This window comes from Amblyomma maculatum, chromosome 8 (genome assembly GCF_055883805.1).
Source record: "Amblyomma maculatum isolate TAMU_Amacu chromosome 8, ASM5588380v1, whole genome shotgun sequence".
NCBI lineage: Eukaryota > Metazoa > Arthropoda > Arachnida > Ixodida > Ixodidae > Amblyomma > Amblyomma maculatum.
In genome coordinates this window covers 90,159,555-90,231,643 of record NC_139351.1, presented here as the reverse complement: position 1 = coordinate 90,231,643, position 72,089 = coordinate 90,159,555, and the positions used below count along the sequence as shown (strand labels likewise).

Here is a 72,089-nt window from a genome sequence, read left to right as displayed (position 1 = left end):
CCTCTTGTCCTTCATACAGGTTCCTGAGGAGACAGATGAGGTGAATTGGAACTCCCATCTCTTGGAGAGCTTTCCACAATCTGCTGTGATCTACGCAGTCAAACGCTTTCGCATAATCAATAAAGCAGAAGTAGATGGGTTTCTGGAACTCTCTTGCTTTTTCCATGATCCAGCGAAGGTTGGCAATTTGGTCTCTAGTTCCTCTGCCCTTGCAAAACCCAGCTTGCACGTCCGGAAGCTCCCGATCCACGTACTGCTGCAGCCTACCTTGGAGGATTTTCAACATCACTTTGCTAGCATGCGAAATAAGCGCGGTCGTGCGGTAGTTGGAACAATCTTTGGCACTGCCTTTCTTTGGAATGGGGACGTAAACTGACCTCCTCCAATCCTGTGGCCACTGCAGGGTTGCCCAAATCTTCTGACATAATGTATGCAGAATGTTAACAGCGTCATCATGGTTGAGGTTTTGGAGCAACTCAGCTGGAATGCCATCAGTTCCGCTAGCTTTGTTCTTAGCAAGGCTGGCTAAGGCCCATTCAACTTCACTCTTCAGGATGCCCGGCTCGAGATCAGTAATCACAACCGTCTTATGTTGGGTTTGCACATTCGGGTCCTTCTTGTATACAGTTCTTCTGTTATTCCTGCCACCTCTTCTTTATCTCTGAGGCTTCAGTGAGGTCCTTACCTCCAGTAAAGTTGCTACCAAATCATAGCATTGCACGTATTAACGGTTGTACCTTATTAGCACTAAATTCTTCATTTTTCCAGACGCAATATGTGGAACGCCCTGCCAAACACCATCGTATCATGTACTGATTGTAAATCATTCAGGGTAAAACTGAACGACCAACTTTTGTGAAGGCATCGATGGTGACGTCGGCGGAATTGTGGGCGCGGGGGGGGGGGGGGGGGGGACAAGGGACAGCGCTTACATTGTCTTGCCTTTTTTCGCGTGTTTAATACTTCATGCATATAACATAGATTTGTATAACAGTTTCGGCATCATTTACTTATGGTATGTTGTTATTTTTATTTTTCATATTGTTCCGTTTAACCCGGCCATGCACTATTTCTCTAGTTTCCGTTTTCTTGTTGTTCCAATGTTTTCCCCTTCTTATTCGCATTGCATATTGAGTTTGCTCCCCCTTATGTAATGCCCTCGGGGGAAAATAAATGAAATTAAATTGCAGAAGACGAACCCTTTCAGAAGGCTCATATGCATGCCGATATTCTTGTGAATCTCCTAATAAAACACATGTAGCACTGCTTTCAAATCGCTTCGGTCACTCAGCTTTTCAGGTACAAGCACTCATCACAATTGCGCAGTGTCACCAAAAAAAAACGCTTCTAAGCGAAGATCGGCAATGACACAATCACCCGCGAGCGGATTGCGGAGAAGAATGAGTATATGAACATGCTATTTTTTTCTTCCGAAGTTCGCGGTAGTTTTCGGTACATATCTGTGCGTTCAATGAACGCTGATAACATGCAAAGTGATAGCGGCCAAGGCGTGGCGATCGTTCATGTTACCCTAGTAGCACAATATGTTTCTGTAACATTGCAGCAACATTGTCAATGTTGTACAATGTTGCGATAACATTGGACTACATTTATCCAACATAATGCGAAAACTTTCAACATTCGATAACGTTGCTGCAATGTTAACAAGTAACATACTGGCAATGTTGCTCTAAAGTGGTCTTTCCACATTGCAGCAATATTGTCAAATGATGTATAAATGTTGAACCACATACGATGACATTGCTATAACATTTACTTTATTGGCTAACTGTCGTTCTTTCAGACTATTTCTGCAGCCCAAACAGAAAAGCCGGTATTAGGTCACTCCAATGACCTTGTCACTTCCCCGCATGGCAATGTTTGTTTATTTTTTAGTTTGAGTGCAACCTTGCATGTCATGTGCATGCGATGAACAGTACAAGTGTACTGAACTTTGTTACACTTAGATAGAAATATATATATATATATATATATATATATATATATTTATATGCAATATATTTAGACTGCTGAAATTGCATTATCTTTTAATTAAACATGCGGACTAAAATTATAACTGCTGAAGAAATTTAGTTTTGTTTTCATTAATGCCCCGCAGTCTAATGGTCATGAAGATCGTCGCGAATCCAAGTCAAGTCGAAATCGCGGCCGCACCGAGAGCCATTCCTGCCAAACCGCGTGTAAGCGGCGATCGCGGCAAATTCTTCATGTGCATGGAGCATTTTCCTTCCTTCATGGCTCACGTGTGTTTCCCTTATTCTAGCATAGTTTTCTTGTGGTCGCCGTGTTCTTGCTGCTGTGTTGCATTGCGGCTTCATAAGAATTCAGCTGAAATGACGGAGGCCTGCACAGAGGATAACATCAGTGGTGAGTGGTTCCTAACCTACGTTGTTGAGCTGTGACACGTGTTGCCTGGCACAAAGCCAGTAGCGCATATATGCATGTGTTACCCATGCCCTTCGTGATAGTTTGGTAAAGTGCTACATTCATTGTATCATGAAGAGAGTGAAGTGTTCGCTAAGCGAAGTGTCGATCCGGCAATGACGCCGAAGAATAGCAGAGGCTGTTAACGACGACTAGAAAACTGTTCGGCAGATGTCAGTCCTGATAATGGTCGTGACAGCAGATCATGAAGAGAGTAAAGTGTTCGCTAAGCGAAGTGTCGATCCGGCAACGACGAAGAATAGCAGAGGCTGTTAACGACGAACTAGAAAACTGTTCGGCAGAAGTCAGTCCTGATAATGGTCGTGACAGCTGTCCATGTCTGTATTCATAGAGCAGCGTAAAAATTTTGTAATTAGAGATGTGCCCACCAAGATGCTTAGCTTAGCAATTCGATCTTTTTTTTTTTCAGGGAGGCAGCTTTACTTGTGACAACATCATGATTTGGAAGAGACCCTCATCGTGACCAGCTGGAGGCTACCAGGGCACAAGCATTTTTAGACCTGCTAAATTGTTCCGTCAAATGCTGACAATACTTGTTTGTAGTTTTCCAGTGCAATGGCGCATGTCCAAAGAAGGAAGGATTAAACTAGTCGTAATGACTCTACTGTTCATAATACGTCTGCTTGTTTCTAAATACCGAACTAGGTGGTACTCCTACTTTGTATATTTGTGTCAAGTTTCTGCACAAAATAGTGCTACACTGTGCTTGCGTAAATAGTGTTTGCGTAAATAGTTTACTGAAGTGTTTTATATTTGTAAGCGCAAGTTGGGGGTGAGGGGTGGTGGGTGCATTTTCATGCTATGCTATTGTGCCCAGTAACTGTTCAAAACATTATCTCTGGTTCTTGTTCCTGAGTAGCCTGTGTGTTGTTTTGTAGCTTTGTTGCAAGTTACTTTATAAAGTAATTAAATAAAATAAATCTTGTCTGTGAAATATAGGCCCATGTGGCACATTTTTCAATCTATGCCAATGTGCCTGTGTAAATGTTCAGTATGTTATATATCTGCTTCCTTTTTCTGAATAGGCAGTACTGCTGTTTTATATTTTGTTGCAAGTTTCTGCAATTAATAATTTACTAAAGTGTCATGTTTGTAAAACTCAAGTTGAGGGACATGCACATTTTAAAGCTATGCTGGTGTGCTTAGTAACTGTTGACATTATTTGTGCTTCCTGTTCTTGAGTAGCCAAATCGACTGTGTGCTATGTATGATTGTTGCAAGTTTCTGCATAAAACGATTGTCTTGAAGTAAATGTCTTACATTTGTGAGACTAGCTGCTGTATGTCAAGCTAATGAGTATACTGGAATCAAGCTTGCTGTTAGGTTAATTGAATAAATTCTTGACGTATAAAATACCGCTAAAAAACAAATGATGGTTATTTGTAATGCACATGCATATATATAAATCATTCTAATTGCCAGAATAACCACTTTCAGTGCCATTTTCAGGTCACAGCAGCTTATAGCATCTAAATGAGCACTGGTGCAGAGCTGATGAATATTACATTTAAGGTCTCATTCAGAGCAAGCGGCTTGAAAAGTGGGGAAAAGCTGTGTTGTCCCGTGCAGCCTTTTAGGTATTCATACTCCTCCGCACCGCACTGCCGTGCGGCAACGAGTAATGTTCAGTTGCTCAGTCTTGCGACCTTAAGCTACCATAACCATTGTGGTACGACGATACCATTGCACATGGTTTAGCCTTTCACAAGATAAATTTATTGAACAGCAAGCATCGATAGCTAGTGGCCATCAATGCGGCAGAATATTTCAGTAGCTTGGAATGCTGCCTGAAAGTTTCTGAAACATTACAGTAGCTTTGCAGCAATATTGTACTAACGTTGTCATGGGAATGTTGCATGTGTGCGAATAAAATGTTGTACCAATATGAAGAAAATGTTGCAGCCATGTTGCATTAATATTGTCTTCAGAAGTGGCTTAAACATTGACTAAAGGTTGTTGTAACATTGGTGCAATGTTGCTTCAATGTTGTCTTATGTATGTTGCATCAACATGGCAAAAAGAGGACACTAGCCACGTTAAGGCAATGTTGAAAGCAAACATTGCGGCCACATTGAGGCAACAAAGTGTGCTACTAGGGATACCGCCGCGCGAGCCATTTTTTGGTGCGTCTTAATTGTCACCGCGAGCCATAGTCTTTACATGGCATATACATACGTATGATTCTCTCAATAGATATATAAAAAGTGAGCGAAACACCCTCATTAATTATTTGCAACAACTGCGTTCGGGACGTACGTGGCTCAAGCGAGTAGCTGTGGTGAAGTCCGTTTCTTCCGAATTTGCCGGCCTGTACAGCGAGGTTTCCGCTTACGCGGAACGGAGTATCCGCATTAACCGTACGCACTCCGTAGTTACCGCATCATATCAGTGAGGAATCCGAATGCTCCGCACACATCCGTCCGCAATCGCCGTACAGGCTCCGTACACTCCAAATTAGGACATCCGTATCAATCGCATGACGTCTAAATGTTCTCCGCACACGACCATCCGCATCCGCAGCATGAAATCCGTAAGTTCCGCAAGGACTTCCGGAACGAACGTATGAAATCCGCTCGTTTTCTGTAAGTGTGATGCGGAAAACGTACGGAATCCGTACATTTTCTGTACTGCTGCATACGGAGTCATTTCAATAGGGGCGCTTGTCATGCTCGCAGTCTGCGCGAAAAACTGCCATTTTTTCTTTACGACCGTGTGAAACTAAAATGGCAAACTCGACAGTCTTCCGGCTTTTCATTTTTCAGGGATTGCGTCTAGAAAGTACACACATCGTATTTGGTCCTTTCCCCAGGTAAACATACGATGCTGCGCGTAGTTCCTGCGCGCAGAAAACGGTCATTTATTCGATCAACTTGCGGCAACGTTTTCTTTCTCGGCAATGAAAAAGCTGTCTTCTAATCACTAATTTAATGTCACATGCTCGTGCTATGACCTCGCGGTTTTGTTTTGTGTGCGCGTTCTCACTGACAACTGGATTTGTACAAGAGGTTAAGTAGATCCAGGGAGGTAATCGGCGTCTACTACAGGCATATTGGGTCGTGAGTGCTAGCCGGCTTTCTGGCCAACGTGGCACGCGGCCGACCGTGAGCAGCCAAATGCCCGAGCAACCGTTGCCAAACAGGTCGGCGTTAAGTCGGGGTTACAAGCTCGGGCCATGGATGCTGGCCGACTTCTGCCCTACCTAGTACATGGCCGACCATGGGCCGCCCATTGGCCGAGCTACCGTGGCCGAATCGGTCGGCGTTCAGTCGGGTGCCCGAGCTTGGGCCTTGGTTGATGGCCGACTTCCGTCCTACCTGGTACATGGCCAACCATGGGCCGTCATTCGACCGAGCACCGAATGCCGGCAGGTCGGCTGCCGACCAGCTGCCGCTGACCGGCCATAGGTCGGCAGTCGGCCAATGCTGCCTGGGATTGTCTGGGGACAGGGCCTCAGAAATGGCTGCATGACGCAGCCAGTGACCAGCCGGCGCGTTAGGCTAGAGGCGATAGCTATCGCTGACGGAAGGACCCGTTATCTTGCGATTTGTGTGGCTGGCTACTTGCTGCTTTCGTCGCACGTTGCCATCAAGCTGTGTCAAGCTAGACGAAATACATTTCTGTCTTCTATAGCAAACCGACGATGGGTTCTCAAGGCACACGAACCCTGCATCGAAATCCCGAACTATAACCCCGGCAACATGGCATGGTAGCCGAGAGTGCACCGAAATTCAATACCATAGCTGCATTCTCACTTAGCCTCACACTGCCTGATAACTACTCTGGTACAGTTATGTGCTGTCAAGATTACGAAATCAACTGCGTAATGGCAACACTAGGTCCCAGCCATGATCACTGCAGCACAAGACGAAGTCGACGCTCTAGTCTCGACTTCATCTCCAAGATGAAAATGCAACGCGAAGACACTAACAACTGACATTGAAGTTACTATATTAGACGATCGCACAGTTACTGTTTTGGAGGACACATGCGCCGGCGACCCGGTAATCAGTACATTTTCCGCTCAGCTCGAAATAACGACCGCGTGGGACGGCCCGCAAATCATCACCGCGTTATTATGCTGTCAGTGCTGTACTACAAGAATAACCGTGAGTGAACACACTTACCCTGCCAGCAGTGTTCTCGCAACGTAAAGTTGGGCATGGACTCTCTTAGCAACAGGTGATCATCGATCTTCAAGCTCATCACGCTTTCGACGGACGAAAATCCAGGAATATCACTCGACGTTAAGTGTTCTGGACGGAGGAGTGAGCATCCCACCTCGCTCAAGCGTCGTGGTCACCGTCAGCGCCAGGGGTGTCAAGAAGATCAAAGCCATCAGCAAGGGAAACACAGACTTGCTTCTAAACGAAGTAAACGCCATCGCAATATGCATGGCTCATTTCCGCAATGTCCGCGTTGAAGTGCTGCTGACAATTTTTGGCGACGAACACGCAGCACCTTCACGAGATGTCATGTCGTCACGACAGCAGAGCACTCAGGGACACGATGCATAGCTTCAAAAAGTAACGCATTCCATGTCTGACTTGCGCCCGAGAGGAAATAAGCAACCCGGCGATGACGATAGCATTAAACGCGCCCGACGATCGTTGAACTGCAGAATGACTGCTGCGCCCGGCAGCGCTCAATTTAAAGCCGGTAAGGAAACGCCAAGATAAGCCCGCCAGAGCATGCAACTAAAACGATCATGGAGACGTGTGGAAGCCGGTGCGCGTGGCTGCGATGATTTGAGATAACTCGCAGTGCAGCTTGCGCTACAAAGAAAATGGTAAAGCCGCATCCCGGCGATACTTGGACCAAGCTGGATATTACAGTAAACAATATTCTGCATCTATAAAATGATAATATTATTGAAATTGTAGACAAGTTCAAATCGCTCGGTGTTGTATTCAACTCTCGCATGAGGTGGTCTGACCATATAATGTATATTGAAAGCGAGCTTACTAGATCTGTTGGTTTCCTCTCGAGACTGCGTAACGAATTTTCCACAATGCTTAAGTTCCTTATTTATCACGCTATAATTCAATCACACATGAACTACTGTCACCTCGCTTGGGTACAACATCCAAACCAAATCTAAACATCATACTCGGTTTCCAAAAGAAGGCAATTAGACTGATCGCTGGTGCATGCTACACTGCCCACACAGAAACATTATTTCCGCAATATAGGATTCATCGTGTGCATACCATGTTTGAGTATCGTCTACTTCACTGCCTTAAATTGTCACCTCAATGCTTAACTGACTTCTTGAAGAATATATCTGGACTTAAGCCTTACGAAAAACCCTTTCACACCAGAAGTAAACAAATATGGGGCGTTCTTCGAACGAGGACGTTATACGGTAACCAGAGCCTTCGTTTTACGTTACCATGCATGTTAAATCATTATAACATACACAATCCAAACATCTTTACCGCCTCAATTAAGGACTTTAAGCTATATTTTATCAATTCCGCACTGTCTCTCTGTACTTTCCGTTCCTTGCATTAAACATTATGATAAGAATAGTCACTTCATTTTCAATACGTTTTGCCATGTTTCGTGCATACTGTTGCATTATTGTGAACCGTTAATTTACTGTGCTAGTTTTTAACTTGCTGTTTCATTTGTATATATATGCTCTTTCTGTGCTTCATAATTTTCATGTTATATATGTATATCTTCGCCTTAATGTCACACGGCTTGTTGCTATGTCATTACTGGGCCTCGGGAATCTCTCAAGCTATCGTTATAGCTTTTCGCCCGAGGCCTAATTCCTGTATATTACTCGAATTTTTTTTTTTTTTTCAATTTTCGATTTTCAAATACTAAGCTTGAACAAACAAAACAAAGCTTCAACACATTATACGCTAAGCCCCACCATGATGGCTCAGTGTTCAGTTGTTAGGGCTCTATAGACTGCTGCAATCAAGGATTCAGGATTAAATCCCCTCCACAGCAGCCGTTTTTCTTTTTTTTTTTTTGTTATAGAGAAGAACAGGCAATGCGCCCGTATACTATACGATGTCGGTACACGCTGAAGCCCAGTTGGCAGAAATTATCTGGAGCCCTCCACTACGGCCTCCCTCGTAGCCCCATTTACTTTGGGACATTAACCCCTGTGAACTGAACTAAACCACCTTTAGACATTAAAAACGCCATTGAAGAAAAGGCTGTTGTCAGTAATAAAATTCGAGCATTAGTTGGAGGGAAGCGGCGTCACCTGATTGGACATGACAACGATAGGTTTCGATGTGTCTTCATTGCATCCGTGCTGCCACCTCTTGACACTTTCGGGGAGCTATCTGGTCACCATGACCTGAAGAGGTGACTGCTTGTGCGCAGATACACTTGTAGAGGGTCTGCCAATACAACCAATAAGAGTGCCATAAAACTCGGTGTAAATGCATAAAAAGCATGTAACTATGCCGCACTGCAAACGCATATAATAGTGAGGTGTCCCTGTGTATTCTTTAAAGTAATCAGCGTGTTGCCACATTTGAGATTGAGCTATCGCATTGTGCAGGTCGGAAATAGACAACGGAGTGAGAAACCACATATGTCGGGCATAATTAGGTCGGGATTTTTGTTCCCCACCGGTCACACGTCTAATGTCCAGTACCCCGTCTTGTGGAAAGCTAGCAAATCACTTGCAGTGTGGTATACAAAAGTCGCAGTTAGACCGCTTTTCAAACAGCATACAAAAATCCACAAGGCTGAAAAGCATTGCTTCAATCAAAAACATTTCTGCATAGTCACTTAAGAGACATGCGTTATGCTTTCGCATTACCCAGTCGAAAAAAAAACTACAGAACTGTGTCAAAAATACGACAAAATATTCTGTAGTTCTGTCGTAAACGTCAGAATTTTCTGTAGTTCTGTAGTACTTTTCTGTAGTATATTTCTGTTGTCTGTAGTTCTGTAGCACGTTTCTGTTGTAACTACAGAAAATTACAGAATGTTCTGTTGTCACAACAGGTTTCCCGTCAAAAACCGCACAGAAATTCTGTCGTAACATCAGAAAATTTTCTGTAGTTTTTTTCCGCCTGGGTATTATGTATAATGCGCGTACAGCTATCCGCTTCCGAGAGAATTCACAGTCAGTGATGGAGAACACGGCATCGGTAAACTCATTCCCAAATGAAATGGCAGTTTAGATAAAGCCTAACACGTGCCCTACCGAAAAATACGATCGAAACTGACTGGATTCATCATGCAACCGTCTTTACTGCAGGATAAGGGAGTATGGTTTCGCGCATTGGCCTTCTAGGAAGAAATGCAGGCGCACCGGCTCATCTTCACTGTTGTGATATATTAAAAAAATTCTGCAAGAACCGTACTACAAGGTCGGTTCTGGCATATCCTGCGTCATAAATACAAACCAGAAAAGCGGCGCAATGTTTTTTTTTTATATATATATTTCACCGAGGAGTGCTCCAGAACAAGCCAGCGCCATCTGGACCACCACAATCATCCCCGGCGAAGACTCGATAAGGTTTCCTCACCGAGAGAGCGCTTATAAGTCTCGATCAACAGTCCTGGAGACCGCATCAAAAACTCTTGACTTTTCCTAAACTAGCGGCCTAGGGCGACCTCGAGGCATGCCGGCATCGAAGCAGCTTATATATAACTTCTATATATAACTTCACTCATAGATATAAAACGAGCAGGTCCACTAGGCCAGAACATAAATTATGCAACAAAGACTACTGCCATTAATTTCTCTCAAAAAGGAAAACACCAAATAAGGCTTTCATCTTTTCTTCTTTATATTGTATAACGAATGTCGGCCTTCTCGCATGTAACGTTTGAATAGAATGTTATTTTTTTTTTTCTAATGAAATTCAAGGGTAGGAGAGGAAGATTGACTGGAATAGGATGTCACAACTAAAAAACAAAGTGGCAAACAAAAATAGTATCGAGAAGAGCGAATTACTGAACGACTAAACAGCCCACCTAAACGATAACGAAGTGTTCTGTTTAGGCTTATTGGACACACTTTATTTCGTTAGACAAGTTGTTGAGCACAATAAAGCTGCACGACGAAAAAGACGGCAGGGCAATTATATTGTTGTACATACACTATGCTGAAAAGAAAGAAAGAACATAATCTCTTTCTCCTCACGTTTGGAGATTTCTGTTGGTCTGTCGGCGGCTCCAAATTCAAGATGACAGATGTATCACGTGACTGTCAAAGACTTGAGGTAGAAATTTCTCTTAATTAGTCCGAAGCAGTGTTAACCATGGTGGTTTACCACCCTAGCAATCCAAAATGGCGTCCACCCCAAGGTCCGCCCTAGGTCCCGTAGCACACGCAATGTGGTGGCCACCTTCTGTCCCTCCTGGGTTAAGCGGTGCCATTCAGGATGGTACCACAACGCGTTTTAGGCTCCCCCCTCGCGATGGCGCGGCCGCCGGGCCAGTAGTTACTGATCGACAACGCACTCTAAATCTAAATAAGCATATAAGGGAGTAAAAAGGGTAGATAGATAGATAGATGGATTTATTGAAAGGAAAAGGCAGAGAGGTTGGCCCGAATAATTCAAATCTAGCCTGCTACTCTGCACTGGGGAAGGGGAAGGAGAGAAGAAAGAAGGTCATGATGGGTGACGATGTGGGAGAAGGCATATGAAATATATATACAGACACAGCAGCTTGCTTTACAAACGTGAATCAAGTCCGCTGGCGCTCAAATAACGGCAAAGAGCGCGCACTGCCTGGACGCCCTTCCCCTTGTCCTGCCAAGCGCCCAGCAGCAGTTCCTCCGACAGAGGCCTCTTGTCTAAACGCTTCAAGGAAGCAGCTAGCACATTTCTTTCGTTCGCATACTCTGGGCACACCAATAATACATGGTCCACAGTCTCTGGGATGCCACAAGTTAAACATTCCGGTGAGTCCAGCTGTCCAATTAAATGTAAGTATTTGCGCGTGAAAGCCACGTTTAAACGAAGTCGATGTATCAAGCATGTCTGATGACGCGGAATATCACGCGGAACATAAAATTTAAATGTTCGATCAAGCCTTCTTAGACGGATGTGTCGGGCGTCTGGTTGAGCCCAGTAAGCTGCTGTAGCAATATTCATATAACTCTTTAGAAGACACGTCGTATCCGCTCTTGAAAAAGGCACAGCTGTTTGGAAGCCATTGATGAGTGCGCTTTTCGCTTCAACATCGGCCTGCTCATTCCCATGGAGGCCGCAGTGGGCAGGAATCCATTGAAACATTATCGTGTGGCCTTGCAGCTGGGCAGATGTGATGAGATCCATAATGTTTAGTGCCAGGGACTGATAGGCAGTGTGGCGTAAGAAGTTTTCCAAAATTTGTAATGCAGTCTTCGAGTCCGTGAATATACACCATTTTTGAGATGGTTCCCCACATATATAGCGAATAGATTCTCGAATGGCTACAAGTTCGGCAGCGGTTGATGTAGAGGTATGTCCCAAAAGGAAATGCAGAGTCGTTTTCCGAGCTGGTATGACCACAGCTGCAGCGGATGCCTGTGCTGACACAGATCCATCAGTGTATATGTGAATATAACTGGGATATTCTGACCAGATGTGTGCCAGAGTAAGTTGTTTGAGTCCACTAATTGGTACCATTGATTTCTTTAGTATTCCGGGAACACGAAGGTGCACAAAAGGTTTATCCATCGTCCATGGTGGTTGGGTGGGATGATATGGGAGGGCATATCCTGTCGGTACTTGCGACTGATGGCAGCGGAGTGCAGTTGTAAAACTGCAGTCCGGCCTCTCATCCAGAATCTTGCTGAGTGGGTGAAAACGGTGTCTTGTAAGTGCTCGTAAATATACACGAAGTGGTTCGTGTGACAAGTATATGGACATTGGGCGAGCGTGTGCCTCTTCAATTGTGCCTTTGTTAGAGGTGCATCTGGGCAGTCCAAGGCATATTTTCAGTGCCTGCGCTTGCACGCTCTCTAAAGTCCGCAAGCAGGAAATGCTCATACTAGAGAGTGCTGGGAGACTGTACCGGATGTAGCCAACAAACAGAGCCTCGTAAAGGCGTATTAAGGAGCGCTCAGTTGGACCCCATTTGATGCCAGCTATGTAACGAAGTACATGGCAAAAATTAATTAGCCTCTTCTTCACCATAGCAATATGTTTCGACCAGGATAGTCGGTGGTCAATAATTACTCCCAAGAATCTGTGCCTGGAGACGTATGGTATTACGACTCCATGAAGGGTAATCGGGTAGCGGCTGACACATTTTCCCGTAAACGCGATCACTGCACACTTTTCTGCCGCTAAAAATAAACCTTGACGCCGTAAGTACATCGATGTTAATGACACAGCTCGTTGCAGTCTCGCACGTAGTTGTGGGCGCGTCGAACCAGAGGCCCAGATGCAGATGTCGTCAGCATATGCACTTATGTGGATGTTAGTTGGCAGTTCACTCACCAGGCCAATTAGCGCAACGTTAAATAAAGTTGGGCTGAGAACTCCTCCCTGTGGAACTCCACGACCGACCTGAAAGTGGGTAGTATCTCCTTCAGGCGTAGTCATGTAAACAGAACGGCCGCTGAGATAGCTTACAATCCACAAGTACAGCCGGCCACCAACTCCCACGTCGTCAAGTCCATCAAGAATAGCTTCATGGAGGACGTTGTCGTAAGCTCCCTTTATATCTAAAAATGCAGCAGCTACTAGTCGACGGTGACGCTTTTCGTGTTCTACTGTCGCCACAAGGTCGATGACGCTGTCAATGGAAGAGCGTCCGCGGCGAAATCCAGTCATCATATTAGGATAAAGATCATTACTCTCTAGATACCACTCAAGTCTTGCCAGCACCATGCGCTCCATAACTTTTCCAACACAGCTTGCTAGGGCAGCTGGCCGGTATGAGGTAAGTTCGAGAGGAGGCTTTCCAGGCTTCAAAAGAGCAACCAGGCGGCTAATTTTCCAGTGTTCAGGAACAGTACTAGAAGCCCATATATCATTGAAATAATTAAGTAGTGCAGTTCTACCATCCTTGCCTAGGTTCGATAAGGTTGAATAAGTAATCCCGTCAGGACCAGGTGCAGATGAATGCCGACAAGAAGCAAGAGCGGCGTCTAATTCAGCTATTGTAAAGGGCACGTCGTATTGATCATTCGGCGAAGGTGGTGCAAAAACCTCTGAAATTGGTAACTGTGCCTGGTTTGTGCCCACAACCATTTTACAAAAATCTTCAGCTACGTCAACTTCATTGCGGCGTTGGTAAAGGGCCAGGGCACGAAAAGGGTGCCTTTCTCGCGGAGGTGTGCGCAAGCTTCTCGCAACATGCCAGATACGCGACAGGGGCTTACGGGGATCCAGTGATGAGCAGAACTGTCTCCAACGTTGTCGTCCTAACCTCTCCAGGTGACGCAAAACTTGACGTTTAGCTCGGCGAGAAAGTGCGAGATCTTGCGCGGATTTCGTTCTTCTGTACTTCCTTTCAGCCCGCCGACGGATCGCGCGAAGCCGCTCGAATTCCACGTCGATGCTGGACACTGACACCGGCACACTAACATAGCGAGTGTTCTCACTGAGAGAGGAAGTAATGAGTCCCTCTATTTGAGATGGTGACTGGAGGTCCACGCTGGAAGTCTCCACCGCTGCCCTAAAGGCGGGCCAGTCTGTGTATTGCACACGAGGTGAAGTGGCAGGTGCAAACCACTTGATGCATATGTACGTTGGTATATGATCACTCCCATGTGTTTCCACATCACTACACCATGAAACGGAGGGATGGAGGTTTCTGGAAACAAACGCCACATCCAAGCAGCTGCTGTAGGTTGTTCCGCGTAGAAACGTTGGTGAGCCGTCGTTTATATTGACGAGATCTTGCGTATGCATAAAGTCTGCCAGGTCTCTTCCTCTATTGCTCATTATTGCACTACCCCACTGAGGGTGGTGAGCATTAAAGTCCCCCACAATAATACGAGGAGCTGCACAACACTGGATTGTTGAAAATAGATATGATTTGTCCAAGCCATCCCTCGGTGGAATATAAGCGCCAATTACAGAACATACTCGTCCTTTCAGGGTTAACGTCAAACAAATGTAGTGGTTCGTGTTGTGGGGCTGCAGAGCATGGCGGACGTGCGCAATGTCTTGGCGTACACATACCAGCACTTTGCTTGTTTCGTTTGCTTCTCTAGACCATAGCAGAACATATCCAGAAAGGCGGAAAGCAGCCGGCATGTTGGGCTCACAGATCACAATCACAGGAAAGCGGTACTTCTGTACCCGCTGTCGGAAGTCACTCAGCCGACCACGCAGGCCTCGGGCATTCCATTGCATCACAACACTGCGGCGCAAGTGCATCGTCACAGAGGTGGGGTTAGTTTGTTGCGCCATTGTGAATTATTGCAATGCCGCCAAGAGCGGCTCAAATGCGTCCAAAAACTGAACAGCAAACTTTGCTGTTTGCGTGTTGATGCTGGAGAGCAGCACCCGCATTGAACGAACCAGCTGTTTCAGCATTTCTTTTACCTGCTGGCTGTCGGGGTTGTCGGAATTTTCAGTACGTGTGGCAACCAAACTGGGATTAGGCCTGGCGTTGGCCTTTGATGGTAGAGCTGGCCACTCAGCATCAGAGGCGGTAGGTAATACAACAGCCTCTGTCTGATCCTTGGCATGTGACACTGTCTGCGACATTACAGCAAGAGTACTCTTAGCGGGATTAGACTCAATCTGTTGTGGCACCTGAGCTGACGTTATCTCTGAAGTTGACTTATCCAGGCTAGGCTTGCCTTCCGATTCCTTGTGCCGGCGTCGGGAACGGTGCTTGCGACGACGAATAGACGCGGCCGCTTCTTGATGAGTCGAGTTATCTCTCACCATCTTTTTTAGTATACGTTTTTCATCCCGAATTTTAGGACAGTCCTTAGCCGTCGATTCATGGGCACCCGAGCAGTTAGAACACCTGACAGTCTCCGTCTCGCATGCGTCATGAGGATGCGTACCGCCGCATCGACGGCAGGATACCTCGTTTCGACAAACGGCGCTCACATGTCCGATCTTGTGGCATTTGTGGCACTGAACAGGTCTTGGAACATACATCCGAACTGGGTGCCTCACATAGCCCACTTTAACGTGGGATGGGAGGGATTCAGTTTCAAAGACTAATTTAACGCACTTTGAGCGGCCGAATCGATGAACATCCACAATGCGCGCCGTAGATTTGATCAGCGTGCAGAGATCGCTTTCACTTATCTCGGGGTCAACGTCGCTGATTACACCTGCAGTAGTCTTTTTCCCATGTGCAAGGAAGGAACGGACCGGCATGTTGCCTAGCGCACCAATTCCTTTCAGCTTGTCCACTGTTGCCTGGGATTTGACATCCACGGTCAGGACATTCTTCCAGGGATTAATTCTGACTTCGTCAACTTCACCGGGAACCAGCTGGTCGAAAAACTGCGTCAGGTGCTGTCTGTTTATCACATTCAGATTCGCCGTTGCCGTTGTTGGTACGAAGGCCACGGAGAAGATCCCTTGCTTTTCAGCGTTCTTCTTTGGTGTCTCACTCATTACTGATGTTCGGCGCAGCTTTCTTTTCAGGCGGCGCGACTGGACAGGCGTGTAGCTGTTGTCGGAATCCATCTCTGTCACGGTGGAGTCATCTGCCGAGTCTGGAAGCTCCACGTCCGCGACGTCAAGGTGACCCGTCGAGTACGCTGTAGCCTGTTCGATGGTGGCGGGTGGGCGCAGGGGTCGTGCGCCCGCCATCCCGAAGGATGTCGAGATCACAAATAGCTCACAGCGATATAAAATCCAGAAAAATGGAAGAGCGCTAGCTTCAGACGTTCGGAAACCTCCACTTCTTCTTCTTCCTCCCGAGTAAAAAGGGAGCGGCTTGTCCTCTAACGCACTTCTTATTAAAGTCAGGGCATGCTGCCCGGACCCTGAAGCAGATTTTCGTCACTAGAAATATAGAAGCAGACTCTAACTTCAAAATGCGCGAAATTCTATAGTAACCATGAAGGTTTTAAGTGGGGTTTTTATGTCCTTTAATTGATAGCATAAAAACTTCTAGTGCAGCGGCTAATAGTTTCGTTTCTTTGTTAATTACATCAGATAAGTATTATTCAGGAATAAAATAAGCTCTGCCTTTAAAGGCAAGTTGAAACGTTTGAAGGTAAGCTGAAAAAAAAAAAAAACGCTTCTTTCCAACCACCGAATTTTATGCAATTTGAAAACCGTTTCAGCTTCTCTTCAATGGCATGGCGCAACTTCGCTAATGGCTCCCATACGCAGCTTCTCTCGCGTAACTTCGTTCACATGCATGTCGTATCTTAATCGAGTACTGCATGGTGGCAATTTTATTTCACGTGAGATACACTACATGCATGGGATGTCCACCCTAATTTGATCCCCTCCTTCTGCTCCACATATATGGCAGCTAAGGCCACTCTCGTCGATTACCTGTGGGAATCCCCCAACCATTGGGAATCCCCCAACCTTTTCTTTTAGACACCGGTTTACTAAATATCCAGTGTTAAGACGAAGTGGCATAGAAGACTTCAGGTCACTGATGTGACCTATTAACGTTATCGACTCACAGCCTTATGGCGGAGCTTATGTGTCCCTCTAACTTCGTGTGTTTCTAAGTAGGATCTTACGCCACAATATCGCATGACCTTGCTCATACATAACATTCCTGAAACCTAAAACAGTCACCAGATTCGTGGGTGAGTGGTTAAGGCCACTTGCTTCCACGGATATGGAAGGCGGTGAGGTTCCTGGCAGGTGGATATGCATATAGCGCTCCATGTCGGTGTTCATACCCTCCGCCGCTGGGGTTACTGTGCTGCCTGCCACCTTGCCACTGCCTTCCACTGGAAGGCAGTTCGGGCTGTGGCGTCACGGGTGGCCAAAGTCCGACCGAAGTGCAGCCTGACGGTCTCGGAATCCCGGGATAGGAAGGACTTCGCGCAGCCCCAGTACATGCAGTGATTTTTTTTTTATTTTCTTCTAAGGCAAAATTATAGCTGGCCCCACTACGAGAACAGCCGGGGACGTATACAAAAATGGTGCAAAAAATCAGGACCATGCCTCTGACAGGTGTTTGATCAGTGACATTTATTGCAGGCTTGTAGGTACCGTCTTTGTGTGTCTGCCAGTCCGGTCCTCCTCACAAGCATGCTTTAAGCAGGGGTCCATGGCATGGTGGTACAGAAAAACATTTATTGGTTGTCTGTTTCTGTGACGTCACGAAACCGCATGACAAGGACATATTTGCGGGAGCAAATTCACCCATTTGCTTCTGGGCAAACACAATTGAACTTGAGTGACAAATTTGGACGGCAAACATGGACGGCATACATCGAGGTCGTACTCACGAGCATGCATCTGGCAGGTGGCAATCACTGAACTGAAGACCGAAGGTGCTGAACATAAGTGTCCCGACCTGCCACCTGACAACTACAACCTGCCAGAGCCATGCCCGTGTTTTTTCACTAACTACGTCGACAACGCCGACGCTATATTTCTGGATGGTGGTGATGAAAACGTTTTAATGCTGAAAAGAGAGTTTCGCGGCTAGTCTGAAGACTCCGATACATGGTCAGTGTTCTTATCCCGGGACACCGCACTACCAGGCCCCGTCTCGCACCTGCATTGCTAGATGAGTCTCTAGTGTGGCACAGGTGAGGAGGGCAGCCTCCCATGTCTCTCAGGTAGGGGTAGAGGAAAGGGATTGTGAGATTTACCATGTGATAGATATCGCACATCTCTCGTGCGGAAAACGACCATTGATGTTGGTATCGAAGTGTTTGAGTACGGCAGGACAGAGTTCCTATCTGTAGGAGCAAAACAGATTTCGCTCTTCCGCCATATTCAGCCTTTTGGCAGGGGCTGAATATATGCGGTTGTTGTCGCAATAATGGTTTAGAATTTCTCGGAACCGCAGAAGTGGTTGATGAGCTTCTGAGCCAGGAACGGTAGAATGAGGGGCCTGGTGTGTACGCGCTCGGGCGGCCGAATGAGCGCCCTCATTGCCTCGTATAGACCCTGGTGGCCAGGAGACCAGATGATGCTTCTCTTTGTTGGATCGGCGGCAGCCCGTCTTTGAATTCAGAGCGGAGCCATCAACGCTATGTCGTTAAAAATTAGCTGTGGTTTAGCTTGTGGTTTAGCTTGTAGCTGGTGGCTAAACCTGGAGTTACGCGAGAGCAATTTGCATGGCTGCGCTCAGGTTCGGCATGAAAACTACTATGGTTTCAGCTTTATTTATGCCATAGGGGAATTCCTTCACGTACGGGCACGCCTTGCCTCTAGTCGCTGGCCATTATCATTCGGGTGTAGAAGACTTCTAGTGGTATGACGTCGTCTCTACGTCGAACTCCGGGGCACACCGCCGTCACAACGTTCGAACGAACCTTCTGTCCTAGCAACTCGCTGCTGCTGTTCGCCTCTACCAACTTCTTCTTCTACCTTGATATATATGGCACATACCCACGAAGAAGGATTACCAACTACCGAGTTATATGTCTTTTTGTTCTTTCTTCGGACAGGCACGGCGAAATGGCGAGGCTGTGGCCAATTTAGCTCCCGCTACAAGAGGGTAAAACGATGCGACAGTGCTTCTAATTGCACAGTCGCACAACACGAACCACACTTATTTGTATATGTCCGTTGCTTCGCGTGCGCGCAGCGCAGACCATTTACTGGGCACTTTTTAGCAAAGCGTTATCGTATACTGCGCATGCGCTGTTGAAAGCTAGTGTATACGGGTACACGTTTACAATAGTGGCGTGCGGTAATTATAAGCGGTGCTAAAACTCTAAATACAGACTATCAACTGAGAGGGAACGTCTTCATTGAGGCTAAGGCGATAGCGTCGATCTATATATAAACTATATACTAGAGCAAGTGGAGTCACGTGACTCGTCTTAATGCTGCTCAGACAGGTCCACGGGTGAATTTGCGTGCTTTAAAAACTAAAATTCCCATTCTTCTCTGTAGTTTCGATTGTTAGCGAGTACCAGCCCTGCACATCTTGTTCTTCCGCAATCCCTGGGGTTGCGGCGGTTTATTTTAACTGTTATTTGTCCGTTACTGCTCTGTACCTCAATGAGCTAGGCGTACTCTACGTAACACTACGCAAGCTTCCATTTCTACCAGAAAAATAAGCTGAGAGAAACTTACCTAATCCAGATCATCATCAGCAGCAGAAGCAGCCTGACTATATATCCACTGCAGGGCGAAGGCCGCTCCCATATTTCTCCACTTAACCCGGTTCTGTGCTAGCTGCATCCACTTGTCCCCTGCGAACTTTTTAATCTCATCCGCCCACCTAACTTTCTGCCGCCCCCTGCTACGCTTTCCTTCCCTTGGAATCCAGTTTGTTACCCTAAGCGACCATCGGTTATCCTCTCTTCGCACTACATGTCCTGCTCATGCCCATTTCTTCTTCTTAATTTCCACTAGAATGTCGGTAACTTGAGTTATTTCTCTGACCTAATCCAGCTGCGTATGGGCAAATAATCGAGTGGTATTTCTCAGGTGGGCTGCAAGCAAGAAGGGCACTGAACAACATCATGAGCACTTACATACATATATATATATATATATATATATATATATATATATATATATATATATATATATATATATATATATATATATATACATATTGTCACGTACACGGTGACTAAGGATACCAATGATAGCAGGGGGTAGCCCAGACACAAGAACACAGCAGCACAGACGCAAACGTGCAAGCGACACTTTGTCGTCCTCTTCAACTTCGTCCTCCTTTCACACCTCAGTCATGCGCCACCTGGCAACGCTAGGTGGCATTACCCCCTCCCTCCGAAAAAAAAATGAGAAGGGCCGGTAAAAATGGTGAGAAAAGCAATAGAGTGGTCACAGCGGGTGGCCATACGCTATCGGTGGTAGTACGGCTTCAATCGCACAATGTGCACAATGTCCGAGCTGTGCTTTCGACGTTTTGGTTGTGTGGCACCGTCTGGGATAACTTCATAACTGAGGTCACTCACACGGCGCAACACTTTGTACGGCCCGAAGTAGCGGGAAAGGAGTTTCTCTGACAAGCCTGGACGGCGAACTGGTGTCCATACCCAGACTTGGTCTCCAGGCTTGTAGTCAACCTGGCGGTGCCGGAGGTTGTAACGGTGCGCGTCAGTGGTATGCTGCTGCCAAATGTGCACACGGGCGAGCTGGCGGGCTTCCTCAGCGCGGATGGCATATTGCTGGGCATCTGAGGATAGCTGGTCATCATCTGGGCACGGAAGCATGGAATCGAGCATGCTCTGAACTTCGCGTCCGTAAACAAGTCGAAATGGTGTGAAGCGCGTTGTCTCTTGTAAGGCTGTATTATACGCAAATGTAACGTACGGCAGCACCTCGTCCCAGGTCTTGTGCTGCACATCGACGTACATTGCCAACATGTCCGTAATCGTCTTATTCAATCTTTCTGTAAGGCCATTGCTTTGTGGATGGTACGCTGTGGTTTTGCGATGGGTCGTGCAACTCAGCTCAGATATGCGGTCGATCAGCTGTGAAGTGAAAGCTGTCCCTCTGTCGGTAATGACGTAGGAAGGGGCGCCATGCCGCAAGACTATGTTGTGCATGAAAAACTCTGCTACTTCGGAAGCTGTGGCATGAGGGATTGCCTTTGTCTCAGCGTATCGAGTCAGGTAGTCAGTAGCGACTACTATCTATTTGTTTCCGGCCTGCGACAAAGGGAAAGGGCCAAGGAGATCCATTCCAATTTGGTCGAACGGAATGCGGGGTACTTTAACGGGCTTGAGAAATCCGGCAGGCTTCTGGGGCGGTGTTTTACGGCGCTGGCATTCGCGACAGCTTCGTACATAGCGTTTCACTGCTGCGGAAAGTCCTGGCCAGTAATACATGTTGCGCACTCGAGCAAGAGTCCGTGAGCAACCCAAATGACCAGACGATGGTTCATCATGGCAAGCAAGGAGAATATCCTCACGGAGCTCGCATGGCACTACCAGAAGGTAAGTTCTGTCTTGGCTCTGGGAGTTTCTTTTATACAAGACGCCTTGCCGTATGCAGAAGGAACCAAGGCGCCGAGATAGGTGTCGAGGCAGAATCGTATCACGCCCTTCCAGATAATCGATGAGTGGAAGGATGTCTGGATCAGCTCTTTGTCGATCCCTGAGCTCAGATGCGCTGAGGGCTCCTAGAAAACCGCTTTCGTCATCGGCTGTAGTATCGTCGGTGTCAACGGGTGCTCGTGACAGCGTGTCGGCGTCTTCGTGTTTGCGGCCGGACTTGTAAACAATGGTTATGTCAAACTCCTGAAGCCGTAAACTCCAGCGTGCAAGTCGTCCAGATGGGTCTCGCAGATTTGCCAGCCAGCACAAACAGTGATGGTCGGTGACGACTTTAAATGGCCGGCCGTAAAGATAGGGACGAAACTTCATAGTAGCCCATACGACCGCCAGGCATTCCTTTTCTGAGGTGAAATAGTTCATTTCGGCACGAGAGAGAGTGCGGCTAGCATAGGCTATTACTCGCTCAAACCCGTCTTGATGCTGAACAAGGACCGCGCCAAGACCGATACTACTGGCGTCAGTGTGTACCTCAGTGTCAGCCGCTTCATCGAAGTGCGCCAGAACAGGGGATGTTTGAAGGCGCTCACGAAGCAAAGAGAAGGCCATCTGCTGCTCAGAGTTCCACACAAAGGAGGTGTCCTTCCTTGTAAGGCGCGTCAGAGGTTCTGCGATCTGAGAAAAGTCCGCAATGAAACGCCGATAATATGCGCACAGGCCGAGGAAGCGCTGAACAGCCTTCTTATTAGCTGGAACGGGAAATCGTGCGACGGCAGCAGTCTTATCGGGATCCGGGCGCACACCATCAGCGCTTACAACATGGCCGAGGAACTTGAGTTCTGTATACCCGAAGTGGCATTTCTGGGGCTTCAGCGTGAGATCAGCAGAACGGAGGGCTTCCAGGACAGCTCGAAGGCATTCGAGCTGTTGATCAAATGTTTCGGAAAAAACAACTACATCGTCCAAGTACACAAGACAGATCTGCCACTTGAGGCCAGTGAAGACGGTGTCCATCATCCTTTGGAATGTAGCTGGGGCAGAGCACAATCCAAATGGGAGTACTTAGAATTCATATAGGCCATCTGGAGTGACAAATGCGGTTTTTTCTCGGTCTCTTTCGTCTACTTCGATTTGCCAATAGCCACTTTTTAAATCAATAGATGAAAAATACTTCGCACGTCGCAATCTGTCCAGTGATTCATCGATGCGCGGCAACGGGTATACATCTTTCTTTGTCACATTATTCAATTTCCGATAGTCGACGCAAAATCGAAGAGTGCCGTCTTTCTGACAAGGACTACTGGTGAAGACCACGGACTTTGTGAAGGCTGCACAACACCATCATCCAGCATCTCCTGAACTTGCGTCTGGATCACTTCTCGTTCTTTGGCAGACCCACGATAAGGCTGCTGTCGTATTGAGCGAGCGTCGTCATAAGTAATGATGCGATGTCGTGTGATGGGCGTTTGACGAACCTTCGAGGAAGAAGCAAAGCAGTGCTTGAAGTCTAGCAGCAGTTGCTCTAAAGCCCGCCGTTTCTCCTTTGACAAGTGACAGTTAATGTCGATGTTGTCAAGAGATGGCTCGTTAGTTTCTACTGCCGTGGATGCAAAACAGACCGGATCGTGCGCAACATGGTCAGAAAAAGCGATAGCAGTCCCCGGGAACAAGTGTCGGTACTCATTAGAAAAATTTGTGACAAGGAGTGCAGCCCGGCCATTGTGAAACGACAATAAACTTCGGGGAGCGCAAATGCCATGAGCAAGCAGGAGTGTATGGTTCGCCTCCGCTACAGCATCACCGGTACGGAAATCGTCACAGGTAACTTTCACAAGAGCACTGCTTCGCGGCGGCAGCGAGACGCTCTCAGCGGAAACACGAAGTGCGGTATTGCAAGGACTGCTACTATCTTGTTCGGTAGAGTGTCCCATCGAAAACGTGACGAGTCTATTTCGCAGGTCGATAACTGCTCCGTACTCCCGCAGAAAGTCAATGCCGAGGATAAGGTCACGGGAGCAGTCACTTAAAACAACGCAACTAACGACGAACGTACGTCCGTTAATCTGAATGCGAGCCGTGCACATCCCCTTTGGAGTAACTATATGACCGCCGGCGGTTCGAAGGTACACACCTGGCCAAGCAGTGAGCACCTTCCTCAAAACAGTCGCCATGCGACCACTCAAAATTGAATAATCGGCACCGGTGTCCACTAATGCATTGACCGTAGTGCGACCGTCTAAAATAACCGGAATGTCCAGAGAAACGTTTTTTGCTTCCCTAGGTGACGGTACCAGCAGCTCGCGGTCGGATCGAAACGGCGACGACGGGAGGTCTTCAACGCAGCGACTACCAGCGGCCTCGCCCCCGAAGGTCGCTGTTTTCAGTTTTCCCGACCGGGGCTAGACGAGCGGCCTTGGTCCTCTCGCGAGGAACCGTGAGTGAACGAGGAGGAGCGCCTTGGCGAAGGGGAGCGGGGCTGACGCTGCGAACGAGATGAAGAACGCGGCTCCGCCAGGTACTCCTCAATAACTCGGGGTCGTTGACCAAACCGGGGAGGAGGCGAGTCGATGCGGAAGCCGTGGAGACCGAGGCGCCGATACGGACAATCCCGGTAGAGATGTCCTGGTTCACCGCAGTGGAAGCAGAGTGGACGGCGGTCAGGCGTGCGCCAAATGTCGGCTTTGCGTCGGGGCAGGGAACGTTCGTTGAAGTACTGCACTGGTTGCACCGAGGGCAGCGGAACTGTAGGTGACGCGAGAATGGGCGGTGGTGAAGGGGGAGCCTGACTCTGTAGAACTTCCGCATATGTGGGACGATTGCCGGTCCCCGACAGCAATGGCGGGCTCGGAACTACAGGCGAAAGAGGGCTCTTGAGTGCCTGCCGCACCTCCTCCCGCACTATAGCAGAAACGGAAGATGGCGATTGCTGCAGATGGGCTCCAGAACTTGCTTAGTTCTTCGCGCACGACGCTGCGAATCAGTTCGCGCAATGCATCGGGATGCCGCTCTGAAGATGCAAATGATTCCGCGATTGTGCTTGTATGAAAAGGTCGGTCATAAGCCACGGCACGTTGGTGTAGCACCTTTTCCATTGTGGTGGCCTCCGCAAGAAATCCGTTTACAGTCGACGGTGGTTTTCGCACAAGGCCTGCGAACAACTGCTCTTTCAAACCCTGTATCAAGTGCCTGACCTTTTTGTCCTCGGACATGGCGGGATCGGCTCGCCTGAAGAGGCGCGTCATGTCCTCGACGTATGCTTGGACACTCTCATTCGGCCTTTGGATGCGAGAGTGAATGGCACGTTCTGCATGCTCGCGACGATCTGCGCTAGTGTAAGCCTCGAGCAGTTGACGACGGAATTCCCGCCACGAAGTTAATGCTTGCTCTCGGTTCTCGAACCAGATACGGGCGCCGTCCTCAAGGCTGAAGTAGACGTTCCTCAGTTTGGCAGCATTGTCCCACTGGTTGAATGCAGCGACACGTTCAAACTGAAGGAACCAGTCCTCCACATCCTCAAAGAGGTCCCCATGGAAAGTCTTCAGTACCCGAGGGGCCTGCAAGGTGTAGTTACAGGCCGGTGCGACGCCCGTCACCTGCTGCGCAGGAGCACTAGATGTCATGGCGGCGGGTGATGGCTGAAACTCCGGAGACAGTCCCTGGAGCCGTCGACTGGAGCGATGCACGGGGGTGTCCAATGGTACAGGGCTGGCGCGACGTCTTGTAGATGGAGATTCTTGCATAGGCGATCGTTTTTACCCAGCACCTCCACCAGAATGTCACGTACACGGTGACTAAGGATACCAATGATAGCAGGGGGTAGCCCAGACACAAGAACACAGCAGCACAGACGCAAACGTGCAAGCGACACTTTGTCGTCCTCTTCAACTTCGTCCTCCTTTCACACCTCAGTCATGCGCCACCTGGCAACGCTAGGTGGCAATATATATATATATATATATATATATATATATATATATATATATATATATATATATATATATATATATATATATATATATATATATAGGTATATATGTATGTTTTAGGGAAATGAAGGCGCACCTACGACTAATCAGGGCAAAGTCACGGTTTCATAATTTTTTTTAATGTTAAGTTTGAGCAAAGGAATCATAATAGTAATATAATTGGTACACAGGAAGGGAAAGGCGCAATATATGTCACACTAGTGTCTGTGGACACCTGAACCGCACCGTAAGGGAAGGGAGGAAGATGGGAGTGAAAGTAGAAAGAGAGAAAGAGATGCTGCAGCGGAGGGCTGCGAAATAATTTCGACCACCTGGGGATCTTCAACGTGTGCTGACATCAGAGCTCTCCCCTGATGGGGCTGGTACAGATGGGTCGCCGCCGCTTGCGGCGGGGGCTGGCCTGACACAGAATTTTTATCTGTTGTAGGCCGTCATTGCACACGCCACCGCTTGTGATGGACGACGGCTGTTGCGGCGCGCGTCTTTCTTTCCTCTACCTTTTCTTTCTTCTCTATATTCTCTTCTATCTGCACGAGGCAGCAGAGGTGGCTCAGCTACAGAGCCAGTAGCAGGTCCGTGCCTTTTCTTTTCCTTCTTCCTACAGCCACAACAACAACAATGCTGATATCGCAGAGCACACGAAGGGCTCTTCGTTTCGCCTCCATCGAAACGAAGAGAAGCCGGTGGTTTCGGGGAAAGGACGGCGCAGTATACTCATAGCCGCACTTTGCCCTCTGGCTCATTGAAGCTTTACTGCTAGCCCAAGTTGACATTGTATATTGGTTTATAGGAAAGATAAGGCACAGCATCTGTCCCATTTTCTCAGTGAACACCTGAGCCGCATAGCAACCCGCACCGCTTCTTTGCTTGAAGGTCAAATCTGGCCCACCGATAACCTTGGCTCCTGTTAGGCCAGTAAAGCTGTCGCTTTAAACATCTTTGGATATCCTTGCGCCGCAGGCCTTGAGTTTTTCATCGTTTAAAACGTTGCATAAGTGTTACCTTGTTCACGCATTCGAGCTACCCATTGAGACTAAACAGACAAATTTCATCAAAAGGTTAATTTAGATATCATTTAATTAGTTAAACAGTTAGATGAGGTGTGTCCGCCAAAACAGCGAGATTGTTGCCACAAACATTTATTTTTCTGTTTTGAGCCTATTAATTATTCCAATTCCTTTTTTCCTGAAACGCCCTGTATGTCTCGTACCCTTCAGAAAGTTGCGACCACACGAATCGAGGAACATATAAAAGCGGGAGATAATTGCAAGGTCTGATCTTTTTCTTCTTCTTATGCCTTAGTAAATGGCACACACTCACGAGGAGGGATTGGCCAGGGTTCAGTAGCAACAGCCGAATGTACTGCAGATACTGGATTAATGTAATAAATCAATTATCGAATAAACAAAAACCTAGACTTTAAGATCACAAAATTGAATGAAAGCAAAAAAAATACTGAGCAATGTTTTAAAACCTAGTCATCATCGCTAGGTTTTTCTCCTTCTTCACTTCCGTTCTCTGTGCCACGCTGCGTTCCGCGAGGCGACGCCATACTTACTTTCGATCACGTAGCAATTAAGGGTGCTCCTGCCGCTTCTTTGGAACCCATCGATGGAACGCAACAGCCCTACAACAACGGTCGTCAGTCAGGGTTCGTCTGCCGGCGTTCGCGACCAACCCGGCAGTGCAGCGTCGATCTGCAACAGACCACCTACCTATCCAACCTGCCGACCGCCGCCACCCCAGCACCACCAGGATTCACCAACCTGGTACACAGATCCTCCAAGAGGCCGTGAGAGGATGGAAAAAGCCGGCTCTCTTTCAGCTCCTGCTCAGCAACAACCCAATGCAGCATCCATTGCTCTTCTGGAAGAAACTGTTTCACTGCCCCCACTGCCACAAGCGGCCTATCAACACCAACTGTACTCCGACAAAGCAGTGTGCTCGAGGCAGCAAATCAAGATTTCGGTGGCGAAATGTTGCAAGCAACGATCTTCCGTCCGTTTGCAGGAAATTGAAAGTACAAGTACTTCTATACTAGCTGAAACACAAGCATCGGCCACAAGCGACGAGAGGCGGTCAGCCACAGTGCAAGCTTCTCACCAAACACGCTCCTCGGCCTTAACGAAGTCGCACTGTAGTCTCCTGAAAGTTACGCTAGCGCCCCCAGTGGTCAGCAGAAAATTGTCACAAAGTCCCGACGTCACCGTTGTTAACACCACTGGAATCAAGGTGTCGCCGATGGTCCGCAGCCAAGAGAATTATGGCTTCGCCGAACCGGAAGGCAAAGGGAAATATCCCATTTTCGTTTTATCGAGCCAGGACCTCTCGACCAATTACGGGACAGGAGCAGCTACAGACGAGGCCACAAACTCGCAACTGCTGGCACTCACAAGTTCTTCGGATACAGGTATGTCCCACACAGCCAATGCGAACACTTTGAAGCCGAAGTCATCGCTCATTGGGAGATTGTCAACAGGAGTGGGACACGTTGCTAGAAAGCTCCTTCACAGCAGTGTACTAGGTCTTTTGCCATTACTGGCGACGAGGGAGAACCAAGACAGAAAAACAGACCCTGTGCTACCCCGTCCAAAAGAAACGGCGACATTACCTTCGAAGTTCGATGACACTCTTTCCAAAGAAGTCGATTTTCGGTATCCTTGGCTAGTGCGTGCCAGGCATACCGAAGGAAAAGCGGTGAACATCACGGCAGGAAAAGAAGAGAGGTGCTTACGTCGTACTGGATGTTCACCAAATCAGCAGATCCAGACCACTACCGTCCGTTCAGAATGTGATCCGGTAGCCCACGGAGACGTGGGCTTGCAAGCTGAAGAGGGTGAAGCCTCGAGGGCATTGAAAAGTCCCATGCTAGACCCGTCAGGGACCTGTGTGTCCCTTGTGCAGGGCCAAGGTGACAGGCAGCGACACGGTCGGTGCACCCATCTATACCTGCAAGGTGCGATACCGAAAACCCACACTGGACATTTCGAGCTGGTGGTGATGACTGCAGCGGAAGAGAGTCATAAGAGACACCGAAAAAGTAAGAGTAGAAAGTCGCACAAGAGAAGTCACGGATCGAAAAATAAAAGTGAGCGAAAAAGCCCTAACTCGTCGAACGGTCGGAAGCACGGCGGCAGGCACAGCCAGGGCACACATAAAAGCCATAAGAAATCACGATCATCCAAGCGTAAGCGAGAAAAGGGTGGAAAGCGAAAGAAGAAAGCTGCTGAGGAACAAAACCACGCCGCCGCAGGATCGACATTTGAGTCAAGCGGGGAACCCTTCCGGAGCTTCGATTTCGGCATCAGTTCGATTCCTGTTACACGAGGCACCCTACCCCGGCCCGAGTTAACGCAAACCAGCGAGCCTGGAATCATATCGAGCGCTTGGCTTGCTGAGCCAGTTGATCGCGCAAGTGTGGAGGTGGAGCCTCCTACCTTAAAGTCAGCTCTACGGAACACATCAGCGTCCTCAAGGACAGACCGGAAGCGCGAAAAGGCAGCAGCACCCGACTTCTCTCCATCTAGGAAACCACCGCTGCAAAGGCAGATGGAGCCGTCGCCTGGGACGCCGCCAAGTCCCCAAGAAGCACCAAAGGTCAAGGAAACAGATAAGGGATCTGCACTCAACTTTCTTTCAGGAGAGCCGGAAGTGGACGGACATGGAAAAGAAGGCTTGAGATCTCCACCCTCCGAAAAAAATGGAGAAGGACCGAAGTCAAGAACGAAATCGAGAAAGAAGAGGAAACATCGGTCAAAATCCAAGTCGAAGTCCGAACGAAGCTCTAAGCGACATAGAAGTAAAGGAAAAAGGTTACACAAGGACCCATCCAAGAAAACTTCAGGTGAAGGTATTAAACATAAAGATGACCGAGAAAAGCTTTCTCCTGGAGAAGGCTCAAGGTCCCCCTCGCCATCCGAGAAAGGTGGCGAAGGGATTATACATAAGGCAAAAAAAGTCAGGAAGCACAAATCAAACTCGAAATCGAAGTCGAAGCGAAGATCAGAGCGATACGAAAGCGAAGAAAATTTCCACCGGGAATCATCCAAAAAGTTGCGCGAGGGAAAAGGGCACAGAAGACATGGTAAGCACAGAAAGCATGGTGTAGACAGGAAAGGCAAGCAAAAGAAAAAGTACACCCCTGAAGGTTCCCCGGAAAGCCAACCGGGGAAGGGCTACTTCTTTCAATGGGGAACCTCCAGCATTCCAAGTGTAGCAGGCGTGCACCGAGAGCTCAAATGGAGCACGCTACAAATGCAATCGGAAGCAAGCGAATTTTCCACTGAGTTCGCCATCCGACAGGAAAAAATATCAACCGAGAGTACTCGAACGTTGCCGTTCAGCTCGTTTTCGACATCGGCAAAGGAGCGAGACGACCGAGGGTCCTCATCCGGCAGGTATATTGCTGCAAGCCAGCCAGTTGCGGCGAGCAGCGAAAGGTCCGCCGAGAGTTCAGGTCGCGAGCGAAAGGACAAGAAACACTCCAGGTCAAGAAGCCATGGCCACCGAAAAGAGCACAGAAGGCACAGAGGCCACACGAAGAGCCACGGGCGTGGAGAACATCACAGAAGTCACAAAAGCCCGAAAGAGCCGCGCAGTCCCCCAAGCCTTACGAGTCCCTTAAGTCCAGCGAGTCCCTCTGGCCGAGAAAGTTCATTCAGCCCCACCGGCTCATTAAGCCCAGAATCTTCCATTCAGAAGTCGAAACACCACAGACGCGACAGAAAGCACAAAGGAAGGGGACGTTCCAGGCACAAAAGGCGTTCGAAAAGAAGCAGATCCAGACATAAGCGGTCTAAGAGGAGCAGGTCAGAAGGCGAAAAGACAAGAAGCCTGAAAAGTCCCAGCACTTCTAGCCTTTCGCGGACACCAGAGAAATCTGAATCCGCTAGGTCTGAAAGTTCAAGCTCAAAACGACGAGAAACTAGCCGGTCGAGAAGTCCAAGTAGAAGGTCCCGCAGGGACAAATCAAAGGGCAGAAGAAGTCGGAGAAGACGGACCCGTAGCAGGAGCTCCCGAAGTCCATCTAGGCGAAGAAGCCACAAACATAGAAGCAGAAGTCCCGAGAAAAGCACCAAAAGAGCTCGAAAGAGCAGAAGCAGCAGACGTGACAGTCCTGAAAGGAGCCCTGATGAAAGCCGCGAAAGCAGAATAGTAGAAGTGAGGTCACGGAGTAAGACAAGAGCAAAAAGCAGAAGGGGTATAAAATCGCACAGAAGTAGACACAAGCGCAGCGAGGAATCTAGAACGTCAGCAAAAAGGAAACACAGAGGAAGGGGGAAGCATCATCGTCACTCTTCGAGAGAAAAGTCCCGCCACAGAAAAGGTCGAAGAACAGGCAGCAGGTCCCGGGAAAGACATACGCATTCAAGCAGATCACCCGGAGGGAAAAGATACAGAAAAAAGCGCGGACGCCGCGTCATAGAGAGTTACACAGAACCATCGTCAACGGCCTTCTTCTGGTATTGTCTTCTTTCGGGCGCATGTACCGTACTCACTGGGATCGTCTGCGCCATGACGCTATATTACGTCATTATCATCAAGCCGAATCCCATTACTTCCAGTGAAACTGAAACGGAGCCGTCAAACGTTCCAACCATTCGTACCACAACCATTCGCACCAAAACCATTCGTACTGATTATACCACATTTTCCGAAACTTTGACAGCATCGGAGCACACGTGGAAGCCCCCAGTAGTCTTTCCAACGTCAAGACCAGCTAGAGTGTATTACTGTACCACCGAACACTGCAGACGGGAGGCGTCGTACGTCGGAAATCTCTTGAGCCACGAATCGCCGCCTTGCGACAACTTCTACAAGCACGTCTGCGACGTCTGGACGAACGAGCATCCCGCACATCCTTTTAGCACCGGATCGCTCATTTCACAAAACACTCTGCTTCAGGACAGCCTAGCGCGTCAACTGCTCGACGTTTTGAGTAATGCAACACAGGCGGACGTCCTGGTAGCAGCAAAGCTTTACAACCGCTGCACCGACAGAGGCCGTACCACCACCGGCTCCAAGGAAGCGGTCAACGCACTGTTTTCCCAGTGGAAAATAGAGAAATGGCCCCGAACTGACCCTGCGCAAGACGTTTCAGTGTGGCTTTTTGCTGCCGAGCTCAGCCGGGACTTGGACTTGGAAACACTCATTCAGCACAGCATTGGCATTGACCCCAACAATAAAGCCGATAGAGTCGTGGAGCTAGGGCAACCGCGCTGCCTCTGCTCCAGCATCAACCAGGAGAGTGAAGAAGCAAGGGAGCTCATGAAGACAGCAGTCCGCGAAAGTATCGCATACCTTGGCGTCTCCTCCGTTGATGGGCTCGAAGACCGCCTGCTTGCAGCTTGCGTTTCCATTGCAGCTATTTGCCGAACGAAGTATCCGGACGAGAGCGTCGTCGTCGTTCGTGTTGGAGAGCTTACTTTCGGGTTACGTGCGTTCTTGGCCGTTCTGCACAACGGCAGAATACAAGAACACGATCACGTGGTCCTGCGCTCGGCCCCGCACTTGCCACGCGAAATCGAAAACGCCCTGCAGTCCGTGCCACCTCTGGACGTGCTTAATTACTTTGGCTTCCTCGCAATCGTCCGCATGGCACCGTTTCTACCCGACAACCTGCGCAACGTGCGAGACGTGTTCGCCGCGAGCCTGTTAGGCCACAGAGTCGGCAACCCCGAGAACAACCGACTCCTGTGCCTGCGGCTTGTGGAATCCGTGCTGCCCGACTGCTTCTCAAAGGCAGCCCAGATGTTGCGAAAATCTACAGGCCTGGAAGTCTCCATGCGCGAATGGTTGTCCCAGCTGGAGGCCGTGTTCCTGAGGCACCTTGCGGACTTCCCTTGGATCGACGAGCTGTCGTCGCTGTTCCTTCGGTACCGAGTCAAGAGGCGTGCCTTGATACGATTCGGCCCGTCTGCCAACGATCAGCAAGCGTGCGCACCAACAGGCCCACTTAATGCCGAGGATGCGTTGCTGCTCTTCGCGAATGTTTCCCAGCTTCAGCATGAGCGGATGTTGCACAGGCTGTATGGCGACGGCACGCTACTGGGCATACACACCACGGGCTCGGAGTTCTCTACGCAGCCCTCGTTCCAACGCTCGCTGCAGACATTCCACGTGCCGGCAGCTATGATGAACGCGTCCGTACCAAGCAATAGCTCGTCCTTCGTGTTCCACTTGGCGCGCGTCGCCGTCCGGTTCTACCGTGCCCTGGTACAGCTCTTGCACGAGGACCCGTACGAGCGAGACCCATCGTTGAGCTTCACGCACGAGAGTCGGGGCAAACTTTCCGCCTTATTGAGCTGCTTTGACGAAGATGCCAAGTCAAGCCTCGCCTCCATCGATGCCTCGCCGACCGAAGAGAGCGTGGCTAACCTGCGTCGGGCATTCCTCGACCGCACCTCTGCCCTGCTTCTTGCGACGAAGGCTTTCGACGAACTCTTCCCGCTCCGGCGAATCTGGAATTACGACCTACGGTTAGCTGGCCTCGAAGAACTCACTGCCAAGCAGCTGTTCTTTATATACTTCGCGCTGGACAACTGCGAGTCGGCCGACCCAGCTTTTCACAAGCCGCCAATCCCTCCAGAATATAAGGTCAACGTCCCCCTTAGGCATAACAAAGAATTTGCTCACGCCTTTGGCTGCAATGCCCAAGATCTTATGGTGGCTGATGACAATGGTCCGTGCACGCTGATGCGTCGTAGCAGGCAGCGACGAAGAGGCACAGCGAAACAGAATGGGCTGGCTCGCGGTCGTGTGAATATGCGTTCACAGGCTCTGCAGTACACCCGTGACCACCGACAAAGCAACAGAGGCTCACACCTGCGAGCACCTGATATCTCGTTATAGGACCGACACTACGATTAGACGCTGTAATACTGGTGTTCTTGCCCCACGAAATGGGTGAGACAGAAGATCGGAGTGTTCAAAGGCTGCCTTATAGAATACTTCAAGCACCGTCGCCATGTGCGCACTTTGCATTCAAGCCAGCCACCTTTCTATTCGTTCACTTGTTCTTTAGTGCAAATCTTTTCGAAATCCAGTTAACCATATACTTTGTCTCCACCTTTGTTTTTATTTATCGCTACAATCAGCGTTTCAATTGTCTGAATTGGACATTGGATTGCTAATAATCTTATGGTACAGTGCGCTGACGACGATGCGAATAATTGATCACTGATACGTGTTTTGTGTACTTGAACAGTTGCGTCCACATCAGTTCAATATGGACATATATATCTGCGTACAGCGTACATGCTTAACGAGGCACCAAGTTTGTACACGTGCTCGCTGTGTACTGAAGCTGCGCATATACGCCTAAGAACGTTTGTTATTTGTGTGTGTGTGATTAGATCCTCCTGTTTGTATGCCGCGCACTTTGAAGTGTTTTCTTTGTACTTGCGGATAACCTAGCTGGCTTCTGTGAATCATATAGAGGTGTAGAGCGAAAATATACAGTTTTTTTCAAATGAATGCATTCTGTCTGTGGCGACATAGCAAGCATGACTTCGGTTTATTGGTTCTGCACCCCTGAACGTTCAGAGCCTGCGCGCAGTTTCGGAACATGGGCTCGCTTCGATCAGCTCTTCTCGTATTCGTATTTTTCGTATATCAGCAATTATAACAATTATAAAAAGCATCCATTCTCATTTCGGATTCATTTGGCATACAGGCGCTGGTCATTGTTTACAGTTGACGTTAACAATGTCAGTGCACGTTGAAGAACCTTAGGTGGTCAAATATATTCCAAGTCCTCCACTCCATCGTCCGTTATGTTCCGAGTGTTTTTGGACCCCATAAACAAAACCATGAAGTGAAGCTGGCAATATTGTCGAGATTTCAGCCCTGTCGAGCATGTGATACCAGCATTGCAGCCATGGTGGACTCGGGAGCACCAGCCAGCTGTGAACAGGCACGTTAACACCACGCACAAATTAATAAATAGGCAGCTAGAATTGCACCATCAGGCTGCCAATTTGCGACTGTAAGAAACTATGGGCTTGTGATTTTGGTTTATCCTAGGCAAAAAAAAAAAAGAATAAACTGGATCTAAATGGGCATTCCAACTCTACCCAAATGGAATCAAATGGATCAAGCAGGCCAGGTAACCATATTTATGACTCAAATTGGAAACTAATGTTGGTGTTGCTAGTTCCATTTTCGTAGTCTAATTCATTCCACGCTTTCAAGTGGATAATCCCCATCCAACTGTAGTTTACAATTGGCTCGGACTGTTTCTGTCAAAAAATTTCGGGGATCCATTAATTGCTCAAGTGGTCCACTGTTTAATAATGATCCACAGGAGGCCAATACTTTCCTCTGGTGGGGTCTGCATATTGCTCACCACGAACACAGAACAATGGCCAATTAGGCTCTTGTAAGAAAAGACACAAGCAGATTAATCTGCTCAGTTGTTTTCATAATATTCACCATAACTTCAGTTATGAATGCAAATAACTAAACGTACGAGCATCGGTGGCTTCAGGAGGTGGGTTCAATGAGTAGGCTACCGCCTGCCCAACCAAAATGAAACCATGGTTTAAAAAAAAATGGTGTATCCTAGCCAACTGAAACATCCGATAGCTGTTCTGGGTGGTCAAGCCTGCAGTATTTTAATGTAGGAATGCACTTAACGGCTACATTTTCACACACACCCCTCCCTTTTTCCCACGCTGTTCTGTCCACCGAGGTTACAGCTAGACATCTGCAGGTACCAAGGAGTTTCAAAAATTATCGTGCGCATGTTGTATTTCAAATATCATCCAGTGAAGCAGTATAAAGATTTTAGTCTGGCAGTTTTTAGCGCGTGCGTCCCAGCGCCAAAGATGGCCGCCGCTGAGTGGTACATTCATTTATAAATCTTCATAAGGATGGCATGAGGCCTAAAGGAGAAGAGTGGTACTTCAGGAAATTCCAACAGTAAAAATATTGGGCTTAACAATTCATGAGTCAGGAACTGGAACTACATGGCTGCGTGGCGCTAAAAAACAGGCGTTACAGACACTGGGTTTAATTAGACGCATTGCTCCAAAAATGGGCGGCGCTCGCTCAGATGTTGCGAGACAGTTGGTGAGGGCAGTTGTGCAACCGCGCCTTGTTTATCAAGCCCAATTTCAGCATATGACAAGGGCACAATGGGATCGACTTGAGGCTATAAGTCGAGAGGCAATGAGGGTCATCACCTGCCTCCCTCGCATTACACCAGTCGTGGCGCTCCAAGAAAACGCACAACTAAACACAATAGATGAACTGGTGCAGCAACGACGTGATGCACGCAAGCTTAAGGCCACACTCTCACGCAACGTGCGCTCTGAAGGCTTATGCTTCGAAACATTCAATACTACCACCGCCACTGCCAGTTCTTCCTCCTTGGCGTTTTGTACAGCTGAGCGATAACAAGCCAACTGATTTACGCCGACCAAGAACACAGGAAACGGCGTCGTCACTTCGCGACCGAATTATGGAAAAAGACGCCCGCTTGCCACATGGTTCCATTATATTTTACGTCGACGCAAGCATCAAAGCCTGTGAAGTGATAACAGCAGTTTACTGTCCTAGCAAATCTTCATTGAACAAGACGTCAACATTTCAATTACCGGAACCTCCATCTTCTTTTTGTGCGGAACTGCTTGCAGTGCAAGAGGCGCTTCGCTCTGTGACCGCCATTCCCATGCTTCCCAAGGCCCGTATTATCATACGTACAGATGCCCTCCAGGTGACAAAGCTACTTAGACGTGTTAGTAGTAGCCCGGAAATCTGCCAGAACATACACAGTCTAGCGGCTCGCATACCAAATCCAATTCGTATTGAATGGACCCCGCGTGACCTTTTAAGTGCTCAAAGCCAAGTAGATTCTGCGACCCGCCTTTCAAACTCAACATCGACATCGCCAAACCTCATAAAATTGGACAATGCCACCTTGCTTTTAACAAGAAAGAAGCACCTCCGGCGCCGTACACGTGCTCTTATACCTCCGTTAGGGTGGCTAGAACTTGTTCTTCTAGCCACCCTACCTCCGTGTACGGTAAGCCTCCCCTGCGGTCTAACCCGTGCAGAGGAGGTGGCGCTTCGGAGGATTAGAGTTGGGGTGGCTCTAACACCAGCAGTGATCCGAAAGTGGCCACAATTTCGGTACTTATATCCACACCCTGGGTGCCCCATCTGCAAGTCAAGAAATATAGAAGCTGACATCCATCACCTAGTGCGGGATTGTCCAGCGTTGAAGCCAAAGCGGATCCGGCACCTGGTGGCAGCTGGCCTCTCCCCCCATAATCCGCAGTCATATGCTGTTTGGACACTGGGACCGCATCATCGTTCACTCCTCGATTTCATTGCATCAGCCAACCTTTTTTCATTTATTTGACCACACCTTTCATCCATCATAACATTCCTTTTATGCCCTGAGGCAATAAACTTCGCAAAAAAAAAACAAAAACAAGAATCGCGGTGGTGGCGCCAGATGGCGCCACTTGCCCGCAATGTGGCAGTAAAAAAATCATGGCAGGGGCTTTTAGATAGATAGATGGATTTATTGAAAGGAAAAGGCAGAGAGGTTGGCCGGAATAATTTAAATCTGGCCTGCTATTCTGCACTGGGGAAGGGGAAGGAGAGAAGAAAGAAGGTCATGATGGGTGACGATGTGGGAGAAGGCACATGAAATATATACAGACACAGTAGCTTGCTTTACAAGCGCGAATCAAGTCCGCTGGCGTACATGTGAATGTGAGCATATACATTGCGCGCGCAGCGAGAGTCGGCGATTATATCGCTGTTTTGTTCCTGCTGCACGTGATCTAGACTTGATTGTGACGTCAGAGCCATCTCTCGGCTGCTGAAACCGAAACTGACAAGAAAATTCCATTAAAATTACTTAGCGGTCTTAGGCAAAAACTGCGTGTGATTCTTATACAGGAATATCTTACGCTTCATTCACAAAAAGAAAAATGCCAACAAAATTTCGTGTCTATAGTCCTTTAACTCAGCTAGAAGTAATCCGATTGGCTAAACACGCCACCCGGGTCCAAGGACTCCAGGCCGCCGTGTAGGCAGATAGGTTGAAGCCTATCGTGTATCTGTTGGAAATTAGTTTTACCACTACCACCACAAGCATGATTATAAATTGGTTCAAATCATTATGAACAAGGCTCTAGTGCAAGAGCCGAACTGGTTTGTTTTGGCCGCCGTGTAGGCAGATAGGTTGAAGCCTATCGTGTATCTGTTGGAAATTAGTTTTACCACTACCACCACAAGCATGATTATAAATTGGTTCAAATCATTATGAACAAGGCTCTAGTGCAAGAGCCGAACTGGTTTGTTTTGGCTTTTTGGTTGGCGTCTGAGCTGTCACATCTAAGCGTACCCAATCGGACGATTTTTCATAAAAATAATCATTTCATGGGAACCCAAACATTGTTTCTGGCTTTCTTGTTGCTATTGACGCCTTCCTTTCATCATTCACCTTTGTTTTTTTCTGAAGGAAATTTATTGTAAAAGGTCGCCGCAACGCTGCCACTTCTGTCCCCAAGAAAGTTCTATTATGAACCTCCTTGACTGCCCCATTCCGTCATTCAACCATCGCTCCCACTGCTATCATCCGAGGCTTCACCACCACTCCCAAAGGTGTACGGTAAGACCACGTTAATTCGGCAACCGTCATCGGCAATTCAGACTGTATCCAGACTCTCGCCAATCGCCTATGTATGCGGTGTCGCAAGGTCAGGTGCCCCGCAGCTGACATGGGTTATTTGGTTGGTTGGTTTGTGGGGTTTAACGTCCCAAAGCGACTCAGGCTATGAGAGACGCCGCAGTGGAGGCCTCCGGAAATTTCGACCACCTGGGGTTCTTTAACGTGCACTGACATCGCACAGCACACGGGCGCCACTCCGTTTTGCCTCCAACGAAACGCAGCCGCCGAGGCCGGGATTCGATCCCGCTTCCTTGGGCACAGTAATCGAGCGCCGTAACCACTGCGCCACACTGGCGGTGCGGTTATTTGATCACATTACTGAAGTGTCGCTATGTCGAGGTAAGACCTGCTCGACAAACGATTGTCTGAATACTAGTCCTTCGGCTTGAACTATACATATTGCGTTGTTTTCTGCACTGTCCTGCTGTGCACGTACGCAACAGCAAGCGTGTTGATGGTCCAACAGTCGTATAGTTTTGTCTTCGCGGTTCACCTACAGCCCTCTGCGGCAGCGGCTATCGGTCGTGCTGTTAGCCTGCCAACAGAGCTCGTGGCTGCATGCTGCTTATCCCAGTCAAAAAAAGTCAATGGGTCCAATTGGGAATTTCCCAATTGAAATGAATTGGTCAAAAACCAATTGTGTTTTCGCCGCCCATTGGGCCTGACCATTTGATATAAATTGGTGCTCCCCATTGGAAATAATTGGTCACCTATGAAGACCAAATGGTTCACCAATTGAACTGAAATGGCATACCCATTGAGCCCAAATGGTTTGAACTCACACAGCTGAAAAAAAAAAATAATGGAGATGCAATTTCAATGTTTTGTGTCCAGAAGTTATAGGGGAGCCGACTTCTATACAAGTGGAATGAAATTACAATTTTTTACAGAAATCATATATGAGACATGCAAGCATTACACACACGGAACTGACACAGATTCAATGTATATACCTACAGGTTGCAGACTTATATACTCCATTCTTTGAACAGTGCTGCTGGGACCAGTGACACATCTTTGTTATTCAGAGTTAACTTATTTAATTATGCCTGCACTTAGAGTGAACATGATATAATCAATAATTAAGATTAAGCGGCATATACTTTTTATAAGAACTTAAATTTTTCACTGTTTTCTCTTTATAGAGGTATGTATATCTGTGCACATCTCAGTCAAGGATATCACTGACTTGACTTTCCCAATTGGGAATGTTTGCTTAGGACCAATTAGAACCAATGGGAAGCCCAGTTGGAAGCCCAATTCGTTTCAATGGGCGTCCCAATTGGGAGCGAAGGAATCCCAATTGGTTTATTCAGTCCCAATTGGGACCCCCAAATGGTTTCTTCATTCCCAATTGGGAGTCATGAAACCAACTGGGCGTCCCAGTTGGGAGTGAGGAAACCAACTGGGCTTCCCAATTGGGAATGGAGAAACCATTTGAGTTGGACAGTACCCATTGGACAAACCATTTGGGATTGGCAGAACCAATTCAATCTGACTGGTCTTCCCAGTTGGACCCATTGATTTTTTTTGACTGGGATATTTGCCCACTCGCTCATATTTTTGAATTTTGTTTTTAGTCGGCTATTTTCACTCCAACTTCCAAGGTGATTTGGCGCCGCAAATTTGACCTTCAGAAGCTGGAGCCGGTGTCGGCATCACGTCACGTGATTCGTTGTAGAGATGTGCCGCAGATGCACTCGCTCGGAGCCTCGCCGCTGTGTACCACGCGATTAGGTGAGGGTATTAAAGCTGCTTCGCCAGCGCTTGGTCCCTCGGTCTCGCCATGGATGAAACGCGCGACGGTCCGAGCGCGTCAATAGAGTTTACTCTTGTATAATTAGGTTTTACTTGAAAAAACCTTCGCAATTTTTCGAAGGCACCATGGTGCGGCGGTATCAATGCGCGCTTCCCTCACTTCCGTTCGCACGCCATTTCTGTTCAAGCGTATCGTAACACAGCGCAAATCAGTTGTAGACTGCCGCTGGCATGGTCCCTCCTCGAATGAGAAGTCACATGCGAAGAAGCTCCAGCTCTACCGCATTGCGTACTGAAAGAAGCCGCGTACATACCTTCGCCATTATGGAGCAATTCCATTTCCTACACTTCTGATAGGCTGGTCTACGGGGTTTAAGGTCCTGAAGCGACTCGGGCTATGGGGATGCCGTATGTGGAGGGTGCCAGAAATTTCGACCAAATGTGGCTCTCCAACATGCACCGACATCGAACAGCACACGGACGCTTGCTTCTCTCCTCTATCGAATAGCGGTCGCCGTGGTCGGGATTTGGTACCGCAACCTTGAGTACAGCAGTCGAGTCTCTTAACGACTGCACCATCGCGACGGGTGCTCCCGACTTCTATTAACGTTGCTCCCGACAGCGTGCACGAAACAAAGAACTTAATGGAGCTACGAAAAATCGTCGCAGTTTTCGCTTTAAGAAACGATACCTGTGATATTATTCTAATGCAACCAAACCATAGAGGTCATCTTTTCGCACATTTGAGTCGTTTAGAAGCTTTGTGTGGACCCTGTAATTTAAAAACAATTTCGGTTCGTAGTGTTTAACGCCCCAAAACGACTCAGGCTATGAGAGACGCTGTATGGAGGACTCGGAAATTTCGGCCTCCTAGTGTTCTTTAACGAGCACCGACATCGCACAGCACACGGATGCCACTAAAAACAATTTTCAAAAATTGCTGCTCGCGACCGATCAGGGCGACACCTCGCGTTCGTTGTTCGTGCGCGCCCCCTTTCCAATGATGTTCTCTAGGCTCATTAGGGAGCGCCCAAGTTCTACCCAACTGCGGGACGGAATACTGGTGGGGCCGGTGGGGTGCCGTTGCAACCTGTTATTTTATGCCAGAGGGTAATGGATTCGTGCCGAAAAGTCTCCGCACCCAGAATCGGCGTGGGAGGGGTGGGGGAACTTGGCACCTTTCCAAACTTGGCGTTATTTTGTATCATCATCATGATGCAAACGTTCGTCTTGAAGCGTTCAGGGTGATGTGATACCCTTTGGGTTCACATTTAACATCCATCCAGTAGACATGTTGGAGACTAGTTTACGATAGGGATTCGAACCGTCATATATACCTTCAGAAGAGGATTCATTGTATAAAAACCAGCGCTTACGAACACAGACAGAGGATGAGATGAAAAAAACTGAAGGCGCCTTCAGTTTGTAATGTCTCATCCTCTCTCTGTTAGTAAGGGCTGGTTATTATACGATGAATATGTACCTTCAGCAGTACACAGGTAATTGTAACTATAGTTTCCAACGAGAAGTGAGACAGATACTGCCTTCACCGAAACCAAACAAAAAAACGCGAAATGAAAAGGCGATGTTGAAAGCGCTATCGTGTTCTCTTCAAGGCAAAGCTTGAGTGCTTTACTATTTTTCTTGCAGGTTTGTGATGATTAGAAAAGGGGTAACCGTAGGGCGTTTAACATGCGTGCCTGCGTGCAAAGAGGAAAAGCATCATTTCTTATCTCTGGTACCTTCGGTTTTAGCAAAGTGAGCTTAAAATTAATTGCGTTGTGGATACTACGGGTGGAATACTGATTGTTCATGCTAGTTTTCTAGTTTTAGTGGATAGCTTTCATGGTACCTCTAAAAATAGCCTTGAATAAGAATAAGTGAAGCCAAGACATATAATTGATGCCCAACAGTGTTGTTCAACAATGTAAAATGGTGTGTATGCATAACGGCACCAGACTGCAAAAGCGCTTTAACAAAACGTGGCATTGTGCAGTTGAACAATAAAAAAACTATAGATGTGGATTTGATCACGCCCTTCGTTGGTCCCTCATTGCCCAGCATTCATATACACGTCATTGCCTTGACAGGTATCGTTGACGATGGGGATGGTGGATCGAAAGGTGAGCGGTTAAGGTTAAAGCAGAACAGTTTAAGGCGGTCACAATTAATGAGCTGGTTGTCAAAAACAGCATGCAGAAAATCAGCATCTGTTACAGGCGTTAAAAAAATTTGAAGCTCATTTATATGCCACAAACTTCTAAGCATACAATTTGCAAAATGCATGAAGTGAATACTCAGTGACAAGTGAGCTGACATCCTTAAAATTTCGATTTTCTCTTTTTGGTGCCCAGCGTTTCCAATGGGTTATGTTACCAGTTGCTCATAAGTGAGAAAATGCACAATACTACCCCATCATTGTTAAATAATCGCAGCAGATGACTCCTTTCCATTTTCAACTGCAAAGCAAACCGAAGTTTCTCTAAGAAACATAGCACATCAGTGCACCAGTGTTCTAAGCACAGTAACCCCCATTTCATGCGAGAAGTAAAAAAAGAGCTAGACCTATAGATGACACCTATGATGTACAGTGTATGCACCCAGGGGGCAAGAAATCACGAAGACAGCAGGTGCAAGATAGCACTAGAAGCATTCCGGAAAATTTACGATGTCTGAAAGCATGATTTAAGAACACATAAAAACAGGCGATGAAGGCAGGAGAACCATGCTCCCAAGTATCATATAGCATGCTCCTGTGTCCGTATTCCGAGTTTGCGTCGTTTTCAGAAGTGCCATTACCTCCATGACCTCTGATCACCTGATTGGTGGAAACATCGGAACCGAAAGTGGTAGTGACATCCGGTTTTGGTGTTTCAACCAATCAGGTGACTCGTTGTCAGGAAGATAACGACACTTCTAAAAGAAACGCAAACTCTGAATACAGACCCAGCAGCGCAAGACTTTACGAGTATCGGCTGTGCTCGCATTTGCATGCTACATTCATACGACCACTCACATATCCTGCTTTAAGTTCAGATAGAGCTGTTATAGTACCTGGCACGGATGAGTCAAATCGCAGACTTCACATCAGCTACTGTGTCGGGACGTTATAATCAAAGCGCGCACAGTGTAAATTATACAATAAGCCAGATCTACAGCTCAGGTAGCAGCTGTGAGCTCCTTTCAATAACACGCCCGTCTTACAGGTGAAAAAGCGATATTCTGAGAAGCTTTCGTGGTGTTCATACTTTTTCCCTTGACGGATACATGGCTATGAGCAAAGCACAGAGATCACTAGTACCGTATAAAACATACTACAGGTCCAGTGGGAATATAGGTTGACCCCCTTACCTTGCAGTGAAAAAAAAAAGAAAAGAAAACTAAAACAAGAAAGTGGAGAAGCGACCACTTTTACATCGGCTGTGTCCTTGCATCCCCGGAGCTACGATCTAACTCCACACTTTCAGCAGCGTTGTCGGATGACGACTCTTAGCACGGCCGGTCTCAAGGGAGAGAGCACTTCTCTTCTCTTACGGTCTCTCCAATGGGGTCTGTTTCAACCGCTCGCCGCGCCTCGGTGGGGTCACCACCGCCCCACTGCTGCTCCTCCGCTACAGCCGTTCACACGCAAGGGAAACGCGCGCTTGCTTTTAGCTTCGCCGCGTCAGTTGCAACTGGCAGGTCCTGACATTTCGCCCCTTATGGTTTATACAAAGTCCGTCATCAACATGGAACATTTATCGTGTACTAGGAATAAAATACAGTCAACAATCCGCTCACGCGCGCGCTCCTTCGTCAGTGCGGCCGTGCACGGTCGAATGAAGCTTCGGGTACACTTCAACATTTTTTACCTCTAAGTTTTGTACAAAAATAAATTTACTAGGCTATGCAATCTACCTTTGAATGTTTTAAGCAGGTGTAACGCAACCTGACGTGAGTGCATGGTGAACTGTTGGGTGGAGATTCTGTCAACCGCTACCGTTTTCGTTTAGATCAGAAAAGGCACCGGCAAAAATTCATGGCGCGTCTCAGATCCAGAGTAAATAACAAAAATTTACTTATCTAGTAAAAATGTCACTTGTCTAGTGGACTGGGCTGTTCTAGCTTCGTTCAAAACGTATCAGTCGGTTGAAAGACCGAAGATGTATATGTAGTCTCGCGACTACTTTTAATCAATGAAATGGGCATAAACAGTTAAGCAGAATCGAAAAGAGCAGCAAACAATAAAAAATTTTCCTTCAAAGTTACACATTGCACTATATGTTCATCAATTCATCAAAATGCGACCTGCGTCTAGAAAATTCAGGCTCAAAATCTTCCTGCACGGCTTGTGCACATAAGGAGTTGGCCTTTTGGTCTTCTCTGTCACTTTCCTAGTATAATTAATTGAGAAGAATTCTGAGAAATTTTTCAAATATCAAAGAAACGGACCTAATAACATAGCTGTTGTCAATTCCTTTCTGGCCACTCATTGCTGAGTTCTGAAATGCTGACTGAATCAGGATCTTAAGTACTTCGAGAACATTTATGTGTAGTAGGTGCACGGCAGCTTTTTCGAAAAAAAAAAAAGGTTTGTCCAATAGGGCAACAAGCTCTGGTTTCGGATAATGCAGTCCACTAGAACATTGTCCCCGTAGAAGAGCGTACTACATGGGGCTGCTTCTTTCGCTAGTTTCAAGAAGAATAGCGCAAAGGTCAGACCCGAAGTTGATTAACTAAACGATATATCCAGCGAAGTAAGGTGAACCGGAATATGTGACAGTGGAAAATGGGATGGTAGGAGATGCCATCACTTCCTTCCGTACCTTGATTTTGCTCTCAGATGAAACGCCTGTCTTGACAATGTAGTCATGTAGTCATGTGCCGCTAGCTGTTACGGCCCTCGCATCTGGCATATGTCATTCCCTTCCGCACTTTAACCTTACTTTCCCGAAGAGAGCCTCAATGGGTCGCTATATAAGGCTTGAAATGAGTCTTCAGTGAGAGTGTCCTTCTTTAACGCTTTAGAAGTTTCTTGCATACTTTCGATATAGCAGGTGAACTCATTTGCAAGTCACTGCATCGAGTATCACCATCATTTATTGGCCTTTTTTTACCACTTCGAGCACAAGTGGTGTCATGAATATCAACCATTTTTTGTTTTCATATTAAGCCTAATATCATGTAAAAAGTTCATTAAAGCAATGTTTATTTGCAAAATTAAAATAATGTTTATAATACCGCACATAGCCAAGTATATGAATTGTAATAACACTTAAAACTCAACCCTACAACGTTTACTTTGACTGTTATACTAATACTTCATATCATGCAAGCATTTTGCAATTTACATTACATTTTTATGAAATTATTTTCATCTTCGGTGCTACATGAATGGTTTCGCATCTAGCACTGAAAGACGGTTTTGCTGTTGCAGGCGAGTTGCTGTCATGTTACCCTTAAAGAAGCTTCGATGTGATCACTGCTCATTCAGTTTTCTTTTTGTTCCCATTCGTGTACAGGCTCGGGAAAAATTCGGATTAAAATGAACAAAAGTAGCTACCGTGCCGCAATGTATGCCATGCTTGTCGAACATTTGCTGAACGACAGTGTTTTTTTATATCCGTTCACATGTGGTACGTTGACGAGATGCCGCTGCAGCATCTACCTTCTGTGCTCTTTAATTTCGGGGCTGCACTCACCACGAAACACGCGAGCGACAACACGAAACCAGACAAAAACCACCCGCCGCTGCTGAAGCAGACGCGGAGCGAACAGTGAGCAGGTCGCGCCCCTTGCGGTGGCAGAGAGCGTAGCTCAAGGAGAAAAGTTCCCATTGTTCCCGCAGCGATTGAGAAGGCCGTAAGAAAGAGCGCGCGCCCTCTCCCTCGAGATCGGCCGTGCTCTTAGCTGCTCAGCACCTCCCAGAGTATGTCATCTAGTTCCATCAAGCGTGTTGCTTACGCAGCATTCCTTGAAAGGCTCGTGCAACCAGCTGATCTTGTCTGTGGCGCGGCATGCCGAACCGCAGAACTGTCGCTGAAAGAGCGGCATGTTGCTGTTTGCTTCAGCGAACATCACTTTTTCTGGAAAGCCACTGTAAACTGCCTCCACATGCCGTTATCCATTGCTAAAGAGGCGTTTTATTAACGAAAGAGCGCACGTGAAGTAAATGCGCTTGGAATGGAAAAAAAATTTCCAGCAACTGCAGGATGTTGATACGGTTTTGGTTGTCCATTCGCGAGCAGGCACGCCACTTGTAGCCAGAGTGGGCCTCAAATTCTGCTAAAGACCACTACTAAGACAAGGGCCACTTTAGCTAGCTTTTTTTGAGAAAAAATGTCGACCTATATTCCGGTTTAAACGGTATTTATGTTAATGCACTTACAGGATGCAAAGACGCATTACGTTGAATATGCACCGCTTGAAATGACCTAAACATAACACTGTAATTGTTTGTTTAGAGCTGCATGGCCAGAGTATGCATACATTCGAAACTTGTAAGATCCCAAATGCACAGTCACGTGACCAAACAATTAAGAACATCACTTCAAAAAGTGGCCATCTTATGGATTGTTGCGCCGTTTGGGAGAGGTTAATAAATGGCACCGCCCGGTGTCGCCAATACCTTCTGAAAAGCACTACAGCTAAACTTATATTCACAGTTTCAAAGCTGTTTCAAGGTCTTTCCGTTGCGACGACAAGTAATACTGCTGCAATATAGAGCGTAGGCATTTGGCATCCTTGCCACCTCTAATCTGAAGAGATAAGGTATCTAATTAGCGCTGTTTACAAAAACAAAAATGGCGCCACCCTTGCCGCCCAAAGGGCTGTGTACACAAGTGTCTGGACACTTGAGGAATGTTCAGACACCCCGTTGACCTACCATTAACATAACGGGTCAGAAAGTTCACACTTAATTTATCACAAAAGCACCCATCAGTGCGCTGCACATCGCAACAGTGACAGACACAACAAAACTGTGAACAGAAGTGAAATGAAGAACAGTGTGAAATATGGCAATATGGGCAGACAAATATTGCAATGCAGAATGTCATGTCTATGGTTGCCCGGCTGCCAGCTGTAAAGAACTAAGAACACAATCTTAATTACAGTATATTAAAAAAAAAATTTGTAGCAGCTTAGCGCATCAATCTGCGCGAGCTTATTGGCATTTGTCGCCGAAATGTATGGAGTGGTAGAAGGTTTTGGATCTAGACCGGGAGCACAGGGGCAGGCTTTGTTCTCCATACCTGTTCTTTCCCATTGTAACAACAGAGAGCAGCCCGAACAGCTTTTATTGCCTGCTGCACAGCACTGCTGCCCAAGAAGATGTATTGTGTTCAAATTTTGACATGCAAGTGCCTGCATGATCTTGATTTCGGACTGACATGCACACGAATCAAATTTGATGAAGACGGCAACGCACAGTGCACGAAAGCGGCTTTTAACACACGAAATGTCAGGCTCCGGCAATAGCTTATTTGCATAATGCAGTGGCCAAGAGAGCTGAGCTGTGCACGTCACTGCAGTTTCAGATCTTGTTTCTGGCCTTATGGTATTCTTCTGTTGCAGGTTTTTTTCATTATGCACCCATCATGCGGGGCCGACATCACTGTGATGACAGTACAGTGGCTTCAGTACCTCAGGGGTTCACAGCAGACATTAGGTGGTGCGCAATCTCTCATTCTGTGCACGTGCAAAAATACAAGTATTATTTATGCGAACAGGTAAGAGCACATTAGAACCTGCCTTCTCTGTTGGTCTTGTTTTATGTTTCCTTCAGTGATTGTTTCGAATCACAACTGCATATGAGCCTGGAGACAAGAATAAAAAATGCTGATGCCTTTAATACTCTCCCGCATGCCCAGAAAACAAAACGATCGCACACCAGCAAATGTAATGCAGACTTCACGGCAACGGTGCCTCACTAGACAGCCCACTTATGGCTAAACCTTAAGAGGTGCAGCTCATGCTGCAAACAAAACAAAGGATACGTGTAGTATTTCACAGAAATACTGTGGCCAGAATTCTGCCCTACACACAGTAAGCATGACACAGCATATATGCTAACTTGTGCCACCATGTTAATAAGATCAGGTGCTTTATTAGAACATATGCAGGTACAAAAAAAGAGATGGTATGATGACTTATTCAAAGGATATGGCTCCTTTGGGACGCTTACAGTGATGAGTTGAGCGAGTGACGTAGAGTTGTGTCTCAATCTGGATAAGCACTGCCCGCATTATCTCCTCCGAGTGCCACCAAAACCTTTAATGGGGGAGATAGAAATGGCAGTTAGAATCATGGCTAATACTGCATAAACGCAGAGCGGTGTTAATTATCATATTTCGCACAGTCCAGCAGCCCGTACTAGTCAGCACTGATACGTCATAAAATGGCATCATCAGGTGCAGAGGTCTAAGGTTGAAGATTGTACATGCAAAACCGTGGCATCAGCTAAATGTTCAACATCTCTCAGTTGCTGTGGCATTTTGTAACAGCCTTTTCCAGCACAGCTTTTCAATTATTAGATATAAACATTTTTTGTTATATCAAAAAACTGCTCAGCTCTGCTGGTATCTACGGGGGAAAAGTTCCTTTGTTCTTAAATTGTGCATTTCACAAAATCAGGTTTCATTACTTGTGAAATGTACAGTTGTGAGCAAAAGTGGTATACAACATGCAGCCGGTGGCACAACTCGAGAAAACTGCATTTCAATGCTTTATCTAGACAATAGGGCTGCTGCTCCATTTTATAGACATGCGTGTACCACTGTCCCTGTCGCTGTCACTAGATAGCGTTCAGATGCAGTTTTCACAAGTTCCGCAACCGGCGGCGTGTTGTACTATACAGTTGAATCCCGCCACAACGAATACCGCCACAACGAAATTTCCGCGACAACGAATAATTTTTTATTCCCCGCGAGTATCCTATAAGAATTAATGGCCTAAATTTCTCTGCACAACGAACCATTTTTGCAGAGCGTTTCCGCTTCAACGAAATTTTCGCGTTCAAAATCGAAACCGAAACTAGTTTTATTGGCGAGAAGTCCAAGTCAAATCCAAAGCCACATTAAGCATGAAATCACGTGATTGCAGTTCCGCCATTTTGGCTTTGTGTCGTGGTCGCGTTGTTCACTCGCTGCCTTTCTCTTCGACAACGACGAGTTTTCATCCGCAGGACACGATGGCAACGCAAGTGAAAAAACGCAAAACTCTTTCCCTTGAGCAAAAAACTCAAATAATCGCCCAAGCAGAAAGCGGAAGGAAGAAAGCGGCAATTGCTGAAGACTTCGGAATTCCTGCAAGTTCGCTCTAGGCAATAAGGACAGCGTGAGAATGGCACTTGCTTCAGGCACATCCTCGAAGCACAAAAAGGTGACGCGGCCCCTCCATGAAGAGTTGGACAAAGCAGTGCTTGCGTGGTTTGTGGAAGCACGAGCCAGCAACGTCCCCCTGTCCGGAAGCATCGTCCAGCAGAAAGCCTTGAACTATGCATGCCTACTTGGCATTGATGATTTTAAAGCCAGCATTGGCTGGCTAAACCGTTTCAAGGCCCGCCATAACATCGTTGGAAAAGTGTTGTGCGGCGAGTCAATGTCAGCAGACGTGGACGGAGCAGCTGCTTGGAAGGCGAGTAACATGGCCGGAATTTTAAGCAACTTCGCGCCTGCAGACATTTACAACGCCGACGAGACCGGGCTATTCTACGAGATGTTGCCGGCTAGGACGCTCGACTTCAAGGGGCAGCGCTGTCACGGCGGCAAACACAGCAAAAAACGCATCACAGTGCTGCTTTGCACAAACATGGATGGCTCGGACAAGCGTCCGCCGTTAGTCATAGGCAAAAGTGCCAAGCCGCGCTGTTTTAAGGGAACTCGTAGCCTACCTGTGCAGTACAAGGCGAACAAGTCATGGATGACCCGCGCTATTTTCACCGAGTGGATGATGGCATTCGACCGCGACATGAAGCGGCAGGGCCGTAAAGTTTGCTTGCTTTTGGACAATTGTTCAGCGCATCACTCCGACGAAGTCAAGCTCACTAACACGGAGCTGAGGTTTTTCCCTCCCAATTGCGCGTCTGTCTTACAGCCTCTCGATCAGGGCGTGATTCTTAGCCTGAAGCGCGCTTACCGCGGGAGGTTAATTCAGCGGCTGCTTTTTAACACTGAAACCGGCCGAGACACGAAGGTGGACTTGTACGTGGCACTGCAGATTATGTCTGCTGCCTGGAGCACACTGGGGCGCTCAGTAATTGTGAACTGTTTCAGGCACGCCGGATTTGCCGAAGGTCGACCCGTACACTCTGCTGGCCTAACACCAGGCGTTACAGACGACGACGAAGAGGCGTCACCGGCTCCGGGGATCGCGGCCGCCTGGAAAACGCTGGGAGAAATAGGAACCGTGCCGCCTACAGTAGAATCTCGATGATACGATTACGGCTGGTACGAATTTCGGGATGATACGAATTTTAAGAATGCTTTGAACGGACTACATTGTATAGAATACGTTAAGATTCGGGGTGATACGAAGAGTTTCTGAACCTGCCGCGGTTGATACGAACGTGCAAACCAATCGTGCATGCGAGCGGGCCGGCGCGGCTGGCCTCAAGAGGGCAACATAACCAACGCGGCCGCCGCCAACTCCCCCCCCGCCTCCCCCCGCCGCGAATTATAGGAACGAACGTTGTACAAACGCACAAAGCCACCGAGCAGCTCAGCGCAAGAGCTCACAGGGGGAGAGGGTACCCACCGCAGCCGCTGCCTCTCCTCTCCAACGCCTCTCACCCCACTAGCCACCCTCCTCCCCCCTCCCTTTCGTAGCAAACCGACGAGCACTAGACAAGGACGGCCAAGGCGAAGCACGTGCCCAGTCGTGCACGTCACTCATTCGCTGGCAGCTCATTGGTCTATTGAAAAGTTGTCTCGCCGGCTGTTCCCAGGAGGACTGTGACGCTGGCTGCCGCTACAGTAGTTCTCCGGTTCTCCGTTCGCCGCTTCTTTCTGTCGTTCGCTGTGACGTGAACTGCCCAAACGTTAGAAAGACGCAAGCGTTCGCTGCTGCCGAAATGTCGCGGAAGCGTAAAGCCCTTTCTTTTAAGGAAAAGCTTGAAGTGCTGAAGAGGGTCGACGAAAAGAAGAAGAGTGTCGACTTAGCGAAAGAGCTAGGGTTGGCACCGTCAACACTCTGCACCATTGTTGGGTAGCGAGATGTCATCTTGAAGAATGTGCAGCACTTCGGTGCGAACGTGAAGCAGGCTAAAACAGCGACCCATGTCAAGCTGGAAGAGGTTCTGCTGACTTGGTTCCGCGAAGTGACAGCGGCCGGCGTCAACGTGGACAGCAAGGTGCTACGTGAAAAAGCCGACACCGTCGCGCTTTCGCTTGGAATTGAAAATTTCCAAGCGTCTGGGGGATGGCTGCACCGGTTTAAGGAGCGGCGCGGACTTGTCTGCCGGGTCGCCTCAGGTGAAGTCAAGAAAGTGGATCAGTCAGCTGTAGATGAGTGGCTGAACACGCTGCTGGCGCTGATTTCGGAGTACGCGCCACGTGACATATTTAATGCCGACGAGGCGGGCCTCTTTTTCAACCTTCAACTAGAAAGAAGTTTGTGCGTAAAAGGCCAGGCATGCCAGGGCGGTCAGAAAAGCAAGGAGAGAGTAACAGTACTCTTTTGCTGCAACTCGGATGGATCAGAGAAACTCCAGCTTACCGTCATCGGTAAGTCGAAGAAACCGAGGTGTTTCCGATCGGCGGAGCGTTTGCCTGTCTTTTACAAAGGCAACCGAAAGACGTGGATGACTGGAGATTTTTTCCGCGAGTTCTTGACAAGCCTTGATCAGAAAATGGCGTCAAGAAACCGGAAAAGTTTGCTTTTCGTGGACCAGTGCTCTGCCCACCCAAAGGAAATGACATTCAATAACGTGAAAGTCAGGTTCCTGCCGGCGAACACTACCAACCATCTTCAGCCACTGGACGCTGGGATAATTAGAAATGTGAAACATCATTTCAAAGGACTTCTAGTGAGGCGTCTGCTGGCAAAAATTGACCGTAAAGAAGCAAACTTGCGGATCAGTCTCTTAGATGCTTTGCACTTTCTAGCCATGTCGTGGGATAGTGTAACTTCAGACAATCTCGAACTGTTTTAGAAAGTGCGGATTTGCCATCGGACTTGCTGCGGCTTCGGCAGGAGATTGTCAAGAGCCAGACGAAGACCTCACGATTGATGGCTGGGACAATATGGAAACTGAAGCTTCGGTTCGGGACTTCGTTACCGCGGACGACAATGTCGCGACCTGTGGGCTGAGGTCTATTGAAGACTTGGTCAATGAAGCGAATGATTGCGAAAGTGAGCCTGACAGCGATGGTGACGCTGATGACGAGTGTGATCAGCCACCGTCAAAGGCAGATACTCTTCACGCTTTGGACGTTCTGCGCCGCACCGTAAGTGTCAGCAGCGTGAGCGACGAAACCGCGGCACGGTTTTATGCCTTTCAGGCGGAGCTTGTCCGCGACATCAACAGCAAAAAAGTGCAGACGAGCATTACGGACTTTTTCGGCCGCAAGTAGTTCGCCATAATAAACTTTGGTTCATTTTCAGTTCATTCCCACGTGGATGTTGACTTGTTTTGAATCATACGAATTCGGGATGATACGAATATTTTGCGTGCTCCCTTGCAATTCGTATCATCGAGATTCTACTGTAATCTCGAGCTCGACGAATACATCGGCGCTGACGCTTGTGTTGTTGTTCACGAAGATGTGAGTGATGAGCAGATCATAAAAGCTGCCCGGAATGATAAGGACTCTTCCGATGAAGAAGACGACGACGTACAGGAAGCGCCGGCTGCGGCAACCGCCGTACAGGTGATGGACGCTTTTGATGTCATCAGGAATTTCGTTCTGTCCGAGACGACGATGTTGCAATGGGTTTGCTGACCGAGTGCGAAAATCACGTGACGGCGTTGCTCGCCGTGAAGCGTAAGCAAACCAAGCTTACAGATTTTTGGCATTAAACGCCTTTGCTGCTGCTTGGGCAATTCTTTCTGCGTTTCACGTCAAATTTTTGCGATAACGAAGTTCCGCGAGAACGAATTTTTTTTCGTGCACCGTGAATTTCGTTATAGCGGGATTCAACTGTACCACTTTTGATCACGACTGTACATCAAACATAGATACTGAAACTAGAACTAATGGTGCGCAAGTAATTTTTCAAAGCAAATAAAGACGCAAATTGTTCAGCTTTATGACACAAAGTAAGGTACAAATTGAATACACAAGTGACCAGAGTGAATGCAAACTGCAGGCCACTTGTATACCAGTTAGGAAGGAGGATTTCAAATGGAATACCCAGAGTGCATACCAAAAAATAAGATGCGCATAACTAGGCTAAAATTTTTAACACTGTTTTAATGTGGCATTAAAGGACAGGCCACCATATTTTTCTTCAAACAGCACATCCAGCCTTGCCACTCAGTCACTAAGAATCATAGTATCACAGAAGTATCTAGCAAAGCGAAGGAAGTGAATATGTGCTTCTGTATGTGCATGCAGCCAATAATAATAATAATAATAATAATAATAATAATAATAATAATAATAATAATAATAATAATAATAAAGTTGTAGCCATGACACAGTGAGGCTTGCCATGGGCGCAATGTAGGAAAGATGAAATTACAGAATGACCTCGGCAAATATTAACTCCTGTATTTTCCTGTGTATAACATGATTCTTTTTACAAAAATTTTACTAGTGCATCCTACACAACACTGCATCTTTATGCATCTCTTTTTTTTTTGTTTTGTGCAGTGTTCCTAATTACAAGAATGGTGGAAACAGCTTGGAAAAGGTGTTAAAATCTGTTTAAAACAGCTTCAATGCAATGCAAAAGCCTCTAAATACAAGGGTTAAATCAGAAAGTGCAAGCTAAGCACAGGAAAATATGGCACTGATGATTCTGGCAAAAATAAAAAATGAAAAAACTGGTGGGAAATTGCATTATATGCAATGAATCTGTGCTAGCAGCAATCAGACTTAATTTACCCATTATACTGATCGATTTCTCACTGCATCATTAAAAGGGTGGCTTTTTGGGCTTGTTGGTGCGTGAACATAGCGAGACTGTAGCGCAAAGCAGACAGGACACACGAGAAGAACGAACAACACGAGCGCTAACTTCCAACAATCTTTATTTCAGACATGCAGCACATTTATACGCCAAAGATAGGAAATCACTTGTGCTGACAGTATCACCGCCGGAGAAAAGAGAGTTCTTTATCGCATAAACTAATAGACGGAGTGCTAACACAAGTCTTTCCGCAAGCATTTATCTTCTCAGCTTCAATTATCATTCACGTGGTGATGTCAAAATTTCTTGCTAGCACAACTGTTTGTTCCAAGTACGGTTTGCAAGTTTTCGATTCACAAGAAAGAATATGATCAACAAGAGTACTACCCTTCCCATTCTTGACGTTACGTGCGTGTTCCATTAATCGCTGATTTAGGCACCTTCCTGTCTGTCCGATGTAGTGGCCACCACATGATAAAGGTATCTTGTACACAACACCTTCAATGCAACTGAGTCCTGTCTGCTTTGCGCTACAGTCTCGCTATGCATCCTTAAATTTGGCTTTTTTTTCCTTCCACTGAGCAGACTTCTGGGAGTTGTGGACCTTCTGGGGAGTGAAGATAGGTGGGCAGCTCCCTAACTAAGGGGGGATGTGGGGATCGGATCACGAAAATCGCCAACAAAAAGGTGATTTCAGAAAAATTGGCTTTTTGGCAAATACAACACTAATTCTATCTTGTACCAAAATACTTCATTCAAGAACAAATATTATGTGCTCCAAGTAAATATACAAAGTAATCAACATAGGCAATGAATGTCAGTTTACAACTTTAAGGCTTGTTCTCTCAAACATTTGTTGTAAGCATATCACCTTGCTCGTGGAAAGTATAGCACCGCAATTGATACACGGATTTGAATACCGTTTGTTTGTTGTAACTGCTGACATATGCTGTGTATCAAGACAGTCCCACATTTACCGTCCAGGTTCACATTTTTTTTTTAATAACCTGTAATTAGGCCACGATGCATTCTAAACATCAGGAGAAGTTTCATACTGCATCGTTTAAAAGAAGAGCAGGGAAATTCAGAAAGAAACTACAAATGTCCTGATTTAGACCACACTTATTAAATATTAGCACCATTTACAGAGCCACAGCCAACATTGTAGTCATGCTAGCCTTTCAACAAGGAAGCAACGTGTGAACAATGTGTCAAACTATGATAAAGCAAACTACTGAAGATATCACAGTGGAACTTTATATCTGACTGTTTGATGCCATTTCAGGTCATTTCACTAATTTGCACCTCTTCAAGTAAAAAAATAAGAAAGTTGCCTCGAATCCCCTCATCCCCCCTTTAAGTGGGGCAACAGCGAGTTGTGGGTGGAGCTTCTGAAAGGCAGAAGCTTTACTCGTCAAGGCATCAGATGGCGCCGTTTTGGAGGAATGATAGTTATAATGCTAATGCAGTCAACATTAGCACCATATCACAAAATATGGAGGTAGAACGAGAGGAAGAAGATGGCTGCACAGTGTGAAAGAGCAATGAACAAGGGGTGAGAGGGAGGGAGTCTCAGTTTGCAAGCCGAGCCAACATTTTGACAAAGAGGCTTTGCATTTAATATTCTATCTCCCTAAAATCATAACAGGACTAATCTGGTCAATATCAACTACAAAACATAAAAACGAGATATCTCCTATGTTTACCTTAGACTCGTAGACCGCTGGTTCCTTTAAATGCTGAATAAGTTATGCATCATCAATGTAAGTCCCTCTCTCCCTTTTGAGATCATACTTGCGACAGAGCCTTCTCGCAGCATGATGACGCAGCCCTATCCAGATCGTTGGTTTAAAATTTTGAAAAAGTTTTGGATGTTCAATATGTATTTGATCAGCTATTTAGATACCTCTATTATTTGTGCGACCCAGAAAAGAATCCCATTTTTTATATTTTTCTTCACTCTTCTGAAAAATACTCTGTGCACGTACCACTTGATGTGTGTGTTTCACTTGATGACGAGGGGCCACCGAACGATGACGACGAGGCAAAGGTGCCTTCACTTGGATATCCATAGGCTGCCCTGTAGCCTGGATTGCTACAAGAACCGGAGAGAATGATCGGTTTACAGCGGTAATAACAAGCACCAATATATCAAGTAGCCACAACTAGCACGAGTACCGTATTTTCCGGTGTATAATTTGCACTCCCTCCAAACAGCAATTTTTCCGAAAAAAAAAAAAAGAAAACAAGCAGATAAGTCTCATTGGTGTATAAGATGCACCTGTTCACTCGGTAGAAAACTCGTTGAGGATCACGCTGCGAGAAATTGCGACGAAAATGCATATTTGAGGCAGCCACCACATGCATACGCACATATACTGCGGTATGCAGTGCTCACACAGGTGTGTGTACCATCCAAAGTCTGAACAGTACTTTTCAAATATGTTTTATTTTGATACATACAGGTAGTATACGGTTACAGATGGCGCTTAGGCAAAATCATAGGAGAAAAAGAGGGGGAAAAAAAAAAGAGGATGAGGGGCTGGAGCAGCGAGGAGAAATATGCAATGCCAACTAGGCAACTGCCTGGTCTTTATGGTCGACTTCATTGTCCACAGCACACTGGCGGCTTGCGCATATCCCGAATAACTTTTTCGCTAACCACAAAAGACCTGGAGCACGGTAGTACACATGTTCCTCAGCAAATTCAACTGCACATAGTTTGAATTTCACGTTTAAACGGCCCAAAGTGACATATGGGACATGAGCGACATCATAGTTGTGGGCTCTGGATTAATTTTGACCACCAGGGTCTTTTAACATACACTGACACCTTTCTGGGCACGCACCAGGCGTGGCCGCCGCGTCCTGGATTTCTTCCGTACATAAGTTGCACCGATGGATAAGATGCACTGAAGAAATTTTCGGAAAAAAGCAGACTTATACACACGGAAATACGGAAATATGGTTTGTTGAAAACACAGTGGCTAATTTCCGCAAAGACTGTACTGACGGCATTATCACAAGTACAAAGAACTGATGACCATGAGAGTAGTTTCTGAGTGAAAAATGCCTGAATACAACTGTTCCTACTCCAAAGTTAACTCTTTGACCTCACCATGTTCACAACTAATGGTACTGCTAAAGCTTGCCCTGCATGTAACCTAGAGGTTGAGTGAAAATTAAGAACTTTGCTATTGGATTATTGAACTCATATTACCATGCAAGATCGAGTACAGTGCAGTCCACTTATAATGATACCCGATATAACGATATATCGCTTATAACGATTGAATTCTTGGGATTCTTGAAAAGGTGTTTACCACGAAAATTTGATTGAATATTCAATAAAACATAAAATATTAATAAGACAATGACGTGAAAACTCGACATATGCGGCGAAAACGGGAGGAAATGAGCACTATCATCATCGCAATCGCAGCCGCGCAAAGGGTGCTGCTGCGGCCGTATCGTCATCGCCATCGCCGATTCTGCGTTCGTGGAAAATGGCGGCGACCACATTTACGGACGGTGCGATAGCTCATGAGATGAAACGGCAGATTCATCGAGATTTTTGGCAGGGTTTCAAGGTTGGAAGCCTTGTGAAAAAAGGCGGACATTCGCGCTCTACGATTTTAACGATTATCAAGGCTGGGGATGTCCTTCAGCTCGTCCTGTCGCTAATTGGTTTCGTGCACGCAAAAAGGACTGCCGCCACCGTACACACAGCAATTGTCAACCTTCAGCTGCTGCTCAAGTGAGCGCGAATTTCCGACTTCTTTAAGTCTGCTTAAGTTATTTTACAGCTATTGATGTATACTGTAATAAACTGTTTAGTGCACTTTACGATGATTAGCGCTGTTCAAACCGATTTACTCATTGTAAGTAGGCAAGCCTACATGCATGGGAAAATACATGGGTGTGCTTTTTTTTTTTTCGCCGGTCCAGATATAACGATAATCGGTTATAACGATCAGATTTTGAGGTTTTCTCAATATTGTTATAAGTAGACTGCACTGGATAACGATAATCAGTTATAACAATCGGATTTCCCAATTTTCTCAATATCGTTTACGTGGACTGCACTGTAGCTGCAGTTTGCGAAATGCTTAGGACTGTAAGATCACCAGTACATAGTAAGTAACCTGTCCAAAACAGTCAGACTAATGGTGTGGCCATTGCAATCTGTTGTCATTCAGTGACCGTGTTATGGGACATGCAGTCATGCCCACAGCCTTTTCTCGACCAAACACTAACCCAGCGAAACGCTATCGGTTTTGACTCTCAGCTACGCTAGAAAGATCACTGCAGTCTACAGCTAGTAAAATCTCGTTACAAGAGACACTTGGTTATAAGAGAATTGAAAATGGTTTGGTTGGTTTTCCTATGTTTGCCATGTTAACAACATTGCATACAAGAGACACACTGTTACTAAGGACAACTTTTTCAGGTCCCTAAAGTAACTTGCAGGTCCCTAAAGTAACTTCCTTTGTGACTGTTGTTTCAGTCACAAAGGAAGGGGACGACAGTGGCTGAAACAGGGACATTTTGACTTCTCAGTCAAGAGGAGGCACTCCTTCTTGGTTCCTGACATATTGCAGCAAGAAAAGGACACTGATATGGAACAGAATTTAGTTAAGGGACTCTAAACTGCCGCACATACGAGTTGGTAAGAAGTTTTGGTTACAAGAGATCTTGGTTACAGGAGACATCTTTTTCGGGTCCCATGAGTGTCTCTTGTAATGAGGTTTAACTGCATTAGATTTGGCTTGCTGTGTTTACATGTTTGTGGCATTGATCTATAGCACTGAAACAGCACGGCAGATGGCAGCCCGACAGATAGAAGCCGATAAGAGTCTGACTGTGAGGGACAATCCGTCATGGGCCTGCTTTGGTCACTAGAACTGCTTAGCTTGTATTTGTAGCTCGAATAATCAAATTTTAAATGAGAGGATAACGCTTCACCGGGGTTACCCGAATTATTGCATACCCCACATTTCACAACCTCCTAGCCACACACATTTGTAATCCGTGACTTGAAACAGGTGCCAGTCTTGGAGGGACTCAGCAACTTGACAAAACCGTATCAGACTTGCTGTCTGCATAATTACTCCTAAGTTATCTTATATTGACAGGTTTTCATACATGCGGTTCTTAGCTATGCTGGCTGCATTACTGAAGCCTGCCTGCGCCGTTTTGCAGACTTCTACTGTCATAGGATAAGTAAACTAACTCATTACAAATGTTGATTAGACGATGTAAAGCTTTTATAAAATGCTGACTGCTTGTTCCATAAGCGCACTGTGTCATGTTACTTCCCGTGGCAGCTTGCAAGTTGTGCGTTTTCTCTGCGTCCAACAGACGACATTAAAGAGTTTTTCATATGTCAGCGCCTGTTGTTTTCCCTGTGCTCTGATCTATAGATGCTTGTACCACCTGCTGAAGAAACCGATATGTTTAGATTTTCACATCACCAAAAAAAACATCTGTACTATTTCTTTCAAATGAGCTCGCTTCTTTGTCAGGTGTCCCCCACCAAAAGTCTCAGAACAATCTGAAAGTCATTTACCCCCTTAGAGGTGTCGACAGACTCCTAGATTTTGGCATTTTCATAGTTAACCGATAGAATGATGAGCCACATAGTTGACTTACTTTCTGTTTCCAAACATATATCCCAGCAGGCCACCTGCAGCAGCCCCACTCCAGAAGCCGCCTCCTCCTAAGCCGCCAGCTCCTCCTAAGCCGCCAGCTGAGCCATAGCCACGAGCCGAGCCACAGCCTGCAAAGTTTACAATGCACGTCCCACATAGAGGTAATTTTAAATGACACGTTTGTCATAGAACGTAAAGTACAGGTGGCGCTTCCTTGAGTTAGCATTCACTCCCCTCCTGTACACTTGCGTATGACAGGTGTCATGTGCGTCAATGTATAAACACTGCTGAAGGTTATTACTCAAGTTTGGATGTACTGATCAAAACTTAATCACATGAAACCTTTTGCTATCGCACGTAGTACATTCTGCTTAAACATAGCCCTGATGCCACTCCACTTCAGGTGTTCAGATTAATCTTGTTACTCCTTTTGCTGCTTCAATCCGGATTACCTTTTTTAACCAAACCACTTATTCACCCTGCAAGTTACCAAGTTTAGCATAAGCATAAGTTTAGCACAAGCAAAAAAACACAATGCAACATATAACCAGCACCATGGCACCCACCGTCATGGACTCAATACAGCTCAGCTATATTCTTTGGATTCAAGTATGCAGTGCTCGAATCAAAAGTGCAGCAGACAACCGAGCATGAACTAATGCACTGTTTTAAGCCATTTTCGTGTCAAGAAATTTTGGTGCATAGCACATGAAGACAGCCCATTCCTTCTGTTTCATGCTTTTCAAAAATTTTTCTGGGTACTTATTTCCCTGTACCCCAATTGTTCCGCCATGGCATCATTGACGAAGGTTACCAAGGCCTCAGGACTAAGTTCGTGCAGTTTACTTACCACCACATGCTTATTTGTATAAATTTTAGCTTTGAGAAGACTGCCAGCGACATGCTTCCATATAAAACATGTTATTAAAGAAGCTGTAAGCATATGTTGTCCAAAGAGGAAAGAATGGCACTAGTGGTCTACGACAGCGTTGCCATGTCTCAAGCAATGAAAGTGCCCCAGAAACTAGCGTGCCAAGTAATTCTATTCTTACTATTTGGGTGCACTCTATGATACCTGTGAGCCACCTTGAAGCACCGGTGGAAGTGCGTTGAGGCTGTGAATTCCAACAGGTCTGCCCCGCCCCTCTACTCTCTCTTTCCTTACATGAAACCACCCTAGTATACACATTGCATACTAAAGAGAGGAAACTTGTTACAGCATAGCACAATTCACTCACTTGCATCCGTATGGTAGGCAGGCCTGAAGCCAGGAGGTGGAGGTATTCCACCTCCCCCCCCGCCACCTCCAAAGAAGCCACTCCGTGGGGAGCCAGGATAGTCGGGCGGCCGGTCATCGTCATAAGGAGGAGGGTCCCCGCCGAGTCCTGCTGGTGCCAGGCAGCTCCGGTAGATGAAGTAGATGATAAAGGCCGCACCCCCAAGGAACAAGATATTTTGGAAAAACGAGCCTGATTTGGAGGAGCTGTAGTATGGAGAGCTGCAATGCAAAAAAAAGAAAGAAAATTCAAATCGAGCTCAGTTCAGTGGCTGATTCAATGTGTCAAGAATCAAAACAAAGCAACCATAGACACGTTTATCTTCTAATTTTCTTTCCATTGAAACAGGGCCAGGAGAACCCACTGAGTAATCAAGAGCGTTACGAGAAAAAGATGAGAATTCTGCACAGGATCTCAAATCTGGACCAACCAGCCTGACCGCACATTTAACGACATGCCTTGAAATTTTTGGATGCGGAATAGTGCGCAAGGCAACAGTTTATAATGTACACGAGGCACGATGTGGAATTCATATTTGCCAACTGAATAATTTGTAACTGAATTTTTTCTCATGCAGTTTCGGTTTTACCTTTTGAACGAAGGCTTTGACGTCACTGACGGCTACTAGCTGAATGAATTATGAAAAAAAAAAAAAACTGCTATAGAATCCCTGCTTATTTAACTTATGCAATTCCGGCTCTGAGACTGGCTTGCGTAAGGGTTGTTTTGAATTAAAAGAGACAAAGCAACGACCATACCTCACGTGACCTCAACACGTCTGTGACATCACAGCCACCGTCAGCAGTTGGAACCGAAACCAAAACTTCACGAGAGGAAAAATATAAGCAATGATTTATTTATCACTTTTTCACACAATCCATGTGGATGTTCATATTCTGCAATGTCCTATGCAACATTCCAAAGTCAGAACATGCGACCATAATCTCATTTCTCTGCTCCTTCAAAGGGATCTTATGTGCAACTTTACGAAATTTCCATTCTTTATAGAAATTTATTTTATTGCCTTTTCTATCTAAGCTCACGTGTGCTGGCAGGAGGAAAAAGAACGCATTTGTCACTGGGAAAATGCAATTTTAAAGTAGAACATTTCTCTTTTCCCTGCCATTTAATTCAAACTTGTGACTTTAACACTAACACTTGTGACTAGAAGCCAGTGATCACGGCTTGAAAGTGACTGGTCGTGTAGGCTAACCTCAGTGACCCAAACAGAGAAAACCTGCATTTCATTTCATGACCTTTCGTAAGAAGATTTCACCTGTGTGATGAACGAGCCCTCTGATATTAAGCAACTGCATTCAATTTTATAACTTCCCCAACAAAAAAAACTGTTTACAATCAGATCAGATGCTAATGCTTAAAGTATTTTATATTCGTTTTTCCCCTAATTCAGATGCCTTTTTTAATCCTGTACCATCATGAACAAACAGTATCAAGAGGTAGCAATTATTGACACACGAATTTTGCACTTGCCCTGTTTGTTTACTGCAATTCAACAAATGTTACTGTTCACTATACCAGCTTTCAATGCCGGCATGTTTTTAAACTAGATTATCTGCTCTCCCACATGGTTGGTTGTCTCTTGTTTGGAACTCAATACTATTCTTCTGAAGTGCTGGAGTCAAAAAGCTGAGGGTTTACAAAACCACCTTTGTGAACTGAAGCACGACATTTAAAAAGGAAAGAAATTAGAAAGTGAAACTTACGACGCATAGGTTGAGCCAGCACCATGCCCAGTCTGCTCCAACCTGTACTCCAACTGTTGAAGGAAGCATGAAACCAGTTTAACTACTTTTGACAATTATGCTTTATGTATTAGATACTGCTTTAGCACACATTTTTATTATTGTTGGTAACACAAAAGAGACTTAAACACAGGCCTCAGCCCGAGTCCACAGTGAGGGACACAGAAAACATGCAAAAGCATTTCTGGACTTGGAGAAAATTTAGCAACAAACAAAGCTCTGCCAAAAAATAGCTGACTATAGTCTTTAAGGTGATTTAAGAAGGACAATTTGGCTCATAGAAAATCTGAACTATGATGACGTTGGCAGAATGAAAGCTTCGATAGAAATAGACCGAAATTTTGAGCTAGGCAAATCTTAATAAGATTTTACAATAAATACAAAAAATCGATTTATGTCTTGAGTCAGGTAAGGAGGAAAGCACAACCCTATGTACTGGGGGCCAGCGAGCCCTTGCATATACAGTAAAACCTAACTGACAAGTTGTTCTTTTAATGCAGGAATAAACATATTAGATGAGAAAACATATAATCAGAAATGCATGATTTTGAAAACTCTAACTGATGAATAAGGTCGAACTAACACTTTCACTGCCCCAAGTGTAGATTAGCATTTGGCGAGCCGAGATCACTTCCTTGGTTGCTTCTGGATGCTTTGCCCCCTTACATCACTGACATGTGGAGAAGCTATCGTGATGGCTGACGGTCACGACGTTTCTGCTTATGCTTCATCCCCCAGACCCGACCTGCTCGTTTGCAAGTGCATAGTTATAGTTCTCAAATGGCTCACCCCTATGCCCCTAAGGCACTGCAAAGAAGCCACCGCGTTTTTCTTCATGAAATCATGTTTCCACAGGAATTGATGCCTCGTATGTTGGCTCGTTGGCTTTCTTTAATGTTTCACCTCATTGCACTTAAGCACCGTAGGAAAGCAGCCGTGGTGGAAGAGCACCGAGCGAACGTTAGCACATACATATCCGGTACACATGGATTTCACCGGACGGTCTGTACAGGAATCAGATCGATTATATTATTTGCCGGCAGAGATGGAGAAGCGCTATACAAGCAGTAAAAACAAGGCCTGGGGCCGATTGTGGCACCGATCATCAGCTTCTTGTTGCCAAAATTAAGCTTCGATTGAGGAAAACGCAGAAAACTAGAAGGCCTTTCAGGTATGATCTGAATCAGATTCCATTAGAATATGCTGTGGAAGTGAGGAATCGATTTCAAGAATTAGATCTAGAAGACAAAGAGCCCGAAGAGATGTGGACTGATGTTCGTGATATAATACAAGAAGTTGCTACTAAGGTAGTTCCAAAGCAAAAGAAATGCAAAAAAGCAAACTGGTTATCTGAAGAGGCTTTGCAAATAGCTGAGGAAAGGAGGATGGCAAAAGGTATGGGGGAAAGAGAAAGATACAAGGTTCTCAATGCGGATTTTCAGAAAATAGCAAGGAGAGATAAGAATGCCTTCCTGAACATACAGTGTCAAGCAGTTGAGGACAACAGCAAATTAAGGAACACAAGAGCTCTGTATAAGACAATCAAAGATATCAAAGGAAGCTTCTGTGCTAAGCTGGGCGTGATAAAGGACAAACGAGGCAAGGACCTCACTGAAGCCTCAGAGATAAAGAGATAAAGAAGAGGTGGCAGGAATACACAGAAGAACTGTACAAGAAGGACCCGGATGTGCAAACCCAACATAGGACGGTTGTGATTACTGATCTCGAGCCGGGCATCCTGAAGAGTGAAGTTGAATGGGCCTTAGCCAGCCTTGCTAAGAACAAAGCTAGCGGAATTGATGGTATTCCAGCTGAGTTGCTTCAAAACCTCAACCATGATGCTGTTAACACACTGCATACATTATGTCAAAAGATTTGGACAACCCTGCAGTGGCCACAGGATTGGAGGAGGTCAGTTTACATCCCCATTCCAAAGAAAGGCAGTGCCAAAGATTGTTCCAACTACCGCACGATCGAGCTTATTTCGCATGCTAGCAAGGTGATGTTAAAAATCCTGCAAGGTAGGCTGCAGCAGTATGTGGATCGGGAGCTTCCGGACGTGCAAGCTGGGTTTCGCAAGGGCAGAGGAACTAGAGACCAAATTGCCAACCTTCGCTGGATCATGGAAAAAGCAAGAGAGTTCCAGAAACCCATTTACTTCTGCTTTATTGATTATGCGAAAGCGTTTGACTGCGTAGATCACAGCAGATTGTGGCAAGCTCTCCAAGAGATGGGAGTTCCAATTCACCTCATCTGTCTCCTCAGGAACCTTTATGAAGGGCAAGAGGCCACAGTCAGAACTGGGCATGGTCTTACTGATTGGTTTCCGATTGAGAAAGGGGTGAGGCAAGGCTGCATACTGTCGCCCTGCCTATTTAACCTATATGCAGAGTGCATCATGAGAAAGGCCGGTCTGGACGAGTCTTCAGCTGGAGTGAAGATTGCTGGAAAACGTATCAACAACCTTAGATATGCGGATGATACCACTTTAATGGCAGAAAGTGAAGTGGAACTCAAGAGATTTCTGATGCGCGTACAAGAAGAGAGTGAGAAGTTTGGGCTTAAACTGAACACTAAAAAGACGAAGATCATGGCGTCTTGCCCTATCAAGTCCTGGAGCATCAATGGACAAGAAGTGGAAGCTGTGACAGATTTTCTGTTCTTGGGCGCCAAGATTACCTCGGAAGGAGACTGCAGCCATGAAATTAGGAGACGCCTGCTTCTGGGAAAGAGAGCAATGGTTAGCCTTGACCGCCTAGTAAAGAGCAGAGACATTAGTCTGCCAACCAAGATCCGTATAACCCGTGCTATGGTATTTCCAGTTGTGATGTATGGATGCGAGAGTTGGACTGTGAAAAAGGCTGACCGCCGAAGAATTGACGCGTTTGAATTGTGGTGCTGGCGAAGACTCTTAAGAGTTCCTTGGACTGCCAGAAGATCAAATCAGTCGATATTGTCGACCATAAACCCTGACTGCTCATTGGAGGGTCAAATTCTAAAGTTAAAGCTCAGCTACTTTGGTCATCTGATAAGAGAGGAGTCGCTGGAGAAAGATTTGATGTTGGGAAAGGTTGAGGGTCGCCGGAGAAGGGGTAGGCAGCGAACGCGATGGTTAGATGGCATTCTCGAGGCATTGCAGATGAAGCTATGTGATGTTGAGAAGATAGTGAGAGACCGGAAAGCGTGGCGTGACATGGTCCATAGGGTCACGAAGAGTCGGACACGACTGAACGCCTGAACTGATCCGGTTGATTGCAAAACGCATTTATACGATTACAATTTGTCGAAATTTCGAACACAGTAACAGGGAAATCATGTTATCTGGATTGTACTAATCGAGAGAAAAACGGTCTAACTCCATGGGTGATTTTTTACTGAGAATATGAAACGGGAAATCGTATGTACTAAGAACCTATCAACGAGGTTCTACAGCAATTATAAAAGTCTAATAAACTTACACCACATGACCCTGCCAAGATGTAATCGTCTTCAGGGTAATCATAGCCCTCACAGGTCACTTCAATGGCCCCAAACTTTTGGGACTTGCTCATGTCAGCCTTGCACTCCCACTGAAAAAAAAGAAAAAAGACAAAGTGTGAGTTGTTGAAACATTTACACGCACAGCCATTTATTTCTGTCCTAAGCACCAGCGTTTAGATTTGCAAGAAAGTGTACAGTTGGAAGAAAACCTTTACAGGAAAATGTTTACTCAAGAATGAATCCTTCCCCCAGTCACCTCATACAGATAAAAGCGGGTGGGTCATGCGCACTCCTCACATGTGCAGAAATTGCAGCTGATTGGCTTGTGACGCCGCTCCAAGATAATTTTTTTCGCACACACTTGCATACCACAAACATTTCCCAATGACTGCATCCAGATGCTACATAGCATCCACAGTATAATCATACTCAATGACTAGGCAACTCAAAGGAAACCAGTAACTTATTCAAACTATGCAGAATTAAATAAAACAGAGCCCTTTTCATAAACTTCTTGTTGACCAAACTGCAAAGCCAGTCCAAGTAGAGAGGAAGCCTTAATCAAGCGAGTACGTATTCACTAGCATCCACTGCAGCATGTTTCAAAGTACTGAATATGTACACAGCTTCAAAAGACACAAAAGAAAACTCCACCAAATTTATGACAAAGAAGAAATTGATTATGTGGCTCTCTCTGGCCATGTTTAAGTTTGTCCAGAAGCAAAAGAAGCCAAAGGTTTTCTCGCACACTCAATTCAAATTCATGACATTCATAACAAAATCGATTAAACAATCCCCATTTGGAAGTGAATGGCTGCATTGCCAAGCCTTGGAGACCTGCACTCGAAAATCTGTCTGGACACACCCCTATATAATTTGCTTACAAATACACCTAGGGCCAGCAATACTCGCATTTTATACTGCGACATTTTCCTGGTTATATGTGCCCCATTTAAAGTGAAATTAGTGGCCTTGTCATTTGAATGTAGCAATCTACTGCCAAAGGTTGACTTCCTCAGCCCCCATTTAAGCATTTTACAATGAGCAAGACGTCAAGATGTTGGTGTTTTGCTGTGAAGACAAACATGCACTCCTTTATGACTAGCACGTGCATTATGCGTAATCTGAACGGCATCACTGAAAAAGTGATGGACAAGCAAATAACAGTCAATGATAGCAATTCCACAAAAAGCAAGAAAAACAGCAAAGTTTTACTTTGGGCGAAAATTTGTTTATGAATATGACACAAGCAGTATGTCGAAAAAGGCCGAAATGAAAACCAGTGGTCCCCTTGCTTTACTCATATTAGGATCTGCAAAATCTACTAATGTATTCTATGCTCTCAGCAGCAGCAAGCCTTCTCTGTTCACTGCCTTTGAATAATTACTTCAATGAAAACTCCACACTGCCAAAACTGAACACTAGTGCTTCAGTGCACTGTTTATAACTAAGTCAATGATCTTCTTTCCAAATGGGATAGATCAAAAGCTAGTGACTCAATTTCATGCGAGATAATCGATATGGAATGGCAATGATGAACTTTTTTGACTCAAGGGTGACTGTAGCCACAATTAATGTGCCAACAAGCCTCTGAGATGCTTATGCAGGTTAGTTTGGCTGGACGGATGATGTATCCACCGCAGCAGATACACACAGTCATATATCAAAAAATGTACATTTCGAATATGTTGACGAAAGACAACCAAACAGTGGACTTCATTTAAACTACAGCTCACAACACATTGCAATCACTTGTTAAAATTTCTTTCATCTCCCTTGTGCATGATCTAATAAAATAGCAAATCAATTATCTCAGTGATTACATTATTATTTTATGTTCATCAACACGCACATGCGCGCAAGCACACACACACACACACGCTCACACTCAAAATACCCTGTGCTTTCCTCGCTTTCAGACTTTTGGCTCCCTTAGTGCGTATTCCTGGCAAAGATAATTCTCACCATGGAACAGGCAGAATTCTTTGTTCTGAAACTAAACTGACATTAATTAGTTTCTGGTGGATGAGGTAAGAAGGGCAGCAAACCTTAATAGTGACAGGTGAAAAGCAAGAGTTTCTCAATCTTATTAGTTTTCCTGCTATATGCCTTTGGTTCTACAGTGCATGTGTATGCAGAGAATACAAAGGCAAAGAAAGAAGGAGTGAGGAATCACCTGAGTGCTGTGGCCATCACTCCCTCGGTTGTAGCACTGAACAACAGAGGGTGCATTGTTGCAACCCGCACTGCCGCCGAGACACTGCAGCTGGGGCACAGGGCTTGACCTACGACCGGTCGTGTACTCGCCCTTGCGCAGTGTCAGCACTTGCACATCTTTTAGCTTCACCTTCTTGCCTGAAAGTTCCAGTAAGCAAACATGCAGACAACAGCCGGGAACACATGACTTCAAGTGATATGTAACACATTTACAGAACAGCACAAAAAACAGCCTTGGCAAACAAATCCATTCACGGACATTTTCATGAATACTGACCTTCTCGACAACTTGACTGCAAGCTGTCTAACGATGACTTTTACTTTTTTAGACTTTCAAAATTAAATCTTGTCCTGGGGCAGCAACTAAATGCAAAGGCCTGCACTTCAGTCTCAATGGAAACCAAATTTTTAAAACTCTACACCAAGCAAATGGCGTTTCTGAACAGTCCCAATTCGGACCTGGGGAAGATTATGTGCTTATATGCCCTTATGCCAACTGCTGAAGTGATCTGGCAGTAACAAGGAAATAACGCGTTTCTTTCTTTTCTTTTTTTTTTTATGCAAACAAGCCCAATTCACGGCTACAGTCAGTTACACATTTTATATTTACACACCACCTCCACTGCCTTGGGCTCTCTGTATCGTGGCTGAGTGGCACTGAAAAGTAAATGGTACGACTACAAAAAGGTTGTAAAGATGACTATAGTAAAGATGACGAGTGAACGCGGTAGTGCGTACATTGAACTGTGTTTCATCATCGTCTCACCGAATGCACTATCGACACAGAATCGCCTACACAAAGTAGGCCAATAATTTTAGAAAATGACGAGTGAACGCGGTAGTGCGTACATTGAACTGTGCTCATCATCGTCTCACCGAATGCACTATCGACACAGAATCGCCTACACAAAGTAGGCCAATAATTTTAGAAAATGTTAAACTGCTTAGCTCGCGACGCTCAATCGACCGGAACTTGAGACACGACCGCACAGAAGGCGTGTTATTGCATTTGGTTTTATCTTGGAGCACAGAGCCGGAAAGTGCGGCGCGAACACTTTTCAACGCTACAGGAAAGCTGAGACACTTTCAACTAGGGCACTGACTACGCTCAAGCCTGGGCGACCTTTCCAGAAAGTTCCATCAGCCTGTATCATGCAATTAGCATAAGCTGTGACACTATACAATATATCACGCCCTTACGATATAAATCTGGTTCAACATAAAAACAAATAGGTCATTTTCTGCGGGAATGAAACACACAAAGCGTAAACAAAACATGCATGCTAATCCTGCGCGAAGTTGTACCGGCGGTCAAAACTTTTCCTACGAGATTTCCCCTCAAATCGTAGCGGCACACAATCATTTGGATAGCAAAGCGCAAGTCTTATCATACGCACAGGAATATTTTCATGAAACAAAAGCTGATGCAACCGACTTAAGAGGAGGAAAATGGTGCACAGCCGGTGAAAACCGAAAATCATCTCCAGCCGCAGTTCCCATTGTAGGTTCACATTGTACTCACCTGCCCAGCAGGTTGAAGGACTAATAAATAATGTCAAGATAAGTGCTAAAGCTAGAGAGGCGCCAATTTTGCAAGGCCGCAGTGACATTGCAAAGGCAAATTTGAATGACGTTCTACGCTGATTTTGTTCTCAGTCCGAATACGCACTACAAGGACGTCATACATAAATAAAGATCACGCCTCAGTCTTAAACAGACACCACAATGGTGCAGTCGCTTAACCACATATCTCCAAGGCAAACCATTAAAATCGAGGCACCGCACACACTTGACGGTCGAACCGAACTGAAAGATGTAAACAAACTACCAAAGCGCCGCCGCGCCGCGCCGCATCGGCACAATGCTAACGTGTCATTTGTTGTGGTTGGTTGCCCTGTTTTGCGTCATAATGACGTCATCGTTATGTGAGCTAAGGCCGAAACCTGTCGAAATGAACTAAAAAATTTATTTGGTTGAAAAATGAGCTATATATATGAGGAAGATAAGAACACCTATGTAAGTTTCGGTGTCGTCAACTATAGAGCGCTGTACGTAGCATTCGAGCATTCGAGTACATTCTGAGTTTTAAAAAAAAGGAGTAAGTGTAGTAAGTTTTCTGCGCCCTGCGCGCACACTTTAGGCGCTTGATTTTGCGCATCTGCGCTCGTCTGCAAACTCTGAATTTTGAGAAATGTTTCACGCATTATGTGTACAAAATGTGAACATTCGTTGCTCAGTAACCTCATTCAGATATATAGGTATTCGAAATTGATTGACTTCGGAACGATATATTTTTAGTGCACGTTCCGAATACTTTCTAAACGAGACTAATAATTCATATTACTACACCTTAATTTTTTCTGCGACGCAGTTAGAAAACTCGAAATGTGTAAAAACTGAGAGAGTGAATTCCGGGCATAAAATTCTTTTCGCCAAATTTTGCTCTATATTTTGAAAAGGGGCGAATTTTCCTAATAGAACATCAGTGGTTCACAATTAATGGCGTGCTTGAACTTGCTTTTTTGCTTTCGCACATCGGAATCTATCAGACAGAAAGCATATAGCGCATACACGTATGTATATGCGTGAGTAATGTTGTCCGCAAAACGCAATTACTGGTGTCTGCAAGGTGGTTTTTCCACGTGACAAATTTGCTAGAAAGGAAGCCAGCTTTCGCGAGCCGCTAATCAGCCTTGATTTGCGTGTTAAGAAAAATACGGCGCGGATATATATATATATATGCGTGACTTCATTTTTGTTTGTTCCCTAACTAATTCAACAGTTCTTGAAGAGAAGGTATGAATCCGCCACATACATTGGCTAAATGACTCCGGCTGTGCCTTATTTTTCGGGCTAATGGCTGAGAAACGCAGACACAAACAACCAGGATAACCTTGGGCCAATCGAATGGGAATTTGTTGCACGACTTTCAACCTCCCAACCCCCCACTTTTCATGACATGGTACACAGCATATTGCTTCAGTTCAGTTCAGTTTATTACCTTAAAAGGCCCCCGTGCGGGCATTACATAAGGGGTGGGTTCTTATACAAACAGTAAGTATAATGGTAAGTAATTATTGACAAAAATGGTCAGACTTAAATCCCTCTTTACTGCACACCGTTTTACGTCTTTACACTTGCGTTATACATTTTCTCTTCTCAAGCAGGATTTATAGCAATCTGTCGCTGACATACCCTTCTATTTAGGCATTGCCACCTTGGCTCACTGCAAGCCTTCAACGCTTTGTACATCACTAGCTCTTCTCAGCTTACGATCTCCTCCTTGATCCCCTAGCTTCCACCTTCCATGGTATTCACCTCTTGGCTCTCGCCGCCTCCTCTCCCTTACAAAGCGGAGAGTAACACTTTCCTAGCTCTCCCCCCTTTTCACATGTTGCGAACTATGGCAGGCAGTTCTTGGAGGCTTCAGAGAACATCCAAGTTTTCAGGAAATCCAGACAAATTCCAAATCAACCAGTATCTTCTTTTTCCCACAAGAAAGAAGTCCACATCCAGATTAAATAATTTATTTCCATGACAACAGAAGTTAGCTTGAGATAAAACAGGCAGTGTTGGTGCATTATTTCCTAATGCATGCTGTAGATGGATTTGTGAAAGGCAAAGACCAATTGAGTTCAGTTGTTTCATTGCCTAATTTAACAGTTTTTTTTTTATGTTATGACCATGAAACATGTATAATGTATGTACAGCTCTGTTATTTTGAAGC

At 46.2% G+C, this 72,089-nt stretch overlaps 2 protein-coding genes across 2 annotated transcripts; one reads left to right on the top strand and one right to left on the bottom strand.

The window, feature by feature from the left end:
- Positions 1-30,990: 30,990 nt before the first annotated feature.
- On the top strand, positions 30,991-33,327 carry LOC146181775 (uncharacterized). The gene has a single exon (XM_084575847.1). It carries the CDS (start codon positions 30,991-30,993, stop codon positions 33,325-33,327), a length of 2,337 nt encoding a protein of 778 aa, XP_084431973.1.
- Positions 33,328-47,966: 14,639 nt separating this feature from the next.
- LOC146181774 (store-operated calcium entry-associated regulatory factor-like) lies at positions 47,967-70,212 on the bottom strand. Its single transcript, XM_084576781.1, has 8 exons — positions 69,885-70,212; positions 68,322-68,500; positions 66,124-66,234; positions 62,627-62,679; positions 60,864-61,123; positions 59,627-59,753; positions 55,963-56,069; positions 47,967-48,172 (listed from the first exon to the last, which is right to left on the bottom strand). Exons 1-8 carry the CDS (start codon positions 69,970-69,972, stop codon positions 48,147-48,149), a joined length of 951 nt encoding a protein of 316 aa, XP_084432907.1. The 5' UTR covers positions 69,973-70,212; the 3' UTR covers positions 47,967-48,146.
- Positions 70,213-72,089: the final 1,877 nt, after the last annotated feature.

Bases quoted from the DNA above. Each gene is read 5' to 3' on its own strand.
- LOC146181775 (XM_084575847.1), top strand. From the start codon at position 30,991: ATGACGCTATATTACGTCATTATCATCAAGCCGAATCCCATTACTTCC.
- LOC146181774 (XM_084576781.1), bottom strand. From the start codon at position 69,972: ATGTCACTGCGGCCTTGCAAAATTGGCGCCTCTCTAGCTTTAGCACTT. The intron at 62,680-66,123 runs GTAAGTTTATTA...TTCCTTCAACAG, and splicing joins TCTTGGCAGGGTCATGTGGT to TTGGAGTACAGGTTGGAGCA. The intron at 48,173-55,962 runs GTACGTGCACAG...CCCCCATTAAAG, and splicing joins TGAAACACACACATCAAGTG to GTTTTGGTGGCACTCGGAGG.